This window comes from Centruroides vittatus, unplaced genomic scaffold, assembly GCF_030686945.1.
Source record: "Centruroides vittatus isolate TY-2023 unplaced genomic scaffold, ASM3068694v2 contig_2787, whole genome shotgun sequence".
Lineage (NCBI taxonomy): Eukaryota > Metazoa > Arthropoda > Arachnida > Scorpiones > Buthidae > Centruroides > Centruroides vittatus.
Window position 1 is genome coordinate 291,004 of NW_027121767.1, and position 70,113 is coordinate 361,116.

General features: G+C 28.9%; 1 protein-coding gene across 1 annotated transcript; it reads right to left on the minus strand.

The window, feature by feature from the left end:
• Positions 1 to 3,702: 3,702 nt before the first annotated feature.
• On the minus strand, positions 3,703 to 45,104 carry LOC136972087 (very long chain fatty acid elongase AAEL008004-like). The gene is made up of 7 exons (XM_067266642.1): positions 44,938 to 45,104; positions 36,202 to 36,392; positions 10,641 to 10,721; positions 10,513 to 10,569; positions 6,671 to 6,776; positions 6,470 to 6,606; positions 3,703 to 6,364 (listed from the first exon to the last, which is right to left on the minus strand). The coding sequence occupies exons 1-7, from the start codon at positions 44,993 to 44,995 to the stop codon at positions 6,035 to 6,037; spliced, it is 960 nt and encodes a 319-aa protein (XP_067122743.1). The 5' UTR covers positions 44,996 to 45,104; the 3' UTR covers positions 3,703 to 6,034.
• Between the last annotated feature and the right edge of the window lie 25,009 nt (positions 45,105 to 70,113).

The window sequence follows — 70,113 nt, forward strand, 5'->3', positions numbered from 1 at the left end:
TCGTAAATGCTTAAATAATCATTATTTTAATAAAATAGGTCATAATTTTAACCACAAACACAAAAAAATGAAGTTTAATCCGATCGTCTACTCGCCATTCTAGACGTAGCGAACGCCATTATCAACCTAGAATTGCCAGATGGCGGCGCTCGAACGTCCGAGGTACACGTTTTGGGCTGAAAACGAAAAACGACGGCCGCAACCTCTATAGTGTTTGTGTTTCGTAGCTTTTGTGGTGTGATATTTCAGTTTTAGAGTCATGCCAACTTAATGACTTGTCTACAAGGAACTAAATCTCTAGAGACATGGTGCCTTTCATTGCGCAAATATTTTTGAATATCGTACTGGTTAAAATTTAAACAAGTGCCAATTTTCAAAAAATTTGCAGTATTAGAAATGCCTTGCCTGCAATGTATTTTATTAGCTTGCAAAGAGCTACCCCGAATTAATAAGTTAATATTAAGGTCAAATGGTCAAACGATTAAAATGGCAGCCAACCGCTCTGAGATCCGGGTTCGTCCGCACGGGTTAAAATACCCGAGGAATTTTTTTTATCAGTCGGTCTAAAAGTAGAGCAGTTAACAATCTCGAAAAGTATGAAAAAGGTTCTTATAATCGAGAATATACAGTTGTATCCAAGCAAAATCTTCCGAAAATCCGTACTGTCACAAATTTAGCCCTTTCCAACCTAAATAAATAGTGTGACCTTTAGGCGTTAGTAAGATTTATTCAAAGACAGAGGTAAAGATGGCCTACGTAAGCAGTTAAACTTATATATTTTAACGCAAATTACTAACCTAGTGCATATTTATCCGCATATATTGCAATTTGAAATGCAAATAAATCCGGCTCTTAGTGATGAAGTATTATTTCAATGACTTCAGCAATTTTCATAAAAAATTTTGGAGTTTCTTGTATCCAAACAAAATTAATAAAATGCCGATTTATAACTGTATTCGGTTCCTATTATTTCAAAAAGTAAGGATTCCAAAATTGACAGTTTATTTTATTTCGTCCAATACAATACTGTATTTACAAAGTTTGGGAATTAGTAACAAAAATCTTAGTGGTGGTAATGGATGTTATGAGGAAGGAGGCCTTACCTCTCATAAGTGATGATTATGACATGAAAAAATGATCGGTAAGCAAAAATTGTAAGGGGCATTTTCTATCACAACACAGTTCAAAAAACAAAATTGGCACCTCCAATTAATTGGACAAAAAGCTATCAGAATAATCTATTCTTATTTTGTATTAGCGCACTTTTCTCAAACATGGACTTAAAATTAATAACGTGAATCCATGCAAGGAAAGCTAGAGCTTCTTTAAATAAGTTTCACAAAAACCTTTCACTCTTTCTCTAGCAGTTTCTTAAGTCCATTAGGTAAGAGGATAAACGTATTCGGCCATTTTAAATGGCCTTTTTCGGGTGCTATAACATTGGAACGTCAGTTAGCGGCTATTCGAATGACGTCATTGTTTACAAAAGTTTCTTCTTTCTTATGACGTCATAGCTTAAAACACAAGTTTAAGAGACAGACATGGATAAAATTGAAAACAAAATAAAGTAAAATGAGTTTAACGACTTTAAACAAACGACAATTGCAACTAAGATTAAAACATTAGATTAAATAACGAAAAAATTTGAGAGAAATGATGTTCCAATGTTATAGTACTTGAAGAAGTCCACCTAAAATGGCTGAGAACGTTTGTTCTCCTACCGAATGGACTTCAGAAACTGCTAGAGAGAGTGAAAGGTTTTTGTGAAACTTAACATGTATACATAGATCCTGTATTAGTACAGTATTTGTAGGCATATATATAAAATCAAAGAGGGAGGGATCTGTTATGTTTGAAATGCATATTGTGAAATAAGTATAGGATTATTCATCAAGTTGTCTCTCCAGATCATTCTGTTCCATGTTTAATCTGTGTAACGTCTTTGAGAAAAGTGCACTACCACAAAACATACAAAATAAGAACGGACAAATTGTTTAAAGCACTAATAAATATTTTCTTAAATGATTGCCAAATCATTTGACATCAACTACATAAATGTGCAAAACTCCTCTATCTTTGCAAAGTGAAAAATTTACAATGTGTTTAAAATATGAAACAATTATTTTTTAAAAATATTTTCCTGTCCTGTGGTCACTAAGAAGGCCTTTTTAATTGTATCCATCATAGGTTCAACCAGGTCAATAGTGGGAACAGCCAAGTGGTGAGAAACAAGGCCTGACAACATTTGTGTAGAGTTGTTTGCTCCAGATTTGATCCCCAGAGTGATAAACTGACACCTTAAATGTTTTGGCCATTTAATATGTTTGAAAACATTTCTAGGACATAATGGAAGCAACAATCAACAATATACATTGTTAATCGATCACCCACTGTATCTTTTTACTAACACTTTCACGAAAAATTTTTATGTTTGGACAACAAACACTTCACAGAACAAACACAAGCAGCAGCAACATAAAATAATGAATACTAATTGGTCTTCCCTTGTCTTCAGGCAACAATTCGAAACTTTTCAGAGCAGGACACACATACACACCAACGCTCAACCTGGTATCTACTGATCGGATAGTATTCCTCCAAACTTTGAAACGCTCCTTTGTAATTCCAGCCTTTTATTTTTCTCATAGAAACAATTCTTTTATAGTATTTGAGAGACTGTCAAGCTGGCACTCATTAAGTTTTGCGTCTGTTTTTATTTTCTAAAGGAGAGAGTATAATAGCAAAGGTAGAGAGTGGGCAAATGTCTGATGTTGCTGGGCAGTATGGTTTGAACAGGTCTACAGTAGGCTGCAGTTCAATCTTATCTAAGAAAGATACAGTATAATCAAGAAGACTCAAGCAGCTAAAAGAGTAACAAAAATCAATCTGAGAAATAAAGAACATTGAAGAGCTCATAATGGAACCTGAAACGGATCTGACGACAGAACACCAAGAAACTCTGTGAGATATGATTTCTTCTGAAAAAGAGAATTAATGTCGATATCTGCTATTAAAGATCTTTTGAAGAAGTGGAAGGATGTCAGAACAACAATTTTAGAATGGCATCCAAACCAGGTTGAGGTTAATAGACTTTGAAGAAGAGAAAAGCAATCGACATTAGACAGATTCTTTAACCACCACAAATGGAAAAAACATGACTAATAAAAATGCAAGAATGTGTATATATGTATTTTTATTATTACATATAAATAATAGTAGTAAGAAATTATATATTTTTTATTTTTGGGGTCTCTAGAATGAATTAATCATATTTCCTTAAAAACCTATGATAAATTGATATCCGGTTAACGAACAGTCTTGGAACTGATTATGTTCGTTAACTGATCACCCACTGTATTTAGTTTGGATAATAATCATATTAACGATAACACTAAAAATGAAGAAACACTAATGAAATGCTGTTTTGAAAATGAATAAAATGTTTTCTCTATAATTTTTACTTTAAAAACTTTATATAACCTAACTTCTAAAATACTATAATATAAATAGCATAAACTAGAACTTATCAGTAATCATGCAACAGTTTTTTTTGTTTATAAAAAGATATTTCTGTAATGATTACTAAAAATTAAATTATCAATTTGCAGTTTATACACTTCAATTTAAAGATAAAATTATAAACAATTATTACCTCTCAACTCATCTTTCAATATATACTAAATTCAACACAGCCTACAACTGTTGCCAAACACACAACTTTAATCCTAATTTTTATTATTACATTATATAGAACATGTATATATTCTATGTGTATATAATATATATTTATATATATATAGAACATGAATTAACAGCTCAACAAACTTAATTCCAATCTAAAGAAATGAGGGGAAAAAGCAACACTTCTGCCTTTAAATATTTTATACATTTATTTTCAAGACATTACATTGAATACACAGTGAATTATAAAGTTACAGTATTAATAGATATTACTTTATGACAAATATGTCCAATTAAAAAAAATCTGTACTTTTATATTAGTTTTTATATATATATATATATAATCAACTTGCATACAATTTAACTGTGACTATGTATACAGTATCTGTTAAAATCGAACCAATCAATCTAAAGATCCGTCTGGACATCGACAGTCACGAAAGCTGTTATGCCATTTTATGCTGCTGGCACTTATCTATATTTTAATCTTGTAAAATATTCTTCAGTCTGATTAACATTTAACATTTTTGTTTTAAATCAGAAGCAAATTTTTCTTCTTTCATATGACTGAACAAGCTCCTTAATCTATTCTGATAAATGAGATGTTTTTCCCTACATAATTTTCCGATTTTAACAGATAATGACAGTGCACTTTCAATATTTCTCGAAACACATTGATTTTCAAATTTTTTCTAAGAATGTCCATCTTTGTTTTTATCAGTTAATTGTAACACCAAACAACAGGATAATAAAGAACAAACAAAAAATTTTTTATTAATTTTAAAAGTGAAACAACAAATTCTATATTTAAACAATGAAAAATTAAATTCCACAGTGACAAATCTTTATTGGATTTTAACTCCTTGTTTATATCTTGAGAATATAGTAACCACACGCTTCCTTTCACAATGTGCTTAAGAACTAAGCCAAATTATTTTTTAAATTCCCCCTTTGATTTTTGTTAAATCCTACATGGCATTTTTCCCCCTCCAAAATACTTGGTTTTGGGTTACATTTTTCAGTGCACATACTAGCTAATATCTACGCTCGTATAGTTAATATTGGCTTGGTCCCAGCATGGAAACCTTTCTGTATTATACACTGAATAGTGGCAGTGCAAAGCTAGTTCAAAATTATTTCCAACAATATTTTGTTCTAAACAATCTGAAAGTGCAATACATATGGTTTAAACTATACCACAGCTCTATTGCCACATGTATCATTATCGTATCATTCAGATATAACAGTTTAATTTTTTTTTTAAATCACAAGGCACCTGGAATTGTGCAGTGAAAATAAGTCCGTGCGATTTGACCGCAGGACATCAACAACGTATCCTTCTAAATGATATCATCTCTGTGGCATTAAACAATATTGTTATCTAAGTTGCATAAACAACAGAAATGCTTAAAAATCACCTGCACGCTGCTTTTACAACCGAGTCAAGTGAGCGAGTACCCATAGGAAAAAAAAATCCATCACCAAAAAAATAATGACTAGTAATAAAATAAAAAGTTAAATGCATTAAACAGTGCTAAAATAACAAGCAACCAAAAAAAAGCACCAATTAACTAATAAGTTCTTCAAATATGAATAATAATGTTCATTTGGAATTTCATTACTACTAGAATAACCTAACAAATATTCACAAATAGAACAAGAAAATACTTTAAAAGAAAAAACATGTATGTGTGTTCGTGTATATATATATATATATGTATGTATATATTATGTACTAAAACAAAACGGAAATGTCCTCCTCCTGTATGAATATTCCAGAAAAAATCCAATATTTGTTTTATAATTATAATTAAATACTACATTTCAGATAGCTATCTAAATACTAACAACTTTTCATTAAGATTTATAACTGTACAGCCAACTTCAGCAGGGGAGAAAATAGCAGAGAAGCCAAACAGTAACCCTCCCCTTACATAAAATCTATCTAGATAATGAGTTTCTGTATCAACATTTGAACTAGAAGTTACACATTGAAGAATCTATGCGTTACATTTTAGTACAATTTTTCTTTAAGTACCCGTTGCTCTAATAGATTCGATGAAAAGAGCAATCTTATCTGACAACGCATCACAGACATTGAAAGCACCCAAAATTCCTTCATCTAAAATGTAATCCAAAATGATAATTATTTTTTTTTTATTTTCTTTTTTAACTTTATTTTTAATATATATATATATATGTAAATATATAATCTCACTCTTTCCTGATGTTGCACCTGTTTTTTTAAAATTGTTTTACATATTAAGTACCACAATTATCTTGGTCTGTTTTTATAAATGTGTGGATTTTTAGTAAACAGAAATTTGAAATGTTCCCACTTCTATTTTGGAATTCAGTCTTCTTTCTTATTAGAATTACATCTACTTACAAGCTTTTTTGGAATTCCGTTAACACAAATGCCATTTTGATAAAATCCGTTCTGGACGGATCCATCGCATTCTTTGGTTTTTTCATTTGCATGCATTACTCCATTGGCAATACTTTCGGATAATCTCTTTGACGTGGTCCTCTTCTTGTGGTAAGCACTTTTGTAAAAGTCCATAAAAAGAAACCAGAACATGACGGCATGGAAGCCAATCCACCACATGAATCCTCGTGGATAATTGCATTGGGAATTGAATAATAATTGGAAGGAGTGGATGAAGATTATGATAAATTGCACCTAAAATTTATATTATTAAACATGAGTAAAATTTAGAAAATAATTCATCAAATGTTATCAGATTGATTTAGTTGTATTTCATCATAAATAAAAGAAATTCCTCACCATTTGGACAGTAGTCATATATTTCTTCCACCATAAGTACTTGTACATGCTTGGTCCCATTGCAGCCAATCCATAATAGATATACATGAGAATGTGAACAAAACTATTTATGAAAGCAAAAAAAGTGCTATGGCCACCTGAAAAAATGAAAACAGATGTTAATTATGTATCATTCTTATAAACATCCAAAGTATAACTTACCAGGAGTGAATTTGACTCCCCACCACACACTCATAGGCATCACACCATGATGGATAACATGAAGAGTAGAAACATGACTGAATTTTCTCCTCAGTACAAAGAAAAACTACAATTATAATTTAAAATATTTATTATAATAACCAATATTGTATGCAGTTATATTTAAATTAGTTTGCTATTGACTATTTTACATTTAACATAAAACATTTTCCATGAAATCAGACATAGAAAGTACAGATCATTATAAAACAACCTAAATAAAGCACAAAAATCAAGATTTCACTTGTGGACAAATAAAAACACAGCAATCCATTTAAGTTGGGATAATTTGAAAGCATTGTCATAATAAATACATTAGTTGTATGAAGTTCAAGTTCTGCCACAACAGTGAAGAGTTTTATTTGGTAGTTTCATCAAAAACTGAAATGGTACTGACATTGGTGCAACATACTAAATGTGTTCCATTGCTAAGCAAAGTTTGAATATTTGACAGCTGTTAAACACAAGTTTTGCAAGTTTAGGATATCTGGAAGGCACCCTAAATATATAGCTTTATGTATTGGCATTCTACATTTAAAGAAACAGGCTTAAATATGAAGTCTCACACTGATTGTTGAGTTATCCTGAGAAAGAAGCCCATTTTTCTACTGAAATAATGTGAAGCCTGAAGAAAAGTCTGTGACAATTGTCTTTGGAGTTGATCACCCCACACAATATATTTTCAGATAACATTGTTCAATGTTACTTGAATTATATACCTGGTGTTTGTATATCTGTAAACAATACAGGTACATTTTCAGGTAATGACAAACAATGCATTGACATGCGTGCAACAGAGTTAGCTACACACGCATTGCCATTTTAACTTTTGTCTTGTGATGAAACTATGTAATGAAACTCCAGCCGTACATCCTCGTTGTGGCAAAATTTGAACTTCATACAACAAATATGATTATGACGACCCAGCTTTCAAATTATCCCACCCAAATGGATCACCCGTACTTTATTATACTTTTCCACAGAGAACTAAATAACTACGGGTAAAAAAATGATTTATCCATGTTTCCTAATCCTTTCCTAACATTTTTTTTCCCTTATCATACATTTTGACAGTTTTTTTCAAATGTTAACAGAAATAGAAGAAACAAAACTACTGGAAAGTAGGTTACAATTTTCTGTTAAATGACAACTCAAAATGTGCCTAGTGTATCAAACTGATCAAATGTATCTGACAGAAGGTTAAGTACAAGTAAATGTCCATTTCTTCTAGTTTGTTTTCATTATCTTCAGACTTCAAACTCTAAGACCAATATTTATAGTCTAAAAAAATGAACAAACAGCTTACTAAATCAGATTTAAATTAATACAATTGTAACTTTGATACTTGTGAGTGATTACATATAACTTTAACAATATGAAGTAGAAAAAGAAAAATTTATTTCAGTGATAAAATATAATTTTAACTAAAGGAGATAAATACCAAATCAAAAAATTAACATATTCTACTATTAATGAAATAAATTATAAAACTTGTGCATTTCACAACTAAAATATTGAATATATTTGACAAGAATGTGTTCTTCAGATTAACAATACATTAAAAGTAAGATAGTGACTGTCTCTATTATTTGCTCAGATTTTCCAATTAGTTATTGACTAAAACGTAAATTATATTTAAAATTTAAAAATATCAGTAGTAACATAAGAAAATATTTCACCTAATATTTCAGAGCACACTCAGTACACTAAGTTGCAATTATAAAATTTAAATACCGTATTTACTTGCACATAAGACAAGGTTTACATTCATTTTTTCACAGCTTTTGTTCAAAAACCTATGTTGTCCTATATACGTGAATGAAGGATTCTGTGTGTTTTTGCAATAATTTTTGTGAACTGTGTATTTGCATATTTTTACCTGATGCTCCCCCTCTGGTGTTTAAAAACATAACTATTTTATCCAGATCATTTGAATCAGTCTTGTGTATTGTCAGGAGTAAAGATGAATAGCAGTAGGAAAAGCAAAGCTTTTGATTTGAATACCAAATTGAAGTTCTAAAATCTCAGAGTACAATAAAAGTTTTAATCCATTCCCATGTGAAAACAGATTATTATTATTCAGAAATCAGAATTTGAAGAAACTCATAAGTGTAATTGACAGAGTGGATTTGACTGTTAAGGAGTGGGGAAAAAAAGGTTTCTGATTGTCCAGTTTTACATGAACAAATTATTTTGTCAATTTTACAAGACTTTTCCTTAAAATTTAAAATGCCAGTAATTTTTGCAGGACAATGTGTGCATTTGATAATATTTTATTTGTGATTAAACAAAATAAAATTAGAATTGTATTAATAAATCTAATTTTCTTTATTTTGATCTTTAAAGCCACATCTCGTCCTATATGCAAGATCATCTTATATGTGAGTAAATACACTATTTTAAAAAGCATAAATGGGCAAATATGTCCTTTAATTGTTTTGAAAAACTAATATTAAAATTTTAAATAGATGTAATATAGACAATAAATTATTTTTTTTTAAAAACTTTTCTTTGTAATTTTATTAAAAATTATGTTTAAGCCAATTACATGTTTTAATTTTTATTAAATCTACATTATACATTTGCACTTTTAAAACAATGCTCAAAAGTTGGAATGACCATAACAGTGTGTTAGTGACAGCACAAGAGTGTATTTACACTTTCTGCTATAGGATGTATTGTATCACACAATGCTTTGATACCTCTTCCAGCACCAGCTATTTTCAAGATTCATAGTCTTAACATTCATGTATTTTAAAAAGTAAAGGTGTCTAATGATTCTAACCAGCTGTATTTGAAATATAACTTGAGACTTTTCCTGTATATAGTTTTGTTAAAAATGTATTGAATTTTTGGATTATATAAATAAATTTTTCTTATATAAATATCAGCTGGAAAAAAACAAACATTCTATCAAGGCATGTACACTATGAGGTTTGATATCAAAAATTAAAAGAAATTTTACTAGGAAAAAATTAAGTGAGGTGTTTTATATTGCTTTAAAAAATTACTTACTTTACGTTAAAAAAGTACACAAATACTACAAATGCTTAAAACTTTTGACATTTTAAATATTGAATTACTTCATATCTTTTTTTTAGTTCTATAATATAAAATTCATGAAATTTTCTAAGTATTTTTATATTGTTATTGCTTCTTCTGAAAATCTAAGCCAAGATATCTGTAAAAGTTATTTAGGAAACACATATCAAACATTTACTTCTAACTTGTAAATTAAATATTGCACATTATTTCTCTTAAAATTTATTTACATCAAATATCAAATCTTGCTTGGTCTATATTTTATTTTTATAGAGCAAATAAAAAAAATTACACAGTTAAAATATATTTGTTAAATATCTAAGTAATATATCATGTTATAAGAGAGAAAGCTATAATCATAACTTAAAATTCCGAAGTGAAGGAAAGAATACTTAAATATATAATAACGACATCTATCACATAATCAATCGACTTGAATAAAAGACGAATTTAATTTTTTATCTGTTAATTTTATATTCATTCATTAATATGAATACTTAAATGATATTCTATTCATATAAATCAATCTCTAATTTCATCTTTTTCCAAAGAAAGAATTAAAATGAAGGAATAAATGATAAGGATTACTTTCCATCATTTTTCATAAATTTTAACTTTCATAAATAATATTGTAAAGAATATCTTAAGTTATATTTAGATATTGAAAGAATCAACTGTAATATTTTAGAAATTTAAATGAAAATATTTAAGAAAAATGCAATTATACCCATTTAAATTATATAGTATAAGTGATTTCTTACCGTATCTATAAATTCCAAGTATTTAGATAAATAATACCACCAAGCTATGTGAACCATCTGGAAAAAGTTTAAAAAATTAATTTTTAAAATAATTGTCATAAAATTTCAACAAAAAGATAGAAGTGTACCATGACAGCATCTTCATTATCCGAATAATCAACAGGCTGGCATCTCCAATTGTACTTTCCGAACCAACCGTAACGTCCAAGCTTAAAAATAAACATTTAATAAGTTAGTAATTTACTAAAATCTTATAAGAATAAAACAATTTTTTTTATAAAGGATGGTAAGTATTTTTAAGTTGTTTTTAAAATAATGACAGTGTCTTATATGAACATGATCATCAAATTAGATTATGGAATATAAAATCCATTAAATGACCAAGTAAATTGCAAAGTTAATTCTGCTGATATAAAAGCAAAACATTTTTCTGTATATGGTATAAGATGATAAACAATTATACAAAATATAGTTAATTATGGTGTCAAATTTCACAGATTATGATGATATGAGTTTATACTGTATAAACTTCAATACAGATTTTATTAAGTAAACTTGTCAATCTAAAGTAAAAAATTCTAACTCATTCACAATATTTAAATTTAAAAAGTAACCAACAAGTTTTAGAAATGATGAAAGTAAATACAATTGAGGCACAGTATCAGTGAAGCCTCTCCTATGTGGCCTATAGAATTGAGTTTGTTCACAAAATTTGATCATTTGATTTGGATTAAACTTTGTCTTTTGCATAATATGAGATGAGAAAATTAAAAATGCAATGATGTCATTTTTTTAGATACACTGGGGGTCAAAGTGACAATATACAATGTTGCTAGTACAAGCATGCACAAATTTCAGAATTTTTTTTATGCTGACGGCACCGTTACTGCCACAGTAGTGACAAGTGCTTATTACATATGGCCTCCAAAACATTATTATTAACTTGCTAGCACTTTGATTCAATTCTTAGTTCTGTTTGTATAGAAAATGAATTGTGCTTAGTCTATAAATATAAGTTATCACAGTTCTATAGACAACACACAAATCATTGTGTATAACAATTACTTTTTTAGGGAATGAATTTTGGTATTTTTATTCCAGAAATTCAGATGCTAGTATTACCACTAGTTGAATTTCAGATACTAAAACGTACGAATGATGTTTCTTGAATGAATATAATCTAATAATGTTTAGAATATGATTTATGCATAAAGGTTTATTTCAGATGTTACAAATAATTTTTTTGAAATGTTCAAATCAAATTTTATAAAATATTAAACTAATTTAGACTTGTGGAAATTAATAACCTTTAAAACTGAACTTAATAATATAATGAGTTACATTTATCTGTTTCGAAAGTTTTTTTTATGTAAATCAATTCCAATATTATATAGTCTGTAATAATAAGTCAATTTAGTGAAATCAATAATCCAGTATAATTATTTTATTGTCATGCATAAACTTGCTTACAATAGATACATAATATCTATTTGTCTAAGTTTGATTCATTTTCGGCTCAATGCTACATGGAGCCATTTACAGAAAATCCTTTGTAGTTGATCTGATGCCTACATTTTTATTGTTATTATGATAATTGTGATAAACTAATTAATTTTATGTTTACATTAACATTAAAATGAACAAAAGAACCATCAATTAACATTTAAAATAAGCTAATAATTTTGAAAAAACTGGATGCCAGGAAGAAAAGTGATGATATAAGGATTTGATATTGGCACTTGACATCTATAACAGTGATTCTCAAAGTTATTTGATCAGGAACTTAGTCACAAATGAACTGCAGACTATGCTCTCGTCCACTTCTTACTTTATAATTATCACCTTAGATGTGTGCCATAATATTTTGTCTATCTAGTAACCTAATTTAAGAGATGTAATATGTGAAAATCTTTCCTCTGGCTAAACAACATAAAACTGCAATTTGGAAAACTGATTAGGTCAGTCTGCAGATCTGGTATGTTCTCACAGACAACCATTGGTCTACAGATCAAACTTTGAGAACCATTGATCTACAATTTCAATTGAGTCAAACAATTTGAAAATTTCATTTTCAGAAGTTTTGTACAGAATAATAAAAATTTATACAGTAAGACCCCGCTTAATATTGCCTTGATTAACACTGATTCGATATAACGTGGTCTGCTCAAAGCCTTAAGAAAATGCTCAAAATTTATGCCGATTCAAATTATCATGGCATTTCATTGATTTGTATATAATATAATTATTCCTGAACACCAACCAATCAACAAGAGATGACAATTCGTCATAGCCCTGTACTTTCCTTAAATCTATGTTTGTTTGGTGCAATTTTGGAAAAAATATAACATCATGGATGTCATAGGCAATATCGACTTGGTTTGGCAAGAATTAACTGATAAATACATGAATGGAGTGTGGAAGAAGGTACGGTTAAAGGTATCCAAGAATTCTCAATGAGAAAGGACCTATCATTGTATCATTAGGTTGACCAAATCGTCAACTTAATCAATACAGGACTAGGAGGTGTAGATGAGCAGGATATTAAGGAGTTGTCTGCAGGTTTCTGGTGAGAGCTTTACCAACAATGACCTTCAAGAACTGTCAGAAAAAGGAATTTGTATAGAACTGGAAAATAGAGATTCTGAAAACAAAGAACCCAAACAACTTGTTACAGATTTCCTTAGTAAAAGTTTGGTAATGATAACTGAAATCATTGATGAAAGTGTAGTAAATGATCCAGATTTTGAAAGGAGTGCAAAAGCAAGACAAGAGGTTTTGGATGCAATCTTCCGCTACCAACATTTGCTTAAGGAAAGAAAAAAGTGATAAATGAAATTACACTACTTTATCGCAAAAAAACAAGAATTTCAGAAAAGCCAGGACCTTCTTCACAAAAAATTACACTTCTTTGTGCATATGTTTGTGTGTTATTTATCATATATTATTATGCAAATTAACATAAAAATAACTTAAAATTAAAATAAAATTTGTTTATTTTTGATTGTGTGTTCCCCTTTCCCTATTTACTCTATGTTAAAACGACCTCGTTTAACACTGTTTCACTTAGCGCTTTGTCGTCTAGGAATGCATCCCCTGCATTAAACAGGGTCTTACTGTAATTATAATCTGTCATTAATGTCCATGAATATTTTTACAACAGTTAAAAAAATGCCGAAAAAGTTATTTTTTAATGATGATACTAAAAAATGAGATGACAATCAAAAATATTTTCAATTAAGTATTAAAGTGTTCTAATTTTTAGTAATATTTGTATGACTTTATAAAAAAAAAATGTTGATAATTTAGCTTCTTTTATTTATACTGATATTTCATTATAACAGATAATGAAATAAGTTATGCAGCACCAACAGATTTATTTTAATGAAATTAACCTGTATTAATTACAGGAACAAAATTGCAATGTTCTAATGCATTAAAGAGTATATATTAAGTGTATATTCTTTAAAGCTGCAACCAATTTATTAATATGTAGTGGGCAGAAAAATCATCAGGTCTGTCTATCAATACATTTGTATTATTTATTAAAATTTTAAAAAAAATGGTTCGAAAGAAGCGTGAGTAATGATGACCACCATAAAAGTCAAGTCTAATGAAACATAATAAATTTTAGGTAAAAATAATTTATATTTTTGATTCTTTTGAAATTTCTTCTGCTCATAAAAATCTAAATAATTGTAGAATAAACAGTCAAATCAATTTAAGGAATTAACATGATTCTGCTGACATTGAATTTATTAAGATCCTAATTATTCATTTTCTTAAAACAGGAAATTACTAATAAATTTAATTTTCTAGAAGCTTTTTATTTATAGCTACTTTCCTAAAATAATTTTTCATAATAAATGAAGGAATTTTTTAAATTGTTTCAATTAACTTATATAATCTTACTAATTAAACTCTATAACAGTGTTATATTGTACGCTTGGGATAAACTCAATGCTAACTCAAGGTAAGAAGAGTGCTTAGGCTAGTTTAATATTAATGTATTAATATTAGAGTAAAAAAATTTATTAAAATAAAAATGGAATGAATAAATAATGTAAGGAATTATTAAAAATTTATGAATAGTAACAGGTACACAATAGCTGATAAAAATCAAAAATTAACATCACTGACTAAACAGCAATTTAGACTTTCACACCTAATGAATGTTTAACATTTTGTTATCCTATAGATATCATACATAAATCATTGAATGCTGTAACAAATAACTTATAAAATTTTAAGATTCAATAGGAAAATTAAAGCTTAAAATTACAGACTGAAAAATAGGTGCACTTTGTTTTCCCAACTAATTTGAGAATGTATTATTTATTGCATTTATTACTGACACAGATGACAAAAAAAATCAAATGTCTTCTAATGTCATTAACTCCAAAATGTCATAATAGACGATCGTCAGTTTCAACAACACATCCTCTTTACATAGATATAAAAAATTATTCTTGCTATTCATTGATAATGTGAAATAAAGTTCAGTTACTCTTTACAATGGTATGAATTTGATATTTTATTCTCACAAACCTTTCAATTGAAAAACAAAAAGTTTGGAAAATTTTATTCTTTACATGTATGTATACGTTGAATTTATTAGCAGACTTTTAAAGATAATAAATAATTATATTAGTTCAGAGTTTCTTTATTAACATAATATAAAATAGCCTTTTATTTCTGAACTAAGAAAAACATAATCAGCTTATTACAAGTGTTTACAACAACACTGAAAATTTCTCTCTATTGATTTTGTTACTGTTGAATTTATTCCAACATTTGTTACTGTAAAATCAATTTTTAAGAAATTTTATATTCAATTTCTTTCAGTACAATTTTTTAATACTAAAAATTGATTAAGAATTTATTAAATCTTGACATTTTGTCATTATTTAATTAAAAAATAAAATTTAAAATTAAATTAGTAAAATATTTTGTATTAAGGCTGTTAATACTATAATTACTCAAATTAGATATGGATATAAATTGGATTTAATAAATTATGATTAATAATAGTTATTAAACTTTTAGAAACTGCAATGAAATGTACAATATATGATAGTCTTCTAACAATATGGAATTTGCATACATATGTATAAGAAACATATGTATAAGAAACAGATCTCATGCATCTTATTCATTAAATAATGGGATTCATAAATCCAAAAATATTCACAAATTATATTTATAGATCAAATACAGTAGAGCATTGATTATCCGACCCCCGATTAACCGACCGCGTTCTAGTCGGCAAATTCAAATGTCCACTAGTGATGTGGTACTACAATATTTGGTTATGTCTTGGCTACTTTAATATTATTTTTGTTAAATTTTTGCATGTTTTAGCTGGCAGCACTGGCTCGACCATAAAAGGGAGGCTAGTATTTAAACCAGGCCTAATACACTATACTAATAATGTATTTTTTCATACTTTTCGGTTATCCAACCTTTCAGTTATCCGACCAACGCCAGTCCCCAATTAAGTCGGATAATCGATGCTCTACTGTACTTCTATTGCCAACAAAAGACATTTCAAATAAATTGAAAATGAAAAAGTACAAGGTAATAAAAGTAATACGATACTTTAATAAATAAATACAATAGAATTCCACTGAAATTTTACTGGTACAACAAAATCAATGTAGTCCTATTTATTTTTTCTTTCAAAATAATACATATCGAGCTATAAAATTTTTCTTTAATAGCTAACTTCTAAAACAAAAAAATAATCTCATTTGTCAACACAAATAATTCAATATCATACCTTGCATTGCCATGTTCTACTCAAAAGGATTATTTCATAAATACTAGAGTTATGCTACTCGTATTCATTAATACTTTGATACAAGGTAAAAAAAAAATTTATTTGAAGCCATTTTAAAAAATTTATCAGGCAGTAACACCATCAAAAATGAAGTTCTGTTAGTTTATCATCAAAACTGAAAGAACATAAGCTAAAAAACATAGCACTGTATCAAAAGAACAAAAGAACTTTCCAAATAAAATGATATCTTCTAGATACAGGCTATTTGCTTTATATAATAAAATATCGTCGTCAGCCAGATTCATATTCAGCAGGACCATTTAGTCTTATCAGAGTAAACTTATTTAATAGAAAGCCTTTAAGTATTAGTATATAGATAAAATAATAAAATTTTACTACAAAACTGAAACTGTTCATACAAACAAAAACTTAACTATATAGTAAGAGTCAGCAACCTATAGCATGACAAACAATTTTTAATGGCATGCAGCAGGTTCTAGGTCCGATCAATGAAAAACAGTTAAGCAGTAAAAAATAATATTTAAATATTGCCTTCATAACTAATTCAATAACAGTTCAAAACAAACTTCTATTTTTATTATGATTATTATTTTTGTCTGAAATACTCTCCACTACATAATTATTTCAAAGTTTCACTTATTGTACAGTACATAGATTCAGTGGTGTGCCGTGACATTTGATGATAGGGAAGCTGTGTTTCTTGTAAAGAGCCGACTTCCAGGGGCAATCAGTTAATTGCGTGTCAGTAATGGTCTAGGATCCATTCATACAACGTGATGGCAAAAGAGAAAGACAAGTATCTGACAAAAACCATTTATTTTAACATAAAATAAATATACACTATGTACAAAATAGTTTTCTTTAGGACAATCAGCTGTTCGAATGTCCTGGGCATTGATGTGGTTCTTTGATGGTTGATCGAAGGTGGCCCAGGACATTGGCATTGGCAAGTCTGTAAGGCACGGGGAGACTTCGTCTGTTGATGTCGGGGACACGGTCTAAGTCCGAAGTGGCATGGGTTACAGGTTGGCACAATAGACAAAAAACTGTTTCCTTTTGCACATTGACACACGGCGGTTTGATTATTCGGAACGTTAACAGAGTGCTAGGTGTCCTCGATTGTCAAAGATTATATCAATCTCCGTTCTTTCTTTCATCCATTTGATTGGTCATTCTCCCTCAATCACGCTTCCCGAGTGGTTGATCCCCTGTTACTAAGTGTAACGAGACTCTTACTTGGAGTGCGAGAAAAGTCAAAATTGAAGATGAATTCAATCTTCCACCGATCATAAGGCAACTTCCTTCCGCAATTTATAGTTTCTGCCTCGCATTTGATATAAACAATGGGTGTCTGACTACAAATGACTTTTACCTATGTTTTTTTAAACTAATGAATTTTTCTCTAAATTAACTGTTTTTTCGCGTCTTTCGTGATGGGTCAGACCTGTCCAGAACCTCACATTTCCATAACAGTTTTAAACAAATACTGGACATGACAAAAATAAACAATTTATGTATTTTAGTTCTAAAATACAAATAATACATACATAATACAATTGATATGATACAAACAATAATAGAAAAACTTGTTTTTTTAAATTTTTTATAAACTAACTCTATTCGGCGATCTTTTCCACAAATTCGTTAATTATTTTATCATAAAAGTCGCTGGTCGTTTATTCCATCAACGTATTTGAAAGCTCTTTCTATCAAAAGCAATGCTAGTGACCACAATTTTTCCTCTGATCAAGTGAGTGTTCCCGGCCAATGTATGAATTTGCTTCGTGGTAAAAAAACAGTGTTTAGCAGACCACCGGTAAATGGTACCGTAAATATTAATGATATTAAATCATATAATTCTTTTAGTACGTCTTTGTTCAGATCATTTATTACTATGTACTGTACACTGCATTACTACAAACAAACTACTTCAAACAACCTTTACTCTGCAGTAAAATTAATTCTTTAATCTAACGTTTTCGGTTAGCTTTACTAACCCTCTTCAGGATTGCCAAAAAAATCGTTATTTCGAAAATTACGTTCGAAAAACTCTTTACAATTTAGAATGTTTTTAAACTTTCCGGCTGCGCAATCTCAGATCATTCTTTCACAGCTGCATACCGGCCGCTCTCCAAGCTGAAGGGATTCGATATGATTCTTTAAAATTAATGCTTTGTTCTTTTTCATTATACTTGTTAATACACCATGCTTCCGTATATTTAAGTTGCCTTATATTTGCCACTTTCTGTACAATTTTCGCATTGTCCTAGTTGATAGACACCTCGTCCAGATCCGCTATCGCATAGTTGGCTAACGCCATAACTGGTTGCCTGCATCTTACATTTCTTTTATGCTCCTCTAACCTTACTGCCAGCGATCTCTTCGTGGCCCCTATATAATACAGCTCCGTACACCTCCTTTTATCCTGCACTGGTATTCTGTAAACCCCTGGAATTTTCATTCTGTCTATGGGCGCTTTGTCGTTCCGTAGCAACTGAAATATAGTAGGGTTCCTCCTGTATGCTACTTTTTTAGTCTTCTCTATTCCTATTCTTCTATATATGTTACTTAATTGAGCTCTATACTCCATTATGGTGAATTCTCCCTTTTCTTTACTCTCGTTATTACCTTTCTCTATTTCCTGCACCAACCGTTTTATTTTGCTACTCTTTACTCCTACATTTTCTGCTATTTTCTTTATGTAGTTACGGCATTAGCCAACTATGCAATAGCAGATCCGGACGAGGTGTCTATCAACTGGGACAATGCAAAAATTGTACAGAAAGTGGCAAATATACGGCAACTTAAATATACGGAAGCATGGTGTATTAACAAGTATAATGAAAAAGAACAAAGCATTAATTTTAAAGAATCATATCGAATCCCTTCAGCTTGGAGAGCGGCCGGTATGCAGCTGTGAAAGAATGATCTGAGATTGCGCAGCCGGAAAGTTTAAAAACATTCTAAATTGTAAAGAGTTTTTCGAACGTAATTTTCGAAATAACGATTTTTTTGGCAATCCTGAAGAGGGTTAGTAAAGCTAACCGAAAACGTTAGATTAAAGAATTAATTTTACTGCAGAGTAAAGGTTGTTTGAAGTAGTTTGTTTGTTCAGATTGTCATTAATTATAATACTTTTTATGTCTAAGAGTTACTTGTCAATATAGTCCGGACACAAATATAAATATTGCAATTCGCTACGTAATTTAGATAAATCAAAAAATTTCCCATAAAATTTACTTAATTTAAAGAATTAAAACACGCTTGGAAAAATTGTTTTTCATAATATTAAAATTATTAACATCTAAAAGTGATAAAAATTCTAAAGATTTTTGTCTGAAAATCTGTCAATATAATTACAGTATAATTAAAAGAAAATTATAATTAAATATAACTTTGCAAAGAAACGTACCTAACAATAACATTGAATACACTTTACTTTTTAAATCTTAACTTCACTTAGTCAGATAGCTCCCTACCCAGGCTGACTAAGGGATAGAATCATTGGAAGCATTATAGGTGTGTGGCTTCCACCAGCTAAACCAGGTGAGGTTGGTGCTCTGTAAAGCACATGCGCAAATGCCTATAATCTGGCTGCTTGGAAGCTGACCCAGTTTCGACAATACAGCATTTCCATTTCGCCACTGATATTCGAATATACAATAGCAATCTTATCGTTTTTTTCACATGTAGTACAGAAATTTGTAATAGGATACAAAATGTGGTTATAATAAAATATTAATTTTAATTAATTGAAAGTACATTCAAATCTGAAAATAATCGCCCAATATGAATTTATATTTTAGAAAATACCAGAGAAGCGGCACTTCCACCACTTCCAATGATGGCACGCAACTGCATAGATTCATTAAAAACTATGTAACTTTCATAATTTCTTACTACACTGGGATGAGTCTAAAAATAATTTTCACACAAACCTACTAACAGGAGTAAAAAATTTTTGTTCTAATAATGCGAACGTTTTCAATGCCCCTTCTGGGCTCTTCTTCAGGCATTCCACTAAAACTGAAATTCGAAAGTGAAGAACCAGCTTACAATAGTTTTAGTGTAATGCCTGAAGAAGAGCCCAGAAGGGGCATCAAAAAGTTTGCATTATTAAAACAAAAATTTTTTACTCCGGTTAGTAGATTTGTGTGAAAGTTATTTTTAGACAGTAGAAACTAGTCCTTCCACACATCACCCACAGATGAAGCTTCGACTTTTATAAAATCTACACATTTATGATATAACATAGGCTTATGTTACTGACAGAACAATAGAATTGTAACTTAAAAGGATATGTTCCAAAATAAATTCATTTCTCTTTCATGCTTATTTTCTATTCAATAATTATTGACTAAAAAAATGGTACCAGATGTGACAGAAATGTAAATATTGTTTCATATTAAATTTTATGATTGAATGATAAATACATGTAGCACATTCTTTTCTTCAAAATTATATATTACTAAAAACACTTTATTTGTATTAACTGTTATTTGGAGGAATTATTATTATTGTATTAATAATTCATAAAATTAAATCTTAATCCATTTCTATGGTTTTAAAAGTGGTTAGGCTAAATTAATTTAATAGTAGTTTGTCCATTCAGAAGTCTTATAATTAACATGATTAAAATAAATTATTTTGGATATTATTCCTATCTCATCCAAAGACTCACATCATCAGAAATATCTCTTCAAAATTCATTAAATGTTTTAGCTTATATGTCCTCATTAGACAAATGGTGATATGGCAGATAGTTTTACCAATATCTGTTACAATAATTATAGAAAACACACTGAAATGCTAAAGTTGTTATACATTTCTCAAAAATCTCCACAACTGATTATCTTAATGCACAAATACAACAGGTATTTTTGAGATAATTACACATCCTTTATCCTGTCATTTATTTGCTCAATTCTTCCATGGAGCATTTCAATTGACACAGTCATCAGCATGCCATTCTCCATACTTAGATATAATACAACCAAAGTTTGAAACTAAAACTTTGAGTTTTGAAATACGATTGTTTTGTAGCAAAAGATGGAGAATGCTATGCTGATAAGAGCATCAACTGAAATGCATCCAAAAGGAGAACAAAAATCACATCTGAGAAATAAAGAATATTGAAGATCTCATAATGGATCCTGAAATGGATGTTCTTCTGACGACAGAAGAACACCAAGAAACTCTGAGATATGTTTTCTTCTGAAAAAGAATTAATGTCGACATCTGCTATTAAAGATCTTTTGAAGAAGTGGGATGATGTCAGAACAACGGTCTTAGAATGGCATCCAAACCAGGTTGAGGTTAATAGGCTTAGGGATCTCTACAATTACAATGCTATTAATTACTTCTGAAAAATCCCGAAGAAGAGAGAAAAGCAATCAACATTAGACAGATTCTTTAATCCCCACGAACAGAAAAAACATGTCTAATAAAAATGCAGTAAGAAAGTATATATTTTTCATTTTTGGGGTCTCTAGAATGAATTAACCAAATTCCCATAAAACCTATGATAAATTGATAATCAGTTAACGAACAATTCAGATAGCAAACAAAGTCTTAGAATGGATTATGTTTGTTAACTGGTCACCCACTGTATATACATTGATGCATTAGTTCCACCGTGATGTTTAGAGTGAAATAAATAAATTCATTCAAAAAAGAAACACCTGTAAATCATGCATAGTTTCAAAGCAATACATAATTTTTCAAATGTAAGAACAAGATGCAAATTTAAAATGCAACCTTGATAATCATGTGACAATAAACAAAGCCAATATCCATATAGAATAATCATCATAATGCATTCTGCTAATAAGAAGAGCACTGCAACAATGCCTTACTCACAAACAGTACTATGAAATGATTATACTTTATAGGGAAATGTAGAAAAATGTATGATAAGCAGCATGCATATTTCATGAGTACTTTCTAACTACACCAAAACTTACAAGTATGGTGATTCTGAACATAATATGCTGCTTGATGCAAACCTTTAACAAAAGTCAGAGAACAGGTCATTCTCACCTTCATAACACTGAGTTTGGGCACACATGCATATCTACATGTGTGCCCAAACTTCATTGTCTTGCTGTTTTATATATGTATATACAAACATATATAAAGCAGTAAGACAATGTGGATTGCAATATTGAATTTTTACATTGCAATAATGTTCACTCATTCAACTGATATTTGCAACTTGCACAACATTCACGAGATGATGGACAGCAATTTGACTAGTGCATCATGATGTTAAATTTATGCCAGGATAAACCTCAACTGCTTGAGCCCATTTTATGGACTGATAAAGCACTATTTTTCCCAGAATAGAGTATGTAACTGCCATAATATGCTCTGCTAGGCAAAGTGCAATTCATGATGCATACGAAATATGCAACACTAGATACATTTACACTGTCTGGTATAGTGTTTGAAGTAATCAGGTTCTTGATCCCATTTGTCAACAGCACCTAGACTATGACTACTATCTTAATATGCTACACATGACAGTTGACAAATTGGCTTGTTAACTTGCCACCAGAACAACTGTGGCCAATTGATATCAGCGGGATGGCATGCCAGCCTATTCCTGGGCAGCTATGCATTGATGGTTCATAGAACAGTTTGACAACTGAGGGATAGCAACAATAATTCTGTTCCAAAGCTACTATGTTTCCCCATACTTCACCCTGCTAAATTTTTCCTGTGGAGTCATCTAAAAGCATCAGTTTACAATGTGTGCACTCAGTAGCACCGCATGATTTTGGTGAGCTGCATATGTAAATACAAGAGATTTGCAAGTCAGTGATGCCAGCTATGCTACGTCATCTATAACAATGATTGGCAACCTTTCTGACCTCATGGACCCCTAAACTCACAATTTTGAATCCTGCAGACCACTATCATGAATTTTTTTAAACAATACAAAATCTGTAGAATAATGATCATAAAAGTTCAATTTTACTATATTAATATGAAACTTACATGTTTAATTATAACAAATTAATGCAAGCCTAAAGTTCATTGTTGCTTATTTGAAACAAGTTTATGGATTCTTAGCCCTTTTCCATGAAGGACGACAATCGCACTCACAATATTGTTTATTGTTCATTATTTATTGATAGCAGTCGCTTCGTATTTGGTTTTAGACTCAAATAAAAACCCCCAATAAGTGAAAAAGTAACTAAACATTTTGCATTTCTTTTGTAATACTTTGCATAAACTTCTGTTGATCAATGTCCAAATTTCTCCATGGACCACCCAAATTTTCTCAATGGGCTGAGAGAAAATTCAAATGGTCCGCGAGAAAATTTGGTGTTATAGATCACCGGTTGCCGATCATTGACCTATAACATCACACTGTCTACATCTTTATATTACTGCTGAAGGCAGTAGTTTGAGAACATGTCCTATAACAAAATAAAGCTGTTTTGTTTTAATTTACACAATGTTGATTTATAGTCAGAGATTCTTTGTATATTACACTTAACCTTCTAAATTTTGTGGCAGCCAGCTGGAATTACAGCAAGTGGTACACAGCAATTGCTAAATGTACTATTCCATTTATGATTACTATATGGTAAAGGTTTAAATCTTAAAATCACTAAGTCCACTCAAAATTGCTAGAAGACCTCTAGCAATTTTGAGTTTTTTTCTTTTTATTTAATAATAATTAAAAAGTTTAAGAGAATGTCATGATGGAAAATGATTTTAATATTTGTTAGAAACAAAAATTGAATTTGATATATGAAAGTTTTCAAAGTACTTATATATTCTTGCTTATTGTTTCTGATACTGAGGTCAAGTGGAAGTAAAATGTCTAGTATATAAATTTACTGAAAATTGACAATGCTTACCAGAAAGATCTACATAACACTATTCACAGTAGTGCAGTTATATTTTGTTATTTCATATTTTTGAAAAGTTTACTATTTTCTTTCAGTCAAAAAGCAAATTCTTAAGAGTGAGATGGGAGGAATCTACTTACCAACATGTTTATTTTAAAGATATAAAAATAACTAGCAGATAGGCCCGGCGTTGCTCAGGCAAAAGTAATGATAGCGAAGATTAAGATTATTACGTTATAGTCACAGAAGAAAAAGAGTAATTTCATCAACAAACTAAATATTTTTAATAAAAGGTCGAATTTGAAAATCGAATATTGTAATATTGTTCGATTTTCACGACGTGTTCTGATTATATCGTTCGATTTTCATCGAATGTTCTAAAGAAGAAAAGTCGAGAAAAACCAAATTAATCTGTTTAAATTTGAAAATCGAATATGTTCTAACATATTACTTTTTTTTTTTTTTTTCCTCCAGCGCCCGTAAATCTTGCATGTCGCCTTCTCTTGTTCTCCATTGTTACTTAACACTTCCATTGTTGATGGAAGTGTTAAGCCTTAATCCTGTCCCTCTCCCCGTGGGAAGAAATTTCGAAAAATCCCTTCTTAGTGTGCGTTCTCGTGACGTACCCTAACTGCGTACCAAATTTCAACTTTCAACTCCTAACCGTTTGGGCTGTGCGCTGATTATTATTATTATTATTATTATTATCATCAACTCGTCTCGATTATATATATAGATTGTTGAAAAATATTCAATGGCCAAAAATTTATCTCACTTTTTAGTGTTAAAAGATTTTTTTTCAACTATATTTTGTATTTTTTTTTCTTTGCGAAATAAAAATGCACAACAAAACCTGAAAATAATTCAAACTACTAAAAATTATCTTTCATGACAAAATTTTAACAAATGTTTTTGTTCTTATCTAAAATGTATGAAATTTTACATAAGAAATTTATGTTATGATATTAATTAGACCCGAGGTTAACCTATAAATGAGGATGAAAATGTTTATTAAAATTTTTGCTAGAAAAAAGAAAAGTTTATTCTTTGTTGTTTGTATCTTTTTAAAGTAAAAGTTAATGACAGCATTCGTTTTCTAGTATAAAATTAAAAGAAAAAATGTAAAATGCATTTATCAACTGAAAATTTTAATTTAAAATTACACCTAATTGGTGAAGTTACATCTAATTTCACCAGTTCAATTGTTTATAATAAAAATTTGTACATGAAAAGCTAGAATGTGAAAACTCAATGAGTTTATGTTCCAATTCATTAGAATGGTGAATGGTGACATTAGCAGCAGAAAATGCAGAAGTAAGAACAACAAAATATATTCATATCAAGTAGACAATTCTCATTACATTTACTGTTTTAAAAGATTTATTGTAATTAAAATATTTCAGTTAGTAAATATATACATTTTTCAGTATCTTCAAGTTTATTTTAAAAAGTATAGTTTAAAGTTAAATCTCTGCATATTTTCAATTCACAATATACAGTCAAACCTGTTTTTATGCGCTCTTTTTATGTGCGATTTTTATTGTGCGATTTTTTTAATGCGAATTTTTAATTTGTGCGGTTTTTTTTGTGCGATTTTTTATTTGTGCGGTATAGTTGGCGACTAGTCTCGTGCGATTCGTCATGTCTCACGTTGACTTATTATAGCTAAATAAACTTATTATAGCATAAATGCACTTATTATAGTAATATTATTGCATGAATATGCGAAAAATGAAATAATTTACTTTTTAAGTCAACAAAACACCACCTGGACAAAAATATGTAAAACAGAAGATAGACCAGACGATGCAGTCAAGTGCTGACATCTGTTGTCAATAAATTCTATTTCGTACCGTTTTGAGTTATTTTCTATGTGAGACTTTTTTTATGCGGTCAACAGGGACCGCATAAAAAAATATTTTTTAATTGTGTTGCGAAAACTATTTTTTACAGCCATTCGTGAAGTTTAGTGCAGATTTTTTTATGCGTTTTTTTAATGCGGTCCCTATCCCCCGCATAAAAACAGGTTTGACTGTAGTATTTTATTTCTGTACTTACTTAATTTTTGCTTGAAAAATCCTATTTTCAAACAGTTTTTATTAGTTTTTCTATACAAAATTTAACTTGTAAAAAATTAAAAAATTTGTTTAAATCTGTTCTATATTTTATAATAGAAGTGAGTGGTTAAGCAATTACTATATAAAATTGAGTTTTATACAAAATTTTATTACAAAAGACAAATTATAAGCTATTATTAACAACTTAACCTATTACTTTATGATATTAGATGATAATATTAATGCATCAAACTTATATTTAAAAACATATAAAGTTGATTTAAACAGCATTTGTCTCTTGAATATGATTTATTATTAAATCAAGCAAGTATTACTATAATTCTGAATTTATATTTCAAATATTAAACTATACATTTCCCAATAGATTAACTTCAAATTTATTGATAATTACTTAATAATGAAACAATTTCATTAATAAATTTTCTTATGAGATAATTAGTTATTTATTTGTAATCATTAAACTGTATAACATTTTAAAGTTTTTTTTCCTACAAATACTTGTGAAGTTATTTATCTGGAAGTATTAATAATTAAAGTTTTAAATTAGGGAATATGTCTGATTATTACTTTATAATCAAATAATTTCTAATATGTATCTTAATAAATTCCGTATAATGGCAATTATTCAAAACTCAATTATCTGAAAAACTGATTAACCAAAATAAGCTTCTAATGCATGAAATTCTTCATTATTCCTTAAGAAGCATTTGATACATTAGAAACAGTGTTTTCATGGTTAGAAGCAATCTTTCAACACTCATGATGATCAAGCAAGCAGAGTTATAAGGCAAATATTATGTAAAACAAACCAATAAGCTATGTCTTTCAAAAAAAAACTAATAAATAATTTTTATGTGAGTATTGTAATTTATTTAGTTTTGCTAAGTATAAATGTGCACTTTTTTGCCAAAATTTATGAAGGAAAATAAGGATGTGCATTATACATGAACAGTATTGTATATATAAAAATGTTTTAAATTCTTTTATTATGCTTATGAGTTGAAAATGTAATTCTAGAAATCAACATTATCATCTGTATACAAAATGGGACCCTGGAATACAATAATCTGTTCATTGTATTCCAAGGTTGAATATTTTGTTTAACTTATAAATTTGCAACAAAAGCAATTTTGGCCAATGATTCAATGAAATGAAGAGTGAGATATTAGCAAAATAGAACTGAAATTAATAAAAAAAAAAAAAAAAAGCAAAGCAATGGTAGTTGAATCCAATTTAAAAAGAGAAAAAAATTATGAATATTCAGCTACATTAATTCCTTTGCTGTTGGCTATTGATTAAGAACTTTATATAAAGTATGGTAATTACAAGTATTCATAAATTAAGTTATTGTGATGAAAAATATGTTTATGTTTTATATATTTATATATATATTTAAGTTTTCTATGGCTGCAACCAAGCTTCTTTGAAAATATTATTAAAAATGGTAGCTCCATATATTAAAGCTACAACAACTGCCATCTCACATTAAATTTAGTTTAATATGAGATGGTGCCTAACACCTCCCTCTAGGGTCAAATTTATCAGTAATTTATAATTATTTTAGCTATTATTTAGCCCAATGTCATATGGCAGTTGTTATAGCTTTATTATAATGTATCGGTTTTTGTTAAGATTTTTTTTTTTTTAATAATATGTGGAACAAATATAAACATTTTCATGATGGAATTCCATCATAAATTATATTTTTGTAAGATATTTTTTTGAATATTAAAAATTTAGTGAAATGATTACCAGTACTTTTTATTTCAGAGAATCTAATATTTGCCAGTTTTTTTGCACCATGCTGTATGTAGTGCTAATAATGAAGGGCAGAAATATGATTTCATGTACACTTTGAATAATCAGTGCTGCACGATGATTGGTTGCAACAGAACTAACATGAAAACTGATATTTTATAAAAATTATTGGAAAATCTCTTGGGAAAATGGTGAAATGGTTTTCGTACACTGCAAGCTTTAAGCTAACAGTTATTAAATATGCTAAAGAACATGGCAACAGAGTTGTTGAGAGACACTTTAAACCTCATTCCACAGAAAATGTCATCATATTGTGGAAGCAACAGGAAGAAAAGCTTCTTTAGATGCCAAGATAGAAGACAATGCAAGAGAAAACCTCCAAATTAGTCACAGGTGGAACAGAAGGTAAAGACCTATATTCTGGAACAGCATCAAACAGAGATCTCTGTTATGACCAAGATGATATGATGATACAAGAGGAGGATAAAAGGATTACAAAAGGAAAAAAAATTAAATTTCTGTCTCTTGACCTTTTCTTACCATCGTACTAAAATTAAAATAAATATTTTTACTTTATTTAAGATATTTTTCTTTTTATTCTTTTCTTACCAAGTAGAATTGGTAATTCAACATTGTTCCTTTCTGAAATTATTTCAAATAACTGATGTTCTACTGTACTCAATTGCCAAATAGTCATAACTGAAAGAAGATTTCAAATTTTCATCAATCAAGCTTGTAAAAAAATGTTTTACTGATTTCAATCATTTTAATAGCAAGATGAAGTAAGTCATGCTCAACAATTTATTATATAATGTAAACTTATAAAGCAAATTTATCATCTGCTCATGTGAGTATTTGAATTTATCCTTTTTTTTATAATTTTTAATAAAAATAAATAAATATATATACAGTCAAACCTGTTTTTATGCGGTCTTTTTTTGTGTGATTTTTTATTTGTACGGTATAGTTGGCGACTAGTCTCGTGCAATTTGTCATGTCTCACGTTGACTTATTATAGCTAAATAAACTTATTATAGTAATATTATTGCATAAATATGCAAAAAATGAAATAATTTATTTTTAAGTCAACAAAACACCACCTGGACAAAAATATGTAAAACAGACAATAGACGAGACGATGCAGTCAAGTGCTGACATCTGTTGTCAATAAATTCTATTTCGTACGGTTTTGAGTTATTTTCTATGTGAGACTTTTTTTATGCGGTCCCTGTTGACCGCATAAAAAAAATATTTTTTAAATTGTGTTGCGAAAACCATTTTTTATAGCCACTCGTAAAGTTTCGTGCAATTTTTTTAATGCTTTTTTTTAATGCGGTCCCTATCCACCACATAAAAACAAGTTTGACTGTATATTATATTTCCAAAAAAATAAATTTTATTAATTTAATTTAAAAATAAAGTAAATTTATAAAACTTTTTTCCTGCAACAATGTGGATAAATACAAAATTAAAATAACATTTGAAACTTTATATGATTAAATCAAGTTTTGAAATATTCAGGTCAATTTTAAAGATTAGATGAACTAAATACTTTTTGAATAAACTGTAAAAATAAAAATTTGATATTATAATAACTGATACATCATTCTAATACTGTATGAAAGCTAATCAATCAGGTCTATTAAGTTCATCTTCATTACTAAGATCCTTAACTCATCAAGGAGATATCTGCATACAACATAAAATCAATGAAAAGTCAATCAAATTCACTTTAATACCATATATGTTAATAATTTCCAAAACCTTAAAAAACCAATTTATAACCTCATAAGACTAATTTATGACTAATTTATATTTATCAAACAATGGATAGATACAGTTTACTGAGGACTAGTTTCTGCTACTGTTTTGAACAAGTCATTCATATTTTTAAAAAGGTAGCTATTTTATTCCAGAAATAAATAAGTTGTAGTTTACAAAAATTAATATAATACGATAATAGAAATTGATTAACATTTTATTAAAAATTTGTCACAAATAATTCCATTTTATAACTTATGATAAATGGTATTTCCTTGGTAATAGTGAAAAAATATTTTTAACATCTCAATCAACCTTTATAAAAAAAATGTTTGAAAATTAAACTCTCAAAACCTCCATATTATACTTCCTTAATGTAGTTAACTAACCCACTAATCTGAAAATGTGCATTTACTATCGAATTATGACTCAGCCTCTTGCTTTCGTTTTGAAGTTTGAATGATCTGTCTCAAGGAACTAGTTACGAATAACTGTCTATTATAAAAGAAAACAGACAAATAATTGTCATCAATCAGAAAATATGGTAAAATGTTTAGTTAATTAAAAGTTATTTTATTTTTTTAAAGGTTCTAATTTGATCTTAAACATTATTATATTTTAAAGCATGAGGATTATTATTAAAGCAATCCTGATTATTATACTTGTATTTAGAGTATATTTATTTTTTTCACTCAAAGTTTTAAATATGTATGATAAAATGATTTCTATGCTCTTTTAAAAATAAATTAGGATTCAGATTAATCATAAAAAAATGAAGTCAACTAAAATATTCTTGAAGCTTTTATAGTAAAACATTTCAAGTATAGTATGCTAAATGAATGAATTAATAGTAATAATTATATATATTTTTTAACTGTTTAAGTATTTCCTTTTACTATCAGTGTCAATAAAACCAGAATTCCACTAATTGTGGTCTTATTTACTTATTCTCCTTAATGTTATCAGTATAGACAACTCCCAAAGTGATCATGATAAGCAGAGACTACTATAATAGGTACAAAATAATTGATTAGGAACAAAAGTATAAAAACTTACATCAAATCATAACCATTGGTATTTGAGACATACACACAGAATAAAATTTTGTTAAGGAGTATGGGTAACTGAAGAATGAATTGCTAGATAAGTTGCAAACACATTAAATAGTTTCAGAGATATAATACATCCAAGATTTTAAAAGTAAAAGGAAAAAAAAATATAGTGAACCATTACCTGGTTTGCAGATTGATCATATCTTTAAGTTACTAAATAGTTTAAAATAAGGTTAATAGAAGTCAGACAACAATTAAAATGCAAAATTAAATAATATAAATTGTTTTATCTGCAGTATTATCTCTTTTTCCCCCCCTTCTTTTAGTAGGTGTAATTTGAAATTAAATTGGTCAACATGTTGAGAGATTATAAACATTACACTCGAAAACACAAATTACACTCGAAAAGAAACAGAATTTCAATTTATAGAAGATCTGGATTTAAATCTAATGGATAGTAGGAAATGTCTGGTCATGCAATCGTATGGATGAGAAATGATAAAACTAAAAAGTTAATTAAAAAAACATTAAGCAGCGAAAAGCAGTAAATATGAAGTATCTCCTCTCTGAAAATACTGTATGGCATCTATCAGATTCATCAAGCCAACCAAGAAGTCAAGTATTCGAAGAGTAAAGTAAACAATGGAACATCCTACAAATTCATAACTAACATCAATCACATTCTGGCAAAAATTTTAGTTCATCTTTTTCAAATTCATTAAATTCTTTAAATTTTAAGTTCATTAGTGTCTACAATATGATAAACAGTAAGGTTAAAATACCTCAGTCTTTATTTTACTGTAGACACTTTACATTAACAGTAAAATTCAATAATTTTACTTTTATTTACTGAATGATTTTGTTTATTATTGATTTTTTACTTTGTTTTATTAATACTTTTATATTTTGTTTGTTAACCTGAGCAATAATTTTAAGCTTAAATACTTATAACTTTAATTTGAATAAGATCCTTTTATTTAAATATTTTTATCAGTTCAATGTTGTTCAGTTATATTCAATGTTTTGGAACAATTAGATTAGCATCATGGAAAAAGTTTAATCTTGGATTCAAATAGTCATCTATTTGTAAAATAAAGTAATTCCATTTTACTTTATGTTACAAACTATGAATTTTACTGATTTCCACCAAATCATTAAAACTGAAAGCTAAGAATAATTTCAAACTACAAATTTCATTATCTATATTCTTATAATAAATTTTTCATGGCATAACTTGTTATTAAAGCAATGTTCTATTAATAAAAAAATACTTAATATTGCAGTATTTATTATTCTAAGTGAATTTTAAATTCAAAATTACAAACTTTACTTAAAATGTTTCAGAATATAGAAAATTAATGATCTAGATTTATAAAATTGATGAAAAATATCATTAACTGGATTATTTTATACAGTTAAAATTTTAGCCTTTATGCTTCACCTTCTCTTATCAGAAATATACTTCTATAATTTATCAAATATATCTAAAGAATTTTGATAAATTATTATTATAATTCAATTTTCCCATTTACAATGCTAATTTTTGAAAAATCAGAAAATAAAATATTAAAAGCATTTATTGTACATATTAATTAATTCTATATGACTGCATTATCAACTTATAACAATAGGTTAATTTTTTTTAATAATAAAACCAAAGCAATGTAAAACTCCAGTATAGTGTCTTTGAATCTACATGAGTCATGGCAACAATTTGAATACTTGTTCTTACTCCACCTATTCAAGACCTTTTAAGGTTAACTATTCAAAATTATATTTTAAATAAAATTTTCATATTTTGTTTGTCATAGTATATAATTAAATATTGTAAAGAAAACAAACATTTGTTTTTCCAGACATTTATCTAAAAATGTTTAATCCAGTTTCACCTGATCAAAATGATGTGTATAAATAAGTTTTTTTGGAAAGTATTTTACATTAAAAACTGAATATTTTCATTAACTATACAATGTTTCATAAAATTCTTTTGAAGAATTAATAATTCAGTTCAGAAATAGTCAAGTATTTTATATTTAATTAAATTATAAGAATTTGAATTGGAGTATTTTATTAAATTGATACTAATTTTCAGTTAAAGAAATGTTTTACAAATAAAATTGGAGTTTCAAATATAGTCTGAAATAATAATTAAATATAAAATGCACCTTGCAGAAACCTTATAAAAAATGGGTCCAGGCAGATTTGGCTGAATTTAATATTTTGTAGTTGTAGTGGTCCTGATCAAAAATCTCTACAGGTACAAAGTAAAAGAAAAAAAGGGGGAGGGGGAATTTTTGAGTTATTGAACAGCCAAGATGCAAAAACAGCATAATTCGTACATGTGCTATGAAGTTTTAAATCTTTTTCACTTGAATATATTGAGTGTATTTATCACGACAGGTGGCAGCACCAGCACCAAAACATCCTGGACCCTTGATACTTCCGGTTCTTTTTTTTCCCTCGATTGCCCAAGTAAACAACATCCGTTCCGAACTTTTTTAACACATTCTGAAAATATTTCAGTTACTATGTAATTGAAATAAAATGAGAGTTTTTGCACTGCATGTTGCCAGAAAACCAGGTTAAAGTTAATTTTTTGTACAGTACATCATTACCACTGTAACATACAAAAAAAAACTCCTTGACTTTTGCAATCCCCATCTGTCCTTGTATTTGTGCGTAATATTCACATTCTTCACAAAGCTGCAAATTTTTGCAAACTTTTACATCTAAGAATGCGACCAAACAGAGATGCAGTTAATCTTCCTTTTTGATACTTCCACCACAAATCCTCTTTTGCTTGATCTCTAGTTTGAGATTCCACTAACTGAATTTCCTAGTTTGTTAACTTGATTTGTTGATGAGTTTCTTTTCGAGTTCAGTATGTGATAATGAAACATCCTCAAAATGCAGAACTTTATGAATAATTGATGGTTCAGGTGACTTCATTTGGTGCCAAGTCAAATTCTAATACACTGGCTGTTTCTGTTTCATCACTTTCAGACAGAGTGACTTCTATGATTGATGTTTTTTTACCAGTGGCCTGATTCGTGAACAACAACATATCTATCTTTAGTAACAATCATAACTGATAAAGTTATTTACAAAATATAACTAATGTCTTTATATGTAATTACCTTCAGAGATTCCAGAAAAAATTTCTGATCCAACAGTGTCGGAGTTGGTGGATGTGATAACATGTCTGTATTTTGTTTTTTGTTTGGTGGGAATGGATTATTCTGCTTTGATTTGCATACCCAGCCATACCTGTGCAATGATTGCTTACAATAACTCCATTCATTTGCACCACTGCCCAGGGATGTTGAAACGTCTTCTTCTGTCCAGACTGTATTTTTCCTTTTACCATGCCTTTTGTTAAATAGACCTAGTTTAATTTAGACCTAGAAGTGACTGCCACTTTAAATGGAAAGATCTTTACAACTATTGTTCCACCAAATTTCTTGAGAATTTCTTTAGCTATGAAAAATTATCTTTTGCTTATGTATATTTTAAATTTACTAAACATTATAAAGATTTCACACTCCAACTTGTTTCACGACGGGCGCTAAAGTAGCAAATTTAATCCTTACCTTCAAATCCCTCAACGGGTAAAGTGATTTCTTTCAACTTTCCACTCACTAGGTAATTATAACTCTCAAGTGAAGTATAATTTTTCAGTTGTTTTGTGTAAAAGCAGAGCTGGTCTACAAATTAAGCATAGAGATCCATTAATGTGATCTTGGACCATGTTTTCACGTTATCATGGAATAACATTTTTGCTAAATCACTGTCCATTGGATCAGGTAGATCTTGCTTGTTGAACATTAATTTTTGCTTATACCTATGCCTGCTTAATTCATCTAAACCTTTATAATATTCGCTGGACATTTTTCGGAACAGAAATAATTGTGACTGATACACACGATGTTTTTTGCATTGACTATTAACCAACACTGGCAACACAACTTCGATGTTCTACTGGAAGTTGAAGAAGATCCGATCACGTGACTTGCCTTGTGCTTTGTCTACTTTTAGACATGGTCAATAAAGTGATATGTTTTCAAGCATTAGAATATTAGAAAATATACCATTTTACATTCTAAAATTGTGTGTTATCTGAACACATTATTCAGGTTTCCCTGCAAGGAAATCATTCATTATTTGATATACACAAGTTTGATTCTCTTGCTGTTTGGGTTTATACCCAATAGTGTGCTACACTAAGTAGTGCACGATGACCTCTGGTAAGAGACTCACTCCATCAAAACTATGATGGCTAAAAAGGAACTCCATTGTGACATTTTAAAGCAATACACTTATTATCAAATAAATAAGTATTTGTTTTCTTAAAGTTTCATTTCTTCTTGTTGACAAATGCCTATATCATGTTTGATTTTCTTTCTCTATATTAACTATGTTAATATAAAAACACATTTTATAATATTTCATCTATTTGATACAGAATAAAGAAGAAAACTAATAATTTCTTCCTTTTGATAGCATTAGATATTAACTCCAATAATTCCGAAATAGCTTGGTATGACTATCAAAAATCATTTGTACTGCTATGTTTACAATGAAGCATTTCTTCCACTGTAAATAGCTGCAATAGATAGGAAAATGCAATATTATGTGCAACGTCAAATGCAACATTAGTGTTGAAAGATATGAGAGAATTTTTGTAACAACCACTTGTGGCCACCACTTGTAACAAATCTGATAAGAATACAGATCAATCTATTTGCAAACATTTTATATTTTGAAATGAAATATCATTGAGCTTTATAACAACAGGTGCTGTTTTTGCATCTTGGATGCTCAATAATTCAAAAAATGTCCACTTTTTTTACTTTGTGCATATGAAGACTTTTGATAAGGATCACTAGAACTACCAAATATCAGAGATTCAGCTATATCCACCAAAACTCATTTTCCATAATGTTTGTGTGAGGTCATTTATTAGAACAAATAATTTTTTTCCATTGGCTTATACTTTCTTTTTATGTATTTTTTGTATTATTTTGAATTTAATTGATCTAAGAAACTACATTAAAGGAAAAAAATTACATTTAAATTAAGATAGTTTAAAACATGTAATGTGCAAGGGGATTTTTCATTTAAAGTTCTACTAAATCTTTCTTCTGACTTCATTTTATTAAGAAACAAAACTTTCTTCATTTACAGTTTAAAGTGTTTCTTAACTTAGCAGATAATTATGCAAATTAATTTAATTCCTTCTCTTTGAACTTCTCCTTCTCTAAAAACAATAATTATCTGTTCTTTTTTTTAAAACACATTAGAAACTGTGACATTAATGTCAATAATGAAAGTTAAAAAAGAAAAAAAAGTATAGTTAAATAAGAAGAATAAATATTACTTACCATGTAAAATGTAACAAAGCTCACTATTACCATTAAGAAGTTGTAGACTACCATGAATGTTCTTATATTCATTGGTTCTCGATCCTTCATGTAGGCAGGAGCCAACACTTTTACTACATACACATACAAGAGGCAGATAGATATAGTAGGCCATGGGCTTTGCATCATTGGCCATTCATTAACTCTGGGATCTGGATGTATATAAAAAAAGTGAATTTTAAATTTAGTGAAAGTTAAATGGTTAGTAAAAGAAAAACTTGATACAGTAATCTCTCTCCATTTACTTGAATAATTGGTGACATGAAAACATTGTTTAGAGTGAATCATGGAGAGCTGTTTAAAATAGGAATCTGTTCCATATTCTCAAACATGGTATTTTACTCTTACTGAGGTAGAAAAGTTTTAACTATATTTAAGTTTTTTTTTGTTTTTAAATATATAATATAATATATATATATATATATTACTAATTTAAAAAAAAAAAACTTTCTGATGTAATCATTATTTATTTCCATAAAGTTGATTATTTAAAGTTTAAAAATTTTGTAACCACATTTAAGAGGATTTGTTTAGAGCTCCATTTACACTATTGTACAAAACTGCTATAAATGAATGAAATGAACACCTATCAAAATGAAATACTATCTGCATCACACTACATGACACAAACTAAGTTAATATGTGATTAGTTAAAACAGTTGCAAACACTAGTTGTGAAAAGTTGATTGGTCAGACAAACCAAAATTTGGCAAAAGTTGAGATATTCTCAACTCTCAATAAACTAGTTGAATGCTTTCTGAAAGGGGACAAACTGACAGTTTATATCCACTTTATAGAGGCCAAATGTGAACCTACCTTAAACAGAGATCACATAAATGAGAGGATTACTGTATATAATAAAGTATACGTAAAGATTTTTGAAATCATTTAATTTTAGTTTGTTAATACAAAAACACTAACTGTACAAACATACAATTAGAACTTATTCATAATTTTCTCAAATGTAAAATTAATTTTCATTAATTAATATAGAAAAAAAATTTTAAATTTTTTTAAATCACAGAATTCAGTTCAATAATGTTAAAGAAAATTAGCACATTAATTAGAAACAAAACTCATTTAATGTAAATAAATTCAAAATTCATTTCACTTTGATTTTAATTTTAAAAAAAATCAAACTTTATCATTAATCATTTTGTGTTAAAAAATATTTTGTATCATCAATAAACTAATTCAACTAGTACCATTACTTCTATATCTTTATCCATTATGTATAAGGATGGAATATGGGATTACTTATCTAGAAATGCTATCCAAATATAAAAATCTACAAATTTTGCTCCATTCCTACATCTATTTATAGAAAGTATAATTTCTTTATGAATAATTAATCAAAATTATTACACTTCAGTAATATATAGCTGGAATTTAAAATAACTTCTAATTACAGTACTTTAAATTAGAATCTCAAACTTATTCTCTTTCATTTTCTTTATCTGCAAATCATTACTAAGAATTTTGTGGGAGTTAATCAATATTTGTAAGAATTTAGCCTGTTTGCTTGATACCTTTATATGTTAATAAAATTATTAAGAGAACAGACTAACCTCTGTTATAGGTTTATGTATCAAAGTGATATCAGTAAAGTGCAGATTACTGCTTTAATAATTCAATATAAATTTTTAAGTTATAAAATTCTATGCTAATACAATAATTATTGACTGATTATCAATCTCAAATGTTTTAAAATTACTGACATTTACTGACAAAAAAAATCATATTTAATATTTTTAATTTTAAGAGATTTAACAAATTCAATAATTCATGTTTTGAATACTAATGCAGAGATAATATACGATTATATCAGTGAATGAATAACAAATAATCTCAACAGAGTCTATATTATTACATTCTTCTGAATGAACAATTTACTTTATAGCAGTAGTGTGCATATCAAGAAAGCAATCATTTTATTAAAACAATGAAAAACACTAAAAGCAACACACTTTTAATCAGGTTAAATTTATATTTAAAATAAAAGTTTGAATTAACTCATGCAACTATGCATGTTTAAGAGATGATTCATTTTTTATGTATTTTTTAGAACCTTTTAACTGCTGTAAATACATAGCAAATGCATTAGAATACAGGGAGCATAAAATGCACATATTTAGAAGATAGCACAACATTTACACTACTCGTCACTTTATTCACATTCTTTTTTTTATAAATTTATTGTTTTAAAATAAAATATTAAGGAATTTTTTATGCTTAATTTTGTACCTTAATTAATATTTTTAATTACATTCTGTCTGTTCTTTGTATTGTAGGATTTTTGTTATATTTGTTACGAATAAACAAAGAATTAATACCTACTGTATAAATATAAAAGATTTAAATTTGCAGCTCATTAAAAGATTTCTGAAAAATCAAACATTCTTTAGATTTTTCAACCTTAGATTTTTCTTAAAAATTCAAATAAAATCACTTAAACATCCTATGCAAAGTTATAAGGAACTTCTTATGAAATTTAAGTTCTTTCTAATTTAAATTTACAACTGAATAAAAAAACCCGTACAGTAGAGCATCGATTATCCGACCCCCGATTAACCGACCACGTTCTAGTCGGCAAATTCAAATGTCCGCTAGTGATGTGGGGCTACAATATTTGGTTATGTCTTGGCTACTTTAATAATATTTTTGTTAAATTTTTGCATGTTTTAGCTGGCAGCACTGGCTCGACCATGAAAGGGAAACTAGTATTTAAACCAGGCCTAATACACTATACTAATAATGTATTTTTTCATACTTTTCGGTTATCCAACCTTTCAGTTATCCGACCAACGCCAGTCCCCAATTAAGTCAGATAATCGATGCTCTACTGTACTATCATGAAATCTTTTGCTGCTGATAAATCTATCAGTTTTTTAAATTACTTGCTGCTTAAACACTAACAGAAATTTCTTAATTTGAAATATTAAATCATTCTAAATATGTAATTTAGTTTTTCAAAAGATGTTTTAATATTTTTTTGTTTAAAATATTCTGTATGTGAAATAAAGTAAGCAGTCCTTGACTTTCAGATGTAATGCATTACTAAAATGCTTAAGGAAAAGTCCAATGTCTAAATGTCAAATAACAGTTCCATGTTGTAAAGGGAGCTCCATTTCCAAGTAGTTAAGAGATTTCTTAAGGTTTTTTTAAGTTATTTTTTAACCCTTGATCAGTGGTGTCAACACTATCCACAGAGATTTTATTCATGCAGGTTCATTATAACAATTGAATGTAAAATTACCAAAATTCTGAACAAAAATCTAGTTTTATATTTTAATACACCGTCTTTTGTTGTGCCTATACTTGGATAAAATAAATTTTGACAGTGTGTTATTAATTTAATTTTTCATTTAGATTATTATAATACTATGTCAACAAGTTATAAAATTACAAATATAAAATTTCAAACTGTGATAGATCAGTTTGATCCCAATCATGTACTATTAATAATTTTTGTTAGTAGGAAATATCATTCAATATCTGCAAATAGGATTTCTTCTAATTTGGGAGTTTTTGGAAATTTGATCAGTGCCACACCTCCTTTCAAGTATAAATAAAAAATACAAAACTTCACACCACAAAGTTTATGGCTTTACATTGTTCATTTCTTAATGAGATTTAAAAAAAATTTTTTTTTTGTTTCCTTTCTATTTTACATATATAACTTTTATTTAACAATGCATTATTTATCTTCGATTTACTTTTTTTGGAATCAGTCATTATAATTCAGAAATTCAATTTTTTGTCAAAAATTAATATATATATATATATATATATATATAATTTAGAGTACAGTACATGACATTTAACTCAATTCCTGTCTACAAAGTTTACTTATATAAATTGAAATGGTTCCTGCATAAATCAAAAAATTTTGCTAATTACATTATATTTATTTGAAAATAAATTAGCCAGGTAAGTAAACACTGTGTAATTTTTAAAACACCATATGTAAATCAGCATTTGAAATGAAATATTACTTTTTAAAAAACTATTTTACTGTTTTATATTCACAAATTTTTTCTAAGAAATATAATTTTTCTTATCATTGCATAAAACCTTGTGCCAGCATGCATTGCATAAATAATTGCATCTTGTGAGCTAAAATTATGTGGAAAATATGATTAAAAATTAATCAGAGCCTCTAACTCCTAAGCTTTCCATATCTCATCTCAATTTTCATTTATCTAACTATTCTTGAGATTTACAAACGATGGACAGACAGATGACAGCAGAAATTTATAGGTCTGCAATTTGAAAATTACAGCCCAAAAAACACTTCACAAGACCATAAAGAATATATTAAAAAAATTAAAATAAAGTACCAATGAAATAGATAACCAATCCCAGCACCCTGAGCAATGATAAGCAAGCAATAGAACAATGAGGTATTTTTAATTACAACATATTGATGCTAACTGAAAACTTAACTTCTTCCTGTAGCATGGGGTAAATTCACCACAGGTATTTTTTCCTCAAAATGTTTCAATCTAATTGAAAATTTCACTTTATGATATTGTGTGACCTATTGATTCAGGAAACTAGAAGTTTTTTAAGACTTTTGAAAGAATTTTTAGATTTTTGTTATGCTAAACAGAGGGATGAAATCCACCCTATATCATCCCCATTAAGTGACTATTTTACTACACATAACATTAATTTAAAATAGTCAAACCAAGAACTGTGTAAAACAGACAAAAATTAATCTGCACAAATGAGTCTGGTGTTACTAAAACCAGCTTTATTTCAAAATTTTTGCTTACTGGCTGAAAATGTACAAAAAATCAAATTTGGCATTAGCAACAGCTTTAGTGGTATCGTGTCATGTATGAAATATTGAGTTGTCCAAAAAGTTGATGACCACCTGTGGGTATATGTCCATATACAAACACACACCTTTATATAATGATTATAGTTAATTCTACAATTAATATTTTAAATTTTTAAACCATATTTTTATGATAGACTGTTTGGCATAAATTACTTTTTTTAAATTCGTTATAGAATCAAAATAGATTTTTATATTATTTTGATATTTAATCTGGTAGATAATACAGTATTTCATGACCAGAAATACATACATTATTCTAGTACTGACTTAAAATGAATCAGCTGGATGAATATTTTCTAGTTTTGTTGAGAATGTTAAAACTAAAAAATCTTATTTCAAATTTAAATACTATTTTAAAATTATATCCTCCCTGTCTATCATCATATGTGAATTAATGCATTACTTTTGCATAATTTAATACTTATGAAATTATTTGAATAAATTCTTGAAAAAACCTATTTTAAGCTGTCTTATGCAACAAGTAATAATTTATCATCAAAATTATTTGAAAATTTGGTTTATTCATTTATCAGTATGATCCCGGTTTCATTAACTTCAAAATATTTGAAAAACTTAAGTTTTACTATTATAAACTTTAAACTAGGTAATAAGGGAAATCTTATATTTTAGACTGAATAGATTAGTGTTTCCAAAACATTTTGGACTACCATTCTATTTAAGTGAATATATTTCTTATATAAATTTTTTTTTCAAAATGAATTTTTATCTCCCTTCTCTTATGCTCCCTACTACCCTTGCCTTGTAGAACTCCCTCAAGTCTTCTATCATCTTCGAAAGGGTGGTAGCACCCACTTTGGAAATCACTGAAGTAAGTTATCTTAAATAATATCAGATAATAAATACAAAATTAAAATACTAAAGTGAAGTGTATTAATATAATTCTTAAGACATTCAAATTATGAAAGGCTAAAATTCCAAATTTTAAATCGAAAAGGTAGAAAACTTAAGATTAAATTTTGTTTTCTCTAATGTTATTCTGTAACTTATTTTTAAAATAATTTTAATAATATTGCTGTAACTGCATTAACTATAAATTACTTTTTACATATTTAAAATTTAAATATTTAAAAAGTTTTTTTTTTATTTTAATATTTGAAAAGTAAATTGCATGTGGAATGTTAATTCCACAATTAATGAAAACAGCATCTAGAATTAAGTATACCAATTACATTAATTTAGATAAATTAAGTTTACTAAAAATATATACTGTATATATTAGCCAACTTATCTTATCACACTGATAAATGAAAAAATTTTTTTATCCTCTTACAGATCTTTGTAAAAAAATCCTCAAAGTATTTTGTAGATTATCAACAGAATATATATTTTATTAAAACACCACACCCTCTGGCAAGACTATCATTTTTCCTTGAACAAGATTATAAAATTCACATAGTTATTTTAAAATGTCAACCAGGAAAAAAGTAGTGAAAGTAATGAACTTGTTCCTCTTCAACAGGAAAATTTAGGTCAATGGCACAAACTACTTATGAAGTCACTTATCAATGACAATTTTGATTCTTAAATAGTGTCTAGCATGCACTAATAAAAAATGTCAAACACGTTTACTTCCTGTTTTACTTTTTCTTAATGCAAGAGTATAACTCTATCGGTTTGTGTCTATTTTAAAAATACCCTTTGTAATATAAATTAGAATTTGATAAATTGAACTAAAAATATAATGAATGTAATTTTGGCACATAAAAATTTACATCGTATTATCTCAAGTTTTTTTCCTATGAAAATGACATTGTATATTATATCAACTTAAAGGTCAAATATAGTTTTTCAATGCAAATCCATTAATTTAAAAGATGAAGTATAGAGCTTAACAGTAAAAGATTGAATAATAGAGCAAAAATGTATCTTTTAGTGATAAAATCCAATAAAAATTATAATCTAAAAACCTGGAGAATTAAATTTAAAGTTTTATTTTTGTGGTTCATCAGAATCTATCACAAATTATGAAAATTAAAACAGGATGTTCTATTAATACATTATTGTTTTTCAAAGTAATATAATAACATTTTCATTTTGTCAATTTACTGATAGTATTGCTGATCTTATAACACAAATAATACCAGTAAACAGAAAAAAAAACTTATTTTAATAGGATCTTGATTTAACAAAATTATTGAAATTTTTCATTAATTTCATTATATTATATTAAATGGATTAAAAACTTGACAAGTATAACAAATTATTATATAAACAGGATTTTTACAGGTATGGAATATATTTAAATTCAGTCAGGAATAAATCATTGGAAGGGAGAAATTAATAAATGAGGGGCAAGCTGAAAAAATTGAATGAGCCTATAAATAGACCCTGTATTAGTAGGATGAACATCTTCAACTTTATCAGTTTAATTTTTTCACTTTAAGTTTGTTGTGGGTGATTATTATTAATTTAATCTATTAAAAATAGGTTTATATTATCTGATAATAAAAGGGACAAGGAATAAGGGACATAGAATACAAAATTAAGACAAACAACAGAGAACAAGATTGTGACAAATGAGTGATTTTTTCTTGCAGAAAACACTATTAGCTACAGTCTGCATGTAAAAAAATAACAGGAGCCTAAGTTTATACATGTATATTACATATTAGCACTGATGCACTAAGCTGGAGAACTTTAATATTTTTAGGGAGCTCAGCCTGTATAGTGTCAATTTATAGTTTCACAAATTTTAGTTATAATTCATACCGATAAAAATCATTTACATTTTATTCTATTTACAAAACACAAAGTAAATATATAAACAAACAAAATATAAATGAAAAATTCCAATATAACTAAGAAATGAAAAATATTTTTTTTGTATTGTTTTCAAATAAAAATATCCACTTTTATCAATATAACATTGATAAAATTTTCCAATTCACAACAAGAATTACAACTAATGATTATTACCGCATAGTATAAAGGAACGAAAACAAAGTTTTTCTTATTTACACGTATACATTCGATAATAAAAAGCAACACCGACATATGTAACAGTTATACCACATTTAAACACGGTTTACTCATCTGGCTAAAATTTACCATTATCCTGCCAATGTTACATTTTATTCTGGATACACTCCCAAAATTTGAAAGAAAAAAAAAAATCAAGCTAAAAATTTGTCTTTTTGCAAAAAATACAAAGAACCGTAGAATTTATTAATAAATCTACTTGCAAGTTCAACTGTTCTGCTTGGGGCTATAATTATGCACGTCTCCCTGCATACGCTTATATATTACATACAAAAAACATATGTTTAGAAAATTACTCGCAAACAAGATCTGTGTTTAAGTATACTTAACGACGATACATCCTTTACTTAATTAAAAAGCAAGAGCATTTTAACCGGATAAAAATTTTTAATGTATATTCATATGTATATATAGAAGTCTTCATATGTAATTAGAACAGTTGTGTTTTAAATTTAAAATTAAAAAAAATAAAAATAAAAGTAAATGTTCGAATCTTCATTCCATTCTGAAGAAGCGTGTTACAGTGTTTATGAAGCATTAATTGATGTATATTAACAGGTATTAACAGTTTTACAGTGAATTTAGCATAGCGATTGATGAACCGGCAGACAAGCAAAAGTGAATGGAAGGATAAAACCGGTATATTCCTCTTCCAGGAATATTTATTCCCGTTTACCTATAAAACCAGTCATCCATAAAACGTTTTCCTTTCTTTTTATATATATACATGTATTATTAAATTCTTTACGTTGTATAACAAGGATATTTCTTAAGAAAAACCAGTTAATTTTTTAGGCTTAGAAACCGGCCAACGCCCCGATTGACTTACGATGCATCAAATATCCACTAACCTCCATTATCCAACGTTGTGTTATAGAAGTCGACAATTTCTAACCACAAATGGTCCATTTTGTCCTCCAAACCTAACGATTTCCTTCACTTTTAATGCTGATTAAAGGAAACCGAACTCCTACGAGTTACTCTTTTAACTGTATCTAGCAAAAAAAAAGAACCCAACTCAACCCTTCAAGCGCCATCTGATGTGCGAAGATAGCGAATGACATTTGTACGTCTGCTGCTGTACCCGAATTAGCAACTGGTAGAGTGGGACATTACGAAAAAAACAAAAATAATAATAATAATAATAAATTTTGATAATATTATGCCGCATAAATTTTATTTTAAAATATTAGTATGAATTAATATTAAATTTTAATCTTATACATATTATAACGTATAAATAAATATTTTTATATTCGTATATATGGCGTATCGTTTATTATTTTTTATTAATTTATATTTATGAATAAGAATTAAAAAATTAAATTAAAATTATTATTATAAAGCAATATATATATATAATTACGTTATTGTTTATTGCTTTAAAATTCGTTACTTAAGCGTGCGTAACGAAACGCGGTCGTGCTTGAAATTTCTCTTTTTAACCAATTTTTCTTTCTTTTTTTATTTACTTTTTACTGCAGAACATTATCTGTTATTAAATTATAATCTTTATCTATACTATAATTAAAATTTATATAGGTTTCGGGGCAAAAAAAAAACTGTTAAAAAGATTATTAAAAAGTCCTAAATCTAAAAAAAAAGTGAAGGAAAATTAGCCTTAAGGCATTGTTAATGTTTGCTATTTTCAAATTTAAAAAGTAAAGCGTAATAAATAGAAAAGGCTGAAAATATATAAACATTTAATTTTATTTTAAATAACTTTTTCTAATTTTTTTAAACGTTTTTCATTCATTCGTATCACTAATAAGCAACTTTTTCGCTGAGAAAATTGATTTTTATTCGCTACATCACACACAAATAAACAACGGTTTAAAGTTCGATTTTTATCAGATTTAATAAATATCTATGAATATTTTATCGAAGTGCACTTTATCCTTATATATTTATAAGAAATTTCGGATCATTGACTAAGATATTCATAGTTAAAAATATACTTTTTGAGCTTTTTTAATCTTTATAACGTGATCGAAGTTCACTTAATCAGAATCTATCTTATAAACAATCTTGAAAGTATTTATAATGTAATTTGGCTTAAAAATATTAAACGTGAATTATTCTTTAAATATTTAAAGTAAAAATAATTCAAGTTCAGCAGCATCAGTTACAAAGGAAATTTACTTTTTAAAAAATAAGCAATTTTTATGACTTAAACATTATTTAGTTTAATGAATATTAATCTTGTTTATTATATTTTGCAATTAATAATAATTAATAAATGCTGTTTTTATTTTCTAGTTTAGTAAATATATGGAAAATAAGAAGGAAACCGTTAAATATTCACGTTATTCACTTTTTAAATTTATAATTTGTTTTACATTACCATAAAGTAGTTTATTACATAAATAGATATATCAATAAAATTTGTAATCTTATTATTTTAAAAAAATTTCATAATTTTGTTAATGAACTTCTTACATTTATTTTTTATGTAGAATTTTTAAATATAAAAGAATATAAATTAAAATACAAATTCAATTTATATATTGTAAAATTGTATACCCTTGTATACATAAATGTATGAGAAAGAGGATTATAGAATAATTCCAAAAATTATAATATTAAAAATAGCATATTTAAAATATATAATATATAGGACAATGACCTAACATTTTATAATGTAACTGTATAATTGTAATGGCCTAACTTTTTATAGTTATTAACTGTATAATTATACATAATTTTGTAGATTTTTAATTTTAAGTAATAATTAAATAATATAGAATTTTACACAGTTTTACAGAAAATTAACTGTTTTAAATATATATAAATAGTATAATATTCTAAAAAATTTTATAATTGTATTTACTGGACATATCGCATTATATATTATCTATAATGGTTTTATATTCTATAGAGGCATATAAATATTCATAAAATTATATATATAACACTAAAATTATTTAAATATTAATCAAGTTTAATTTTAAAGGTGAAAAATATACCATATAATTTTTGAACTTTGTAAAACGTATAAAAAATTTACATTAAAATGTATATAAATTTTCTCATTTTAATATTTTTACTTGTAAGTAAACAGATCTATATATACATACAGTACATTACAAACATTACATATAATTTTATTTATTAAAGTATAAATAAATAGAATGATATATTAACATTAAAATTTTTATTATAGATTTTTCTGTTTTGCAAGTTTTTCTCCCTTAAAAGCATCGTTAAAAAATAAAATATATATTTATAAATGTATAAATATATGGCTTTCGTTTATGTTATGACACGAATTAGTGATGTGTTAGTATCGATACGAAGCGTGTTACAGTTGCATGTCGTGAAATATATCTGAAGTGACAACATCATTCATACAGACCACTATATGTTAATATTTGATGATCATCTTCATTAAAATTAATGTACAAGCAATTCTTAAAATAATTGCTTCCATAAACACTTCTAGAGTTAGAAAATATGAGTCCTTTGCCTTCCTTCTCTTACTAAAGCATATATTAATTTTAATTAATAATTAGATGAGGTAATTTTTAAATATTTTAAAAATGTTTATAGGTCATGATTTTTCGGAGAATTTGCTAAAGAAACAACGAGCAACAAATGAAGAAAATTGTGAAAATGTTTTATTATTACACGAAATAAAGAAGGATGGAAAATGGCCCCCGGCCTGAAGGACCACTTTGAGTTTCTTTCTACCAAACTTGCATAAGGGAAAAAGGAAAAAAAATCGATAACTCTCTTTAAATTCTCAAAAAATCTATTGTCATTGACAAAAATAGTTACTAAAAATAAATCTGGTAGCTTGAAAAGATTTACTGCCAACTCATAAGAAGAAATTATAAAAGGCGTGCTTTGAAATATATTTATTGCTTCATTTGCGTAAAATTATCGCGGAAAACATTCTCAGTTAGCATTTAAATTAAAAAAATAAAGTAAAATAAATTAATTTTAAAAAATTTAGTTTAATAGAATTTAATTTTCTTGTTTATTTTACAATTTTTCATCATCGTACTGATATGATAAAAATTATATTTCGAAAGTAATTTTGACATTTATAATTATTTGCAAAGTAATCGTTTTATGTAAAAATCGTGACACTTTTCTTGCTTAATCTCATGACTTTCTTTTTTTTTGTTTTTGTTTTTTTGTTTTTGTTTTTAGTTTTAAATATTACTTTATCGAAACTTGGTTAACAGGGAAAGACCCTTAAGTAGATCAATGGCAACCGGATATCAATACCGTATATCGATTTTTAATAAATGAAAGTTATTAATGATCTTTAACGTATAGAAATTATTCGAAAAATTTTTATTACGACAGTTTCGCTTTATGAATTACGAAAGTCAACGAGGGAGAGAAAAAAATAAAATAAAATAGTGGAGTGTAAAAAAAAGAGAAGCGCTTAAACTAATTCACCGCTAGGTGGCCAACAGTAGCCGATAAATCGCATTGACCACACCCTGTTTCCATAGCGACTCGAGAGGAGTCGATTACCATTTATCGTAGGGGAGTGTCGGTAGGACGGGATGAGATGTAATCGGAGAAAAAGATAAGAAGGATAAAGATCGTTCCAAGGAAGGATGGGCGTGTTTTTATCTAAATCCAGAATCTATTCTAAGATACGTGATGAGTATCGGCCAAAGGAAATCGAAAGTTTCACATGATTTATTATATTTGCCAGTATATAATGGGAAACTAATTTGAGAACATAAATTTTATCCATAGTTTATGAAAATTGCTTGAAAATAAATCATTTAAAAAATTTCTAATAGCTATTTTATGCTAATCTAAAGATTAAAAAAAAAGAAAAAAATTCAGGAATATGAAACTAAGAGTATAAATATTCCAATATAAACTAAGAATGAAGCGCTTACAGTATGAAATCATATGCTACCAGATGGCAAAATAAAGTCGAATTCCACTTTGAATAATAAGGAGAATTTAAGCTGTAACAAATAACATTTTTGCAGCAGGTGTTTCACATTTTCAAAACGTTTGAAGGCCAAATTTAAGGTGTAGAGTTGTCTACCTGTAGATTTACTTAATACACTTGCGGGTGGAAGCGAAATAATATAAAGGAGAAAAATTATTTTATTTTTAATCTGATCGATTTTTCTCTGCGACATGTCAAAATTTAACTTATTTTTACTTTACAGATATCATTACAAGTTGAATGTTAGCCTTCTTTTAATGTATTTAATGAGATACTTTTTGATGTTAAAAATATCTTTTTAAGCGTTTTACCAATGATTTTCCATTATATTTTGACTAGAAAAATATATAATATGAAAATCTAACTACACTAAAATTATTAAGTGAGAAAAACACAGTTGGAAGTTTTCCAAATCCACATTTATAGATCTGAAAATTGTTTCAAGTGTAAAATCTTTTTTTTTTTTCTTTTTTTGCAGGAAATTTTATTTTATAATTAATAATTAAAAATATTTTATATACAAATAAAACGTTTTTTTATGATTTTACAATTTAAATAAAAATTTTAAGATATTTAATGTAAGTTATAATTATATTTTCATACTAATTAGAACTGAATGTAATATCATAAAAGTTAGTATGAAAATATATATTATAGTCCCTTATAAAATTTGAAGTAATTTATATTATTATTTTTATTAAAATGTATTTATTTTTATCCTATACAGTTCTTAAAATGTTTTTTTGTAGTTTTTCTAGCTTTATATAAAGTCTTTAACATAATTTTATAATTATATTATTGTCGGTACGACAATATTCACGCCAAAGACCGTATAAACGCCAACTTTTCGCAACGTTTATAATTATATTATTATTATATAGTATAATACATTTATAATTTTAGTTTTTATTTGTATTTATATTGTTTATTTTATTAAAATATATTTATGTTTATCTTATAGTTTAAACAAAATAATTTAAAAAATTTATATAAAATTTAAATTGAAAAAAAATATATAAAAATAAAAATTAAAGATTTAATAACTATAATATGTAGTAAATTGAATTAAATAGCTAAATTTTATTAATAAAATTTAATCATTTCATATTAAAAATTCAACTATTAAATTTTTCATTTTCCAAATTTAAATATAACATTTCTTTAAAAAGAATAAAATAAATAATTTTTAGATAATTGCTCTTTATTTTACAATTTCTAAAACACATTTAAAGAACAAATTAAAGTAATTTTTTAATGTAAAAAACAAACTAAAAAAATCACATAATAAACTTTTGATTTTATTTCCTTAAAGTGAAGACATTAATTGGAATTTTTAAAAATTTTATTGTTGAAAGTTTACTTTTAAATTTTTATAAATGTATTTTAAATAAGTAAATAAATATGTTTTTTTATTATTAAAAAGCATTCAATTTAATTTAGGTAATCTTTAATTTTAGTAACATTAAATAATTCCATTTTTGATGAATAATAATTAAACTGTTCCTTTAAATGAAGGTTTAATTGAAAGAGTAAATATGTCAAATGCATTTTTGAGTAATTATGTCTGATGATGTTAACCACATTTAAAGATTAGAAGTAAAATGACTGAAATAATATGAGTCAATTTAATTTATAACAGACAAAAATAATAGTGTTAAATGATTTTTTTCTTAAATTTAATAATAAAAAAATATTAATTCATAAATAGAGATAATATAGAATATGGTTAAAATATTTTAAAAAATTATTTATAAAGTCTTAAAATAAGTTTATATTATTCAAAGTTGAGTGTAAAAGATTGTAAAAAGTATAAAATTCTATACAAACGATTATTGCTTAAAAAAATTATAGTAAAATATTAATTTTGAAATATATTTTATGTCTTTCAAACAATATTAAAATGAATTTAAAAATGAAAAATTTATTTTAAAAAAAGCATAATTGGTTAAGTATCATTTAAATATTCATGAAAATAGCATTTAAATATTCATGTAATTACAGATCCTTATTATAAATTATGGTAGAGTTCATAGCTGTAGCCAATATTCTTAATAAAAAGAAAAAAATTTGAAGATATCTTAAAATTTATAAACATTTAATGAGGTAAAGAAAAAGTATAAGCTACTAATTACAAAATTATTTGGCGTAGATAATGAAGTACATAATATTAATTTATCCAACTTTTAACATCAGTCTGATATTAAAAGTTAAATAAGTATACAGACTGATAATTTATCCAATTATCAATCTGTGTACTTATCTTAAGTTTTTACAACATTGACCTACAGAAATACTTTTTAAAAATGAACAAGATCAAGGCAAAATATCGACTTTGATAAGAGTCTACACCAATCTAGCACATAGTTTTTTTTTTTTTTTTAATCCAAAAACCCAGTTTTAAACTTGCATAGTCATTTTAATATTTAAATTTGGGCCATTTTCTTCTAATATTCTTAAATGTCTATAACTTTAAAATATGAAAATAAATCATAATGCGTCAGTACAGATCGATAATAATAATAAATTTCCCATATATAGCGACAGAATGATGATTTATGAGCAAAAACTAGTTCTAGATAGAAAAAATAAAAAAAACTTTGGTTAAGAGTTTGTGATAGTTTCAAATTTTATAAAGAAAAATAAAACCAGAAAGGATTAATCTGAAAGGCCTACAATTTATTTTTCTTCTATGTAGGAGTGTAGCAGAACGTCATCATCAGCTTTTAGATCATAAGCAAGATTTAAAGAATTAGGATGAATGAGATAACCTTTTAAAACAAGTAACGGGGCGTTTCAACTATCTGACGCAACTAAACGTCACTGTGACGCAGTACAATCTGTACTATGGGTTAATGACGTCATAGAAATGATCGTGTTGTAATTACGTCACGGCAATTTAAATGTAAACAATAATTATATATAAACCAAACTGGACGTACAGTAATAAACAATTCCGCCGGATTTTAATCAGGGTATAATATAGCTAATTAATTATAAAGATAAAGTCAGTGAACAACGACCACTGACGGGAAGATAGAAAATGGCCGCTGTTTGGAGTTCAATTTGAATGCATTTTTGATATAACTACCGAAAAAAAGATACTGTTTACAGGTGGTCGTTCCGTTACTGGAAGTTCGACTATATTATGAAATTTGAACTAAGAATTAAAGGTTAAAGTTTAAAGATGCAATCTTGGATGTAAATTACGTATAAATTAAGTAAATAATTTATTTGTTTAACTAAAAATAAGCTTGAATTCGTTTTTTGAAAGATAAACAAACAGTCAGAAATAGTTAACATTGAAAATTATTTGTTGATGTTATACAGTATTTGGCTTTAGTAATGTCAAAATGAGCTTTATCGTAAACAATAATAATTTTAACAGTACAGTCAAACCTGTTTTTATGCGTTCTTTTTATGTGCGATTTTTATTTGTGCGATTTTTTTAATGCGAATTTTTAATTTATGCGGTTTTTTTTGTGCGATTTTTAATTTGTGCGGTATAGTTGGCGACTAGTCTCGTGCGATTCGTCATGTCTCACGTTGACTTATTATAGCTAAATAAACTTATTATAGCATAAATGCACTTATTATAGTAATATTATTGCATGAATATGCGAAAAATGAAATAATTTACTTTTTAAGTCAACAAAACACCACCTGGACAAAAATATGTAAAACAGACGATAGACCAGACGATGCAGTCAAGTGCTGACATCTGTTGTCAATAAATTCTATTTCGTACGGTTTTGAGTTATTTTCTACGTGAGACTTTTTTTATGCGTTCCCTATTCACCGCATAAAAAAAATATTTTTTTAATTGTGTTGCGAAAACTATTTTTTACAGCCATTCGTGAAGTTTCGTGCGATTTTTTTTATGCGTTTTTTTTAATGCGGTCCCTATCCCCCGCATAAACAATAATAATTTTGACTGTATATTTAATTAATTATCAGTTTTAAACAAATCAACGATATTAAAACAAAGAGATTTAAATTTATTATTTCGTTAACTACAGCAACTATATACAGTAAAATCTCTTTAAGACTATCACGTCTTACAAAACTTAGGAAAACTTATTATGTCAAGTGGTAATCTAGTCAAAGAGAGCGACAAAAATATAATGGAAACAGAGTAGTGTATACAGTATTATGTCCAATAATAATATCGTAAACCAACCTGCTAAAATGAAAAAATTAATTCTGTTATATAATTCTGACGAAACCTGTCAAACGCGGAAACGAAAGGCTGTTTTGAGTACGAAGAAAATAACTTAATATGGATAAAGTGGAAAATAAGATTCCACTTGTAGACAATTAAGTAAAAACGCCTCCAGGCAGGGCTGTCCAGAAGAGGAAGGGTAAGTATTGTCAGTGTTTTCAAAACAATGACAATAATAAAATCTTTTTAATAGCTATATGTAATTTGCAACAAATTTTATGGACTTATCACACCACAGCTTTCAATTGGAAAGCTCACTGAGATTTTATTAAACCAATATGTACATTTCAGGCTACATACCCTTCTTCAGTTGGTTATAATTCAGGTATTTTTGTATTTTCCAACTTGCACTTAACATTAAGTTTCAATTCACAATCGGCACAATCGAGAGAAGGATGCCGATTTGGAACTGAAACTTAATGTTTTATTCAATGTAACACTAGTAGTTGGCCATGGGTTCGTTCCAGACTAACTGGCTTGCCACATGGAGTTTTCTGGGTTTTCTTCACGTGTGTAACAACATCTAAATACAAGCTAATATCGCGTAGAAAGTCATCAAAGTGAAATTTTCCATGGCAAATAGTCCATGTGTGCAGTGCAGTGCAGTGCTTATCCCATCCATCCAACAATTACACCAAATATTAGAGAACAAGTTGATTAACTTTGCTGGAAATTACAAACATTGAAATAAACGAATAATTGGAGTATTAATAATATACTTGACAAGAAAAATCACAGAAAAACTTGGTCTCTGTACTACTGCGAAGCAATTAGAATTTCCGATGGAAGACACTAGTTTTGGTACTCTATTCACTACCGTGTGAGTTAATAAAGATAGGCCTAAGTGCGCAAAGTTTTTGTTGCGAAAACTTTTCGCAACAAATACTTTTCAATTCTTGCATTCGAATAATCCCATTTTTAGTTGCAATCAGTTTGGATCAAGTTCAGAAATAAGATATTTTTACGCATATAAGATGATTTTTGTTAAGTGTTGGTGCCAGGGAGCGCAAGGAAATGAGATCTACAATGGTTTCTGAAAAGCCACAATGGGGTAACCAGGGTGAGTAACTGTTATTGGGTATAAGATATAGACAGAGCACCCTCCAGGGGGTAAGAGTGCGCAGTTAAGGTTTGGTAAATTTTACATACAAGGTAGTTCTATGCTAATATTAGATCAGTTTTAACGTAATTTTTTAAATTGGGAACTCTTACAATATCTATAAAAAACAATTTATTTATTAGAATAAAAATTTAAAACTTCGTGTAAATGAATGCAAATACTGTTAAAAAATTAACAATAGTCACATACACACACACCGTTTTCCGAATCTTTTGTTGTCTGATTAGATAAAGCCTTAGGGTGTGACTATGCAAACGCGAATTTAGAGCGAGCGATTTAGTTTTCGTAAAGGAAAACCACGCACAAGCGAAAAGCGAGAAACATCGCTGGCGAGAGCGAATTTCTGGTTCTCGCACATATCTACAGGGTGACAATAATTAACCCGTACAAGTTTTTTGTATCGTAAATTTATTAAAGAAATGAAAATTAGCAAAACAACAGCATATAACAGTGACAATACTTTATGTATTAATCAGATATTCAGCCAGTTTCAAAGTGGCCTCCTTTTGCTTTGATGCAGAGCCCCAAACGCGTTTTGAAATTCTCAGCGATGGGCCGCGCTCTTCTGGAGACAGTTTGTCTCACTCCCAGCGCAAGGATTGCTTCAGCGACTCCAAACTTTCATGGCGCTTAGAACAGGCCCTGGCCTCCAAAATGGACCACACACTGTAGTCCATTGGGTTCAGATTCGGCGAGTATGGTGGCCATTCCGCAGACAAGATGAAATCGGGAAAATGAGCCTTGCACACTCCTGAGTCTTCTTCGCTCTGTGTGTCGGCGCCGAGTCCTGCTGAAACGTCCATTTCGCACTGCCAAAATGCTGCTGAGCCCACAGAAGTACCACAGCCTCGAGAATGTCATGGTGGTACACATCTTGATTGATTTTGGCCCCTTGATCGACGAAAACAAGGGGTGTCTTGCTGCTCGCACAAATTCCGCCCCAAACCATGACTGACATTGGATTTTGTGATGTTCGATGACGGCTGAGCATCCAGGAGTCCCCGCGGACCAGTTCCTGTCGTTTTTATGGTTGTACGGAGAAAAGCTTCTCGTCTGTGAAGAGAATGCACTCCCATTGTCGACCTGCGGCCCGACGCTTGAGTCAACGGGATCTTTGGAGTCTCACGCACTTGTTTTCATCGGTGAGGAGCTGAACCTTTTAGAACTTGTAGGGCTTGAGTACAAGTTCCTTTTTCGCCATTAAACGCACCAATTCGCGATTGATTCTGATCTCACGAGCAATTTTTCTCATGGAGACCTTCGCATGTCAGTCAACTCGCTTTGTGATGATCTTGCGGTTCCTAGACGTGTTGACAGTGCACTTTCTTCCACGTCCGGGACGGTCACCATTGTGGCCAAGCTCCTTGAATCGCCGAACTGCATCTGAGACTGTCATTTTTGGAACACCAAGCAGACAAACAATTTCACATTGATGCTTTCCTTGCCGGAATAGCTTCAAAATTGCACAACATTTGTTCGACACCATTAAAAAAATAAAGAACTAACCCTTATTACATCGAAAGTACATCTACACGGGCAGGAAATCATGGAGAATTAAACAATAGTATGTAAATTGGTGACAGTAAAAAAGTTCAGGTGCAGCATTGCTACAAACTTTGTACGGGTTAATTGTTGTCACCCTGTAACAGGGTTTGACATTTATCGCTTCTCGCATCTTCTCGCCACATATTCTCGCTCTCTCGGAAAATTCGCTCGCTCGCGTCTGCATAGTCACACCTTAGAGCTGGTTAGATACCTACCATTTTACTTGTATTCAACTGGACTATCGTCATGTAGTTATGTTATATATAAGTTATAATGCATAACGTTAATTTGAAATATCTAATACATATTTATTTATAAATATCTATACGTGTTTATATCCCTAAGTGTGTAAATATTACTTACATTATGTTTTTATATATGTATAATTTTAGGAATTAAGGAAAACGTTTGTACAACCCCGCTTACAATGAATTTCATTCACCAATAAAAACTTAAAATAAATCATAGTAACTTTTTGTAACGAAAAGTAATTTATCATAAAGATAAAGGATCATACAAAGATATCAGTTCAGATTTCAGGAAAATATGTTGCTATTAAAATATGCAATTTATAACCTGAAGAGACTTTGCAACACGTTTCTATGAACTTTGTTCAATGTGTTAAGATTCTATAATCTCTATGGATTAGCATCATCTTTTCGCTTTATGAGTTGCAAGGCGTTGAGGCATGGAAGATACAAGCTTGTGCAGCAACTGCGTGGGAACTTTTCCCATTCTTTGCTTAAATACGTAGGTAATTGTTATAAAGTGAGAGAACGGCAGTGAGTCATCTTTCTTTTCAAAAAGTCTCCATACATTTTCTATCGGAAACAGTTGATACTGGCCAGGGGAGTACAATGAATGTAATACGTGGATATACATTCGACAATGCAAATACAGACTGTACGAATCCAAGGATACTCCTCAAATGAATCATGCAAGCTAGCAGACATTTAGCTTGGGCCAAAACTCATCTGAAGTAGACGAACGTTGATTAGAAGAAAATAATCAATATTTTGAAATAAATCAATATTTCATGTAAACCATGTGAATATAGGTAAGAGTCATTCGTACTAAAGATGAAGCTAATAATCCAGGTTATTCAAGACGAGTTCAAAAGCCATAGTCTCTAATGATTTTAGGATGCATGAGCGCAAAGGAAGTGGAGATTTGCATTTCTGCGAACTCTGAAGTCTATAGTCTAATCTCTCAGCAACATCTACCGAATCAAAGCGTAAACTTTTTTAAAGACGAGCCTGTATTTTTCAGCACGATAACGTCCGTCCTCACTATTCTAGGAAAACCAAAGCCTGGGTGCAGTTTCATTATATAGGTACTGTACACTCAAGCTTTAGTTCATTATATACACTGTACATTCAAATAATGGAATATTATAGTAATATTTCCTTGCTCACTTTGACAAATCTTCTACGGAAACTTGCCTGTTTTAGGTAATATAGTGTCGAAAGAACCGCAGTTGTTTGGAACTGAGAGGTAGCTTTCTTCGTAAAGCTTTATTTCGGCAAGTGTTTTCCGTTTCTTGAAAAGATTTTCTGATTCCCTGGACTGTAAACTGAGATGTCTGCATATCTCGAACGAATAATGCATTGAGAGACTCCTTTATACAATACTTCTGAATAATAAATTTCCTCATTCGTCCTAGTACTGCCTTACCTTTCGCCATTTTCCGCAGATATTAAAATATGAAGAGTTAAAGATGACTTGCTTTTTGTATGAAAGACGTATGACATAAGAAAAACTACGTGAAATTCCAGAAAATTCTCTATAAACTTCGCCAAAAATCTTTTCTGAACGAACTTCATTGCAATATGTTATCAAGCGGTTGCAAGATTATCATAGCTATCTATTGCGAACTAATGAAATCCAAGGTAGTAGGTTATTGGAATGAACTTGTTTATTTACAAAAGGAATTATTTATAGCACTTGATTTAATGTACGCAAGAATTTTTAAGTTTATACAAGTTTCTGAAGGTTTAAATGGTGAACTAAGTTCATTGAGTGAGGGCTTGTAGATAAGTGAAGCCTTCACTCATTACGATTTTCTTTTATCCGTTTTATTTAAATATTTATTAAATTATTCATCTAACTTTTTGTGTTATTAATATAGTTTTAAAAAAACATACTTGTCCTACTTTATCGAAAACATAAATGAAAGTAACTTGAATTTATCAATCAGACTATAGCAAGAAGATCCAAAACAGCGCCGGATCCAATAGGTGCGAGGCCCGATAGAATTTTTTTTTTTTTTTTTTTTTTTGCGGGCTTTAACAAACTTTAAATAACAAAATTAATTAACTGTTAATTTACATATTGAAATATGTTGTTTTATTTTTAATAATAATATACCTAGATATTTATTTTTGTAACATGTACTATTTTTAAATATATAAATTTTGACGTGATGCGGGGCCCCTTCAAGCGCGGGGCCCGATTGGCACCAATCGCTCCAATCGCCTAAAATCCTACCCTAATCCAAAATGGCAGATGAATCTTGTTACTATGTGTTGCAATAGTCTGATTGAATATATAAAGCATTATATTATATTATAGGGTTATAATATTAGTTCAATAGTCAGTTATCCTATATATAAGGTATTTTATTCGTGAGTCAACCGGTTTTCCTTCAACCGAATTGATTTCTGTTACACCCTGTTCTCTCTTACCTTGTGGAAATAAACTAATAGGCCGTTATATAATACAAATAATTCCACGTGATAACGAATAAAAAGGCGTTTTTTCGAAAAACAATAACCGGAAGTAATGACGTAAAACAGCCAAACAACCAATATTTGATTAGCTGCACGAAACACTCCTTTAGTAGATACACGTTAAACGATGACATAAGCAGAACAATATAAAACATACGATAAAATAATTTTTTTAATCAACAAAATTAAATACAGCTAAAATACTGGGTAAAGTTATTAAATAAAAATTATGGAAGAAAAATAATGTTATAAAGTTCGTTGACATCCGTTTAAAGTTTTAGTCATCCATTCGATAATTATACATCGTCACTTCTCTACGTGACATTAGTTTTACGTCATAATTTAATTAATGGCACGTGCTTATTCCTAACGATTTAAATATTTAATGAATGGACGTGTTACGTTCATTCACTTTATTGTTATCGTATTGATTAAATTAGAACTTTTTAAACTTTTAAAATAAAATCGGTTTTTAGATGGAAGAAAAATAATATTACCTTGACAAGAAATATTTATATATTTTTTATTTTTTAAATTCAGAAATCTTAATGGAGTTTGCTTTTGGCGAATAATCGATTTTAGTAATTTTCTAGTCTTATAAAAAATTGAGTAATGACATTATTAATATAACAAAGCTTTTCTCCAGTATCCAGTTTAAGCCACTCCTACTTGCATCTGTGTAGTTTCAATAATTTCTCACGCAGAAATGCAGAAATAAAAGATGCACGACAGATCCTGGTACGTAAATTGATCCACCAGTACAGTACATGTGCCTAACGCCATCTTGTATCTAGAAATATAAATACAATTTTGATGATGAGACAATAGATTATAATTCATAATACAAATTGCTTTTACTTAATTCCACATTTTAATGCAAATTTTACAGCAATTTTCAATAAATCTGAAAAACATTGTTGCAATTTATAAAAAGAATTTTAGCGTAGTAAAAACATAATCTTATAAAATTTACAATTTAAAACGAATCTCTATTTACAATCAATCAATTTTTTCTTTATTGCATGAACTTTAGTTTGTTACAAGGGGGTTAAACTATAATTTAAAAGTAAAGTTAGTTATATTTAACAATTTAATATAATAGTGTGAAATCTGGAATTCTCCTAAAGAAATTTTTAATTAATTTCCTTTCCGTTATATAATGGGTTAGCAAAAAAAATCTTTAGCTGGGAAAACTTGAAATTATTTAGTTCACCTGTGAACTAATGTTTTTTATTTAGTTCACAGGTGAACTAAATAAAAAACATTATTTTTGATCTGTAAGACTAAATATCTGCATCCATAATTTTCAGTATAATAAGTCCTGTTAATATATAGAAGTACTAGTATACAAAATAAATTTTAAATACTGTTAGATTTCCTCTTAAAAACAACTCTATAAAAAAATTTAGTTTTTTGAACCCAACCGTTGTTAAAAGTGGGACTATACATACAATTATAGATGTTGCTTTGTTATTTCCTAATCTCATAACTGATCGCGAGCTTCAAAGTTTAGATTGCGAATGGAGACATTAAGAAATAATCAAGAAATACAGTCGTTTAGCAGTGATGTTAAAGTTTTCTGGCGAAATATTAAAACTATTACTCTGGGAGATGAAACACTTGTTTTTCCAGTGTTGTCTCGTTTTGTTGAGAATATCTTGTGTCTGCCTCATTCTTCAGCCAATGTGGAAAGAATATTTTCGTCAATAAATCTGTTAAAAACGAAAGAAATAAACTGAGCTCTGAAACAATCACTGGCTTCCTTCATACTAAATAATTAATTGAAAAAAATTACTGTTATGATTTTCCTGTGACAGATAATTTAATTTCAAAAATAACAAATAGAGTATTAAACAACATAGAAGATATTGAATAATAATAATAATAATAATTGCTATGTGCTGTCACAATGAAGTGACTTTCTTTCAAACACTTGGCAAGTTATTCATCTTTATTCAGTTAGTAATAATAATAATTATTAATACTATCCGAAAAATAAAAAGTAATTTTTTGTTAGAAAAATAAGACAAAATATACCTACTTAATTAGTAAATTATTATTTTTTACCTAAGTGTTCTGTGTTAGATTTTTTATTTTTTATTGTTTTATAGTTTATAATAAAATAAATGACGAAAAAAACACGTTATTGTTTATGTTGAACCCCCTTTCTGCCACAAAAAGTCGATCTACCGAAATCTACCGAAAATTGCCTAAGGAATCTACCGATGGCAAGCAAATCGGCGTGGCAACAATGTATATAACATAGATGTAAAGACATGACGATACGATACATAAGATAGTATTAGCAGCAAAATACAAACTATATACACAATAAAGTACACTGTTAAAACCGTAACATAGCAAACTATTTTACCGTTAAAACAATAAAGTAAAAACTTATTCACCCTTAAATCAATAATACCACAAACTTATTTACAGTAGAACAGTGACACGATGAAGTGATTACAGAAACAATAAGAAACTTGCGGCCATTTTCCTTTTTTATTTATACATTCCTCCTTCCGCCTGCGTTTCCCTCTTGGTCAAATATGAATACCAGTATTTTGACCAGCATTATTATTCATGATTCTGTCTTTGTTTTTTAGTATTTCCAAATGCTCATACCATCTTTTTTTTGTGTGTTAGATTTTTTTAAAACAATTTTTACGGTGTCCCTAATTATTTGACATCCTTCACTGTTACAACGAACCGCTACAGCCAAATTAGTATTATTATACTTAATTGCGGATATGTGTTCTTTAAAACGAACCTTCAAATCTCTACCAGTTTCACCCGTATAAAATTTAGGAACAGCACAGCTACATTCGAATTTATAAATTACATTACTCTGGTCCCATATACTGTATTATTATCATTGTCATGAGCGTTTATTTCCCTATTTAAAGTTGGGATTTTTTCGGACCCTAAAATTATATCATATTTGCTTAATTTAATTTTGATTCTTTCAAAAATGTTCTGTTCGTACGGAATTTTTAAAAATTATAAGTAGTGTTGTTTCTTTCTTGTTTGTGTTTATTACGAGTAGTTTCCCTATTATTGATCCAGGTGGTGATTACGCGTTTGCTGTATCCATTCATTAAATACATTTTTATTATGTCTTGTATTTCAGTTGATTTATCGATTTCATTAGTAATACGTTGTATGATTTTGTCATTGTACATGTAAAAGAAGTTCTTTTTGATATAATTGGGTACTTCAGATGTGAAATGCATAACACTGTCAATAGTGCATGTTTTTTTTGTACTTTTTAAGCGTTATTTCGTTTTATTTTATAAAAAAAAATGTGAAAAAGTTTATAGTCCAAAAAAGTTCACTAAATCCGGACTCTCACATATATATAAAAAAATCCAACTAATTGAGATCGAAAGAAACAAACAACCAGATTTGCTCTAGAAACACGTACACATATAGAGACACTATAGATATACAGAAACGCTCTAGAAACACCGTATATATAGGCCCTATATTTTTAAATGAATGGTTTGGTGTTCAGCACCGAATTGTAAAAATTCAATAGCCAATAGTATAAGATTGTTCCGTTTTCTCTCTGACAGATCCAGGAGAGTGAGGATTTAATCATCACTCTCCTGGATCGGTATTCGTATCTAAATCTGGTTTCTCTGTATAATCATTAATAAACTATTGCTTATATTATCGATAACTCTTAAAATTTAAGAGTTAATAATAAATTTTCATCGTGAATAATTAAAGAAATTCTGCCTTAAAGATTTTTGCCCCAAAGTGACATTTTATTGTTTGATAATGTATTCACTTTCTTAATGTACTGTACATTAAGAAAAAAAACATGATTTGCTTACATTTAAAAAGCTTTTTTTTAAACAAATGTATTTAGCAGATTAAACATTTCTTTTACAGATTTATAACTATATTTATTACAGAAACTAAGTATTAATATATATAAATAAGCATAGAAGTTTGACAATGGCGTTTGGAATGTCGAGCATGATTGCACTGACTTTCCAAACACCATTGTCAAACTTCTAGGCTTACAGGAAAGCGGCGCCGAACGTCTGACGTACACGTTTTCGCGTTTAAAACTTCGGCCTCAACCTCGCTAATACTTTAATTATTTAAACGTGGAATTGGCTCTATAACTAGGATAATTATGATTTTTTGTTATTTTGTAAGAACGTAAGCAAATTTCTTCTTAAAAATATATTTTATTTACGATTTTTCGAAAAATACGTTTAAATAATTCAAAGTATTTGCGATAGATGGCGGGCCATTATTCTTACACAAGATCGTAACTTAGGATAAATGATAAACCTGTAAAAATCTGAATATTAGCTTAATTTATTTTATAAAATTATAAAACTCGATATAATATTTTATCATTGAATTGTACATTTGCTAACTTTTGAGAGAAATTAAGGAAACCAAGGAAATTCAGTTTCCTTTTCCACCAGTTTACTTCCTTTCTAAAAATTTATCACATCCCTCTGACTTACTTACTTACGAGTAAAGATTAAGAGGGCTGTCTATCTTGTTGACTGACTTAGCCCTGAAAGAAATGAAAGGAAAGAAGAAGTAGTAGTGATAGATTAGATGGAAGATTAGGATAAGAAGGAAAAGGGGTCTGCAGAGTCGTCTTGCTTCGGCATACATTAACAGAACAAACTTTAGGAAAAAAATACAATTTAGGCTACTTTGCCTACATTGAGACTTACAATGTGAACAGTTGTAACATATATACAATTATATACAATATGCACAAGATGATCAGTTGTTTGTCGACAATTTAATCAATTTCTTCACTTGTAGTAGTTCTTTCATTGTCTTCTGGTGGATATTCTGACTGTTTTCTTGCAGACAGTTTTTTCGTTGCTTTTATAAATTTACAGAGGTTATCGAATAACATTTTACTTTGCACAAGTGCTGTGCGCTTTGGTGGCCAATTTGAGCCGGCCAAAACACATTGTCTCATAAAGTTTTCACGAGGATGTTCGTATTTGCTGCACTGGAATAAGTAATGTGTCACGTTGTCAACGCTGTCACTGTCTATATCGCACTTATCAGTATTTCTCTTTCCAAATCGAAAGAGATATTCATTAAAGTTACAGTGTCCTAGTAAACATTGAGTAATTTCGTAGGTAGGTTTAAGATGTCTACATGCTCTTCTGACGGCGATCGTCGGTATGAAGCTATACAAAGTTCTACCTGTGTTCGAGTGTTCCCATTCTTCTTGCCATCTTTGATCTATTATTTCTTTAATTTTTTGCTTAACTACTTTGATTGGTATTCTACTATATGTTATTGGTAGGTTACTTTTTGCTGCTTTCTTAGCCAGCATGTCGGCAGTCTCGTTTCCCTCGTACCCTTTATGGCCAGGAATCCAATGGAATTTGAGTATTTTGTTGCCGCCAATTCTATGAGCCAATTCAGTTATTTCGTGTGCAAGTAAAGTACTTCTAGTTTGGTTTTTAAGGGTGTGAATAACTACCCTGCCATCCCTCTGACTAAATTTTGACCTAAACTCATTTCGGTCAGATGACAAAAAGTTAAGCTTTTCATTGGAGAGAAATTTTGGTTAATGTTACCTATGGTAGCGAACTCGGCAACAGGGAAATTTTAGAGGGCGACAGGGAAATTCTAGACTGCGATGGAGAAATTTTTTCCCCCTACATTCAAGATGGCGACGGGGAATTTGTCGGGATTTCGTTATCAATTAATGAAATCCGTAGAGGGCGCTTTGATCCGTAGAATCGCGATTGATCGGAAGTATGCAAATTTTTCCCCCAAGAGGGAGTAGGCGTGTTGTTGTGCGAAAAGATTTTCTTGACTTTTTGTTACTTTTGGAGTTTTTCTATTATAAGGTAATTAATAATAATTTTAATTTACATTGTGAATTTCAGCGCTTGGAATAAATTTATTGACAAATTTGCTAAGCGTATTCTGCAATTTTTGGAATAGATATTTCACAAGTTTGTCATGTCGAGTTGCGATTTGGAGTCGGACGAATTTTGGAAAGAGTGTACTGGGCGACGTTTTTATCAGTTAATAGAAGCAGAGTCTTCCGAATTAGTATTAGACGAAAGAATTGATGGCGGACCGAAATTTGCCGTAAAACTGGGCCTCCAACACACTGAGGAAGCTTGCCAGAAATGTGGCCAAACATGTAAATCGAGTTATCGCAGTGACCGGAAATCATGTGTTATGCGTTGCCGAAAATGCTGGCGGAATAGTTCGGCTCTCGAAGGAACGTTCAAATGGAAATGTGGCAATATGTCATGGGCGAATCTTTTGACATTCATACGGCACTATCTTGGTTTAGAGTGCATGACGAGTATTTCGGCAGTTTCCTCGGGTGTTTCTAAAAAGGCAGGCATACACTTTTTTTTTTAACTCTTTCCGCCCTGTGGGCACTAAGAGGACCTCTTATAGTAGGCCCATTATGGGTTCGGCCAGGCCCACAATGGGGCGACCGGGTGGTGAGGGACGGGGCCCGACATATCCGAACGGACCACCCCCGAAAAATTTCCTGGGATTATTCGACCCGTTCGGATTCGATCCCGGGTCCCCCAGAGCGGTAGGCTGCCACCTTTACCGCTCGGCTATCCGGCCGTCTAAGGCAGACATACACTGATCGAATACATCCCGGTCACGGAAAAATACCTAGTTGGAAAGAACCAGAGACTATTCCGGCTGCTCCCGCACCTAATGTCAGCAAGAAAGACAAAAAAACAAAAGAAAACACAAGACAAAGGTGAAAAAAAAGAGAGGAAAGTGTTAAAACGAAAGGGGGAAAAAGAGCATCGTCACGTACCGGAGAGTCTAGTTCAGTCGACGGGAAACGTGGAAAAATGGGAAAAGCTCAGAAACAAAGTAAGTTATCCTATTTCTTTTAATTTGTATTTTTTTAGAATTGTAATCGTATAACGTAGGGTAGAAATAATCTCCCCTTCGCCGTCTAAATGTAAGGTAGAAAGAAAAATTCCCCGTCGCCGCGTGTAATGTAGAAGTGGGGAAAAAAATCCCGGTCGCCATCTAGATTGTAGGGTAGAAAAATTTCCCTGTCGCCGAGTTCGCTACCATAGGTAACATTAACCGAAATGTTGATATAAAAATGTTTTTCGCGCTATTTTCCGGGCCTGTCAGTCATTCCTGCCAGTACTTTAACTCTGTGCTGAACTCCCTTGAATGTTGATTTCCCCCTAAAGAATAAAATAACGTATCAATTAACGCCTCTACAAAAATATCAACCAAACTAGTCAACTAATATTTTAATATACACGTCACGATATTATTATAGAGGTATTATATTTAGCCTATAATTATAAACTCTCTCTCTAAAATATAGGAATTTTTAAGTAGTATTATCTAGATTATAAATAGGAATTTGTATTCATTTTTTATTAAATTTTCTCTTTGTTTATTTTAAAAATTGGTCTCGTTTCGAATGATTCATATGCTGAATCCTTTATCAAAGAATCTAAATTTCTCTGTCTCGGAAATTAATTTATTATCGCGAGGTAAGACGCAAAAGTTTTATCTTACTTGGTGTCAGGAAAAACAATAAAAATTATTAATATTATCATCCTTAGACATTGTGAGTTGGTCTTGCTGACTTATAGCCAATAAATGTTCGATAATTTAGCTTTATCGAACCCAATTCCTCACAAACCGATGCAAAAAATTTTCACTTTCAGACGAACTTCTGTAACTGAAAACTTTAATATGATGTCCAAATTTTTTCTCTCACCGATTCAAGTTAAATTATTTTAAAACTCGAATTCTTTAATTTTATACGAATTTTTAAAGTCGTAGAAAATTAATTCGAATTGGATTTTTGAAAATTCGAACGGTAGTTAATAAAAATTAAATTAAAGACAACTATAATGCAAAAAAAAAAACAAAGAAATTGGTCCGTAATTCGTGTAAATAATAAATAAGCTAGGAAGGGTCTGGGTAATTTCAGTTCCAAAGAACTTTAATGTTAATAAAATTAAGAAATCAATTAAATTTGGTTTCTTTTACTTTCCAGACAGAAAGTATGGCTATCGATCAAAAAATGATCGTTGATGGAATTCTGACTAGACCAGTGATTAATACTAGATTAAAAGTCACCCCTTCTATTGGAACCTGTAGAAAACATATTAAAAAGAAGAATACTTATAGACTGCAGATGAGAAACAAATCTTCAAAGTGTCAAAAGACATCCTATTTAAACTTACTGTGTAGCAGAATTGATATTTGAAATTGGAACTTCGCAATAACCATTCTCCTGTTATCTGGCTGGAGATCAAATGATCTTTCCAGGTTATTACGTATTAGAGTTATATACACCTTACAATAGAAGTGGTTTATGTACGCACAGAGCAAATTTAGAAACAAACAGAACTCACCAGGGATCTAGCAATGAACGTCCAAGGCATTCTTATCAGTATTGTCCAACAAGGAAGGATAATCAAGCAATAAAATGAAAGAAATACAAGAAAGGTAGAACTCAAGAAAGCACAAGAAGGAAGAGTGAAAGAAAAACTAATAATAATAATGGTGATACTCATGGCAAGTTGATAGTTCAAGGAATTAATTCCTCGATAGAGAGGGTAGAGTCCATCTCTTCAAAAAACAAGGAGAAAGATGAGAAGCAGGTGGGAACCACACATAAAAACACGTTGAAAAAAGAAACAGAGCTTCTCCATTTTCGTCACGTGTGAGTGTGTGGTTCCTTCCAGCTTCTCATCTTTGTCTTTTTTTGAGGGGGAGATGTACTTTGCCAGTCATTGAGGAATTAATGGAAACGAGAAAACTCAACAATTCTCCAAGGTTTAGTTAAGCTTGTAGTAATCGTTCTACAAACATAAACTACATAAAACTTGCATAAACCGGAATTGCACTCTACCGAATATTTCTTCTTCTATGTCGGGTTTCCACTTTAAACACGTTTTTATTAACATTGAAACGTAGAAAATCGCCGCATTCCGAAAATTTTTTGCTATTTAGTTGTGTTTCTGCTCTATTCAGGGTCTGTCTAGAAGAGATTTTAATGTATGGGCGTTCTGATCACATTGCACATCATTATTTCAGACTTCAATGCGAAGAGGAAAAATTTTTTATACGATTAAGAAAATTTTCAAAAAATATGTAACATTTTATTCCGAACAAATGAAATCAGCCATAATACTATATTTGTATACGGTAAAATTCAATTTACATTTTATTGTAATTTCGTAAATTACGCCAACAATAATTTGTGATTTATTAAAGAAATATACACTCTTTGTCCCCTTTTCCTGTACTCAGATCAATCAAATTATACAGATTTGCAATGTAAGTGTGCAAAATATGACCATTTACATATTTTTGGATATCTTCAGCATTCAATGATAAAATATAACCTAACAATTCACATTCGGTAAGTCCAGTACGGGCAGTAGTAAACAAGCTGAGAATACATCGATACATTTTGTTTTCACGTTCATTTAAAACTGTGTCTAGCAATATGTTTACTGGACCTCCAGTCCTGAATGTAAGGCATTTAGTCAGATTTACTACATTAGCCGTATTATTATTGTAACAAATTTTTTTTATGAGGCACGTCATATTAACAAGACTTGATTGGTTCTTAAGAATATTTTCAGCATTGATGTTTTCACCTTCACACCTGAGTGATGGTATCATTTTTGGATCCAGACATTTCGATAACCCATTCGTTAGATTCTTAAAATGTCAAATAATGCATAAACTTAAAAACATGTTTATACTGATTTTGAGGATTTGTTGGTAAATTTTCAGAAAAACAAGAATACTAAACATATCTTACAATAAAAGATTACGAAAGAATACAGGTAATTGTACTGCAAGAAAATTCATTAAAAGTTAGAAGTATTTAATTAATCAATAATTTAATAATAAATTTATTAATTATGAACTCAGCAAAAAGTTGAGTGTTTGTGGCACGATTTTGTTCACCTACTTGAAGCTTAATAGTTACTGTGTCTTCTGTCGAGAAATTTATGAAATTTTACACGGGAATTTGCGTGTTACAGGAAATGATGCAATTAAATTTTAGTTGTTAAAGGTTAAGAGAATGAGGAGATAGAAAAGGTAATGTTTCATATATATCTGGAGTGGGCTCAAACTTAATGATATTACTGGTTTTTCACATTTACAATATCGTGTGTATATATATATATCCGATTATCCATGTGCGAATTGTCCGTGCATGAATTTAATTTTTAAAAAATGTAATGAAGGTAATGATTTGATTAAATTTTGGAAAAAAATGACAATACTGAATGCGATACATGGTTTAACTCAATCTTGGAACAAAATATAGCCAATAACACTCGTTCGATCGTGGAGGAAAATTCTACGAAATGTGGAAGATGATTTTTTGGATTCTATCAAGCCCGAGACAAGTGAAACAGTATCTGAAATAAGTGAGCTAAGTGCAAATTTACATGGCTTTGAAAATGTTGATAGAGAAAATATTGAGGAGTGGTTAGAACATGATTCATGTGATGGAGGTTTTCAAATAATGAGTGACGCGGATATTATTTCCAATCTCATTCAACCAGAAGAGCAAGAGAATGAAGCTGAAAGTAGAGAAGAAGAAATTATCAATCGCATTAGTCACAACACGGCCCTGAATTCTGTTGACACTTCGTTGGAATACATCAATCAATGGGAATGATGATCGAGTATAATAACATAATAGCTGTTAGAAAAATTCGAACTGATATTAAAATATCATTAAAAGATTCGTGCAAACAAACCAAAATCACAGATTTTCTTAATAATGAGCATTAAACATGTTAAAATAATTGTCTGCCTTAGAAGTGTATAATATGTTGTATTTTAGAAATAAATAATTGTAGTTCGGATTATCCGTGCCACCTCTCCCCACCATTAGCCCGGATAATCGGGAGTTTACTGTATAACTATTCTATTATATTATAGTACTGTACATGATTTACATTTACAAAACTTTTCTTACGTAAGAGTTTATCAAACCGAGTGCCGACTATAACACATTTAAAAATTTTTTTAAATTATGTACAATATAGGAATAAAGAATTTTTAAAATGTGTTAGATTGGTTACTTGTTGTGATAAACCTTTAGGTAAGATAACATTTATAGTTATGTAACCGATCTCATCCGTTTTCACCAGATGCAAGAATTAGGCCCTCCCCTCTTTCGAGGCTAATTAGAGAATTATTAGATGCGTCTAAAAAATGTTCGATTTCCTGCAAAAACGCAAAAATCTCATCTAAAATAGTACAATAAAAGTTGAGTTCTTTAGAGTAATTTTTAACTCTATCCTCTCCCTAGCGGAAAGGGGTGGGGAAATTTTCAAAAATCCCTTCTTAGTATGCATAAAGTATGCATTTCCATAGCATACTCTATGTACCAAATTTCAACGTCACAGTTCTAATCGTTTGGAATCTGAGCTTATTATTATTATGTTGGGTTTTGTGAGTTATACACGGCTGACACCGGTG

Bases quoted from the DNA above. Each gene is read 5' to 3' on its own strand.
- LOC136972087 (XM_067266642.1), bottom strand. From the start codon at position 44,995: ATGGACCATTTGTGGTTAGAAATTGTCGACTTCTATAACACAACGTTG. The intron at 6,607-6,670 runs GTAAGTTATACT...TCATTTTTTCAG, and splicing joins GGGAGTCAAATTCACTCCTG to GTGGCCATAGCACTTTTTTT. The intron at 6,365-6,469 runs GTGAGGAATTTC...TATAAATTTTAG, and splicing joins ATATGACTACTGTCCAAATG to GTGCAATTTATCATAATCTT.